The sequence below is a fragment of the Phytophthora infestans genome, genomic scaffold (assembly GCF_000142945.1).
Source record: "Phytophthora infestans T30-4 supercont1.12 genomic scaffold, whole genome shotgun sequence".
Classification (NCBI taxonomy): Eukaryota; Oomycota; class Peronosporomycetes; order Peronosporales; family Peronosporaceae; genus Phytophthora; species Phytophthora infestans.
This window is the reverse complement of record NW_003303747.1, coordinates 169,769-233,078: the sequence shown is the minus strand read 5'-3', so window position 1 is coordinate 233,078 and position 63,310 is coordinate 169,769. Positions and strand designations below refer to the sequence as shown.

Here is a 63,310-nt window from a genome sequence, read left to right as displayed (position 1 = left end):
TGTCCAGGGGAAGTGTCACTCAGCCGTAAAAGTCACTCCGGAAACGAACCGTGGTGCTCATGGAGAATGCTCGCCATTTAGGTTTCATTTCTGGCCTGCCAAGGCTTGATTCTCTTCGGCAGCGGAGGCCACGGAAGCCTCTTACCAGGAAATGAAAGCAGCATCCGGACCGAACGGAGCCACGGGGAGCATCCCTTGGCAGTGACGAGTAGGGGGGGCGGGGATCAAGACAGATCCAGGGGATCCGCCACCGTGAGGCGATCCCGGGGATCCGCCACCATGGGGCGATCCTGGAGATCCACCACCATGAGGCGACCCCCCTCCACCAGATCCGGGAGATCCGCCACCAGGCGCCCCCCCTCCGCCAGATCCAAGGAGTCCGCCACCACGAGGCGACCCCCTCCCACCATCACTGCCCGATCCACCGTCACTGTCGACGCGGATCGCAGATCCCGCAGTGGCGCCTCCGGATCCGGCTGTGCCAGCGACTTGTGGAGGCGGCGTCGAGAGGGATCTCCGCCGGGCTTCGGATCGGGATTGGGATAGAGCCCGCCGCGTGTCTTCCTCCAAGGCCTCCTCAGCGGTTCGAGCCTCCTCTGAATCCTCTGGACTCTCGTCGTCATCGTCGTCGTCGTCAGCGTCCTCATCGCTTAGAGTGAAGGGATACGGGCCGGCAGACGGCGTACGCTTTGACGACGATCGGTTAGGAGGCCCTGAGCCGTCGGACCAGTCAGATTCCTCATCCTCATCGTCCTCCGAACTACCCAGTCCACACCCAGGGGGAATGACGCGTTTAGCTTTCCCCTTCCCGGGTCCAGTACGGGCCGGCGGAGGGTTGGTGGAAGCGGACTGAGGAACGATGGGCGTCGTTACCGAAGGACCAGCGGTGGATCCCGTCTTGGACGCCGATCCCGATTTTGATACTGCCGTAGATCCCGTTTTGGCCGTCGATCCGGACTTGGACACCGCTGATCCTGTTTTGGATGGGGCAACGGATCCAGCCTTGGACGCCGTAGACCCAGTCTTGGGTCCGGATCCAGATTTTGACGCAGCAGCGGTGGATCCCGTCTTGGACGTCGATCCCGGTTTGGACACCGTCGATCTCGTTTTGGACGTAGCAACGGGTCCAGTCTTGGACGCCGAGGTAGACTTGGATCTAGCGGTGGATCCAGACTTGGATCCGGCACCTGACTTCGAGGGAGAAACGGGAGTCTTGGGCGCGGGTGTAGATCCTGCCTGGGACACAGAAGTGGATCCCGCTGCGGAGCAGATTTAGAAACCGGATTCGTTTTGGGCTTGGCTTTCGGGGAAGCTCGGGCCTGCTTATGGGGACGGGAGGATCCGGTGCTAGGAGCGGGAGATGTACTACGCGGGCGTTTCGCAGTCGACGAATCCGCCCCACTTACCGTCGGAAGAGGAGCAGAAACGCTAGCAGCCTGAGAGGGCCCCGACAAGGGAGGAAGTGGATCCGAGACGGCAGCTGTCACCAGCGCCAGTCGTCGACGTGCCAAATCGCGCTCCGACAGGCCGCGATCGCGCTCCAGGATCAGCTGTTGCTGCTGAGTTTGGGCTGCGGAAAGTTGATCCTGGAGTTTCGCGGTGGTCGCATCTGCTTTCTTCAATTTGCCACCTAGATTGACAATAACCAGTGAATATGGAGTTACTAGCAAGGGCTAAAAGAGGATCCACGTACTCATGCGGCGAAGCTTGGATTCCAGCTCCGTTAGCGCACGCTCGGCATCCGCCCACTCGGTAGTCGCCTTGTCCCGCTGGAGCTCGCTGTCTGCCAGTTTCGTTTGGATCTCGTCCCGCAATCGAGTCATACGCACGAATTCTTCAAGCGCGTAATCTCGTCCGGCAGACGCCCTCTCGAGCGACTCCTTGGTGTCTTGCAACTCCTCAGAGAGTTGAGCCAGGGCTACATCCGGCGACGAGGGAGGTGGATTTGGCGCGGGGGACCCTCCACGCGCCGACCCTAAGGCGGATCCGTCATGGGCGGATCCCACATAGTCGTTGGTCACCACCTCCTCCTGGGTCAAACGCAACTCGTCACGGAGGCGGTCCAAGCTCACATCCGCAGCTGCCCTAGCAGTCTGGGAATCCTCCAGATCCCGCTCGAGGTCGTGGATCCGGGATTGGAGTTGGTGGATCTCAGATCCGGCGAGTGCCATCTCCCTAAGGAGATGGTCGTTGTCATCTCGCATAACGTCTCGTTGACGGGAGGCGCGATCCAGCCGTCCGGTCAGGTCGCGGATCTCGACCGCCTGATCAGCCAACAGGAGTCGCAGGTCCTGCGACCGAGAGGCTGCACGGTGCTCCCATCCCTGGATTTCCATAGCCTGGTCATGGACTTGGGCCCGCAAGGTCTGAAGTTGGGTAGTGTGTAGAGACGCAGCTTGGTCTTGGGCATCTTGAGCCGTCTGGAGCTCCGCCGTCAGGGTTTGCACCTGATCGGAAAGAGCCTGGGCTAGAACCCGCAGATCGGTGGGCGACATGGAAGACGGACTGACCGGAGGTGTGGTGGATGGGACCTTGCCCGACGATTTGCCGGTACGCTTGGCGGGAGACATGTGTCGCGAAGGGGAGAAAGCGGTTGTGGATGCTGGTGATGCACGTCGTGGACGCTGTTGTGCAGCGCCGACCACGTACAGGAGGCGATTGTGGTGAAGTGCTTTCTCAGAAATAAGAGAATGGTCCTGACGCGGGGTCACTATCCCGAATCAGTGACAATTTCAAGTGATTATAGAGGATTTGGGTTGTTTGGCACGGGTGCAAGTTGCCTGTGGTGGATTAGCCATGGCGAGCAGCACCCCGTATGGAATGACGATGGATCTGATATGAGCGATGTACGAGAAGGCAAGATCCACCAAGACTTACCTCGGATCCACCCTTACCTGGATTCACTAAGATGGATATGGGATATACTATACAAGAGTGGATCGAGTGTGGATCCTATGAAGGAAGGATGGTCGGTGCCCTCTGACGGTGGATCTAGTAGCCACGGCTAATGAAGAGTCAAGATCCACCGCGAGGTGACCCGGATCCTATGCTTTCGAGTTAGGATCCAAGGAGGGAGGATCCCGCCTTAAGGGACCTGGATCCAGGGTATAGGTATGATGGATGCATTGGATCTAGAACTTTCGTGGGACAGTGGAGATCACAGACGGTTGCGAGATGATGTTGGATGAGTGGAGAGCTCAGATCCACGACGAGTGTACACTTTCAAGTGAAGTGGATCCAAGCGACCTGGATCCTGATGAGTGTACCCATAATAGGGTAACCATAATGATTACGCCCATGGATCTCGGTGATCTGGAAGATAATACAGCTGGGATGATGGGTCAAGGGAAGAAGGGACATGCAGCCGAGCCTGGTAAGGGATTTAGCAGATGAAAGACATAGAAGGTAGAAACCCAGGCAGGTATAGGCTTAAATATCAATACAGTCCTCAATTTGCACAGTATCACGCAAGTGCTTTCCCGCCCTCAAGAACCGGAACTACATTTGGCCGTACGAGCTCCGAGAAGGTTGGGAATTGCGAATCTAGTGTTGGTAGTGATAACTGGATAATACATTGGCCAGATCCTACAACCTAGTGAGCTTTTCCTTTACTTGTGCAGATCCGACAGGTTAACCGAATTTACTACTTGGTCGGTTACACCCTAGGGGCTCTCAACTCTCAAGATCCCGTCACAGGAGGCGGCAAGTACGACTTAAAGGACAACACAAAGGCAAGGGAACACACCCGCAAGGCAACCCTACGGCTAGATCCACGATCTAGGCCCCGGATCCATAAGCTCGAATATTCGCTTAGGATACGGAACCATCCACGGACGCAGAGTGAAGATTTTCCACTGCTGCTCCACCCCATCCCCACGTCTCGCCAAGACACTCAAGCTTCACCACTTGAACTCTTCGGAAGTTACCGAGAGAGCAGATCCCGCCCTACCGACGGGTACACAAGGTGAGGAAAGTTCAGCAGAACACGGATCATCGGGGGACCCCCTCCGTTAGTCGGTGTCTGGGCGCAGTTGGTAAGCTGGATCTGGCAATCTCGCAGATTTTGCTGATCCCGCTACACCACATTCGTGTCCAGCCTTGTCGGCCTGCAGAAATGCACACCCGATGCCGTAATCGGAGGCATCGCAGACGACGCTAAACGGCTTCGTCTCGTCCGGCAGGGCCAGGAAAGGGGCCTCTTGCCTTGATGATGTCAAAGGCATCATGGTGCTCTTGCCCCCAGTGCCAGTCGGCATCCTTTTTAAGGAGGCCCGACAAGAGCTTAGCTAGGCCCTCGTACCCTGCCCTGTACTTGTGAAGGTAGTTGGTCAAGCCCAACCGCTTTCGAAGATCCTTCTGGGATCGGGGCGTTGGCCATGCTGCAATAGCCTGGACCTTTTCTGGGTCAGCTCGAACGCCCACGTTGCTTACGAAGCAACCGAGAGCTTGAATCTCTGGTGACGCGAAGACGCACTTGTCGATGTTGGTGTAGAGCATGTTTGCTCGCATCACGTCCAACACCCGACGGATGTGTCCCAAATGCATCTCCATGACCGTCTTGCCTCCCTCAGCACGGCTATGGACGAAGATGTCGTCGAAGTACGTTTGTACAAAGGCGCGCAATGGCCTGAACAGTTGCGTCACCAGGTGGTTGAATGTCGCCGGGGCGTTAGACAAGCCATGCGGCATGAAGAGCCACTTTCAAAGCATGCCGCTTGAAGTGCTCACCGCGGTGAGCGCGATGTCGCTCTCTCGCATCAGGATCTGGTAGTACCAAATCCAGCGCACTGTACAGATTGCTCCCGGCCATGTTGTTTAACAACACATCCTTCCGTGGAATTGGTGTTTGGGCCGGCACCGTTGCGTTGTTCAGCTTGTTATAAGCGAGAACTAGACGCCACTTCCCGTTCGGCTTCCGAACGCAGAAAGTTGGCGTCGAGTGCGGGGACTTTGACTCCCGCACCATACCTGTTTTCGCTTTCGCAGCGAAGAAGGCGGCTCCTACTTCTCGAGCCCGGGCATGCCCAGGATAATATCGTAGGAATCCATGTCGAGAACAGTGAACTGTTCGAGGCTATCAAAGCCTTCAAACTTGACGACCAGATCCACTTGGACGTTGGGAACAGTGACGACCTTCCCGTCAGCCAGTCGCACTGACACCGTCCCGTTGCCCTTGCTTTCTCTCAAAGCATCGGACAACTTGTTGCTATTACGAGCAACCGTCTGGCGGCGTGCGAAATTCTTCGACGCCCCAGAATCGATCAAGATTCTAAAGGGGTGATCGTTTCCCCGTACACATCCGTGTACTACGAGCAGACCACCGCTTCTCTTCACCGATTCGAGAGTGTGAAGGTACCGGAATTAACGTGTTTTCTGCAACCGTGTAAAAAGTTCCTTTCAAGTCAAAACTGTAAGAACGGCGGAAGGCGTAAAATCTCGCACAAGATACTTCTGTCCATTTGAAACCGTCGTTTTGCTCACCATATTGTAAGCAGTAGCGCGCTTTAACTGGGATACTGTTTTGATGTCAAACTGGTTAATTTCGCTGGTGCTGCAGACGTTTTACGGGCCACTGGTTGCAAAAAATTGATCGGTTGCAAAAATACCGTTAATTCCGGTATCAGGGGCTAAGTCCCCGTGGTACGCGCCACCCGCGCACCCTTCACGAAGACTTAGTTCTTCCCCCGTAGGGCGCCCCGCCCCTACTGGTTCCCGGCGTTCCTCTGTCCCCGGGATCCTGGCTTCTGCCAGCGACCCGTGAGGACGGGCTTGGGGAAAGTCCGCCTGCGGTGTCTCTCCGTGGGGCAGTCGCGCTTGAAGTGGCCCAGCTTCCCGCAGCCGAAGCAGCAGATGTCACGCTGTTCGGCGGACCCGAGCTCCATGGGAACTGGTCCGTTGCGGCTCGTTCGACCAGGAGTCGACAAGGAGCTCCCAGGCCACGCTAAGGCCAGCGTACGTGCCTGGCGATGGCTGTACGCTTCCTGAAGAGACACTTGAATCGCCTCTTCAAGGGTGCTTGACTGCACCCGGAACAGAGTGCACGCTGGGCCCACTCGAAGGCCATCCATGAACACAGTCATCTTGACGTGTCCGTTTTGTGGTGTAGCAGGATTAGCAAAATTTGCGAGACTGCTGGATCCAACTTACTAACAACGCCCAGACACCGACTAACGGAGGGGTCCCCGATGATCCGTGATCTGCTGAACTTTCCCCACCTTGTGTACCCGTCGGTAGGGCGGGATCTTGCTCTCTCGATAAATTCCAAAGAGTTCAAGTGGTGAAGCTTGAGTGTCTTGGCGAGACGTGAGGATGGGGTGGAGCAGTAGTGGTAAGACCTTCACTCTGCGTCCGTAGTTGTTCCTGGATCCTAAGCGAATATTCGAGCTTGGTGGATCCAGGGCCTAGATCTGGAATCTGGCCGTAGGGTTGTCTTGCGGGTGTGTTCCCTTGCCTTGGTTTTCCTTTGCGTCGTACTTGCCGCCTCCTGTAGCGAGATCTTGATAGTTGAGAGCTTCTTAGCTATACCGGCCAAGTAGTAAATCCGGTTAGCCCTTCGGTTCTGTACGTGCAAAGGAAAGCTCACTAGGCTATAGGATCTGGCCAATGTATTATTCAGTTATCGCTACCAGCACTAGATTCGCAATTCCCAACCTTCACCGAGCTCGCTCGGCCAATGTAGCTCCGATTCTTGAGGACAGGAAGGCACTTGCGTGATACTGTGCAAATTGAGGTCTGATTCATAGTTAAGCCTATATATGCCTGGATTTATACCTTCTATGTCTTTAACCTACTAAATCCTACACCAGGCTCGGCTGCATGTCCTTTTTCTCCTTGACCCATCATCCCAGCTGTATTAGCATCAGATCCACCCAATCCATTGGCGTAATCATAACGAGGTCGCCATATTATGGGTACACTATTCTGAATCCAGGTCACTTTGATCCACCTCACTGCAAGTGTACACTCATCACGGATCTGAGCTCTCCAATCCTTCAACATCGTCTTACGACTATCTGCGGTCTCCATCACTCCACGAAAGTTCGAGATCCGTTGCATCCACCATCCCCATATCCTGGATCCAGGTCACTCCGTGTGGGATCCTTAATCCCTTGGATCTGGACTTGGCAAAGTGCGATCTGAGACTTATAGCGGTGGATCTTGTCTCCGCGTTTGTCATTGATACCAGATCCACCTCCAGATGACATCTACCGTCTTTTCTCCATAGGATCCTCACTCGATCCACCCGCGCATGGTGTTTCCCATATCCCCTAAGTATAATCGGGTGAGGTGGATCCGAGTCTCCACTTGGTGGATCCTGCCTTCCCGTACGTTATCCATGCCAGATTTATCGTCGACCCATATAGGTTGCCGCTTACCTTGGCCCAATTCACTTCGAGCAGCGCGGATCCATGCCGGGCCATCCAGATCCCCCCTAACCACCGGGTGTTGTCACTAATCTGGGATAATGACTCCTTGTCAGATCCAGTCTCTTATTTCTGAGAAAGCACTTCACCACAGTTGAGTGGGTTTCCCACTATGGACGCCGTAAGCTCCCGTATCTCTTGGACGTACTCATGCAGCGCGTTCCTTGCTTGCATGAGAGGAAGCGCGAACGCTGCCGGTACTCGTAGTTCGCCGGAAGGAGCGCGGCTCGGAGCTGTTCGCACAGCTGAGCCCAGGATGTGAAACATCCAGGCGATGTCACCTCCCGCGTGTACACCGAACTCTTAGCACGACCGCTAAGGTTGGAGAGCGCAAAGGCAACGCGGAGCTGCTCGGTCGAGATCAGAGCCGCGTCCATCGCAAGCTCTACTTCTCGAACCCAGAAGTGAAGGTTCTCACCTTCCTTCCCTTCATACGGCTTCACCTTCAGCCGTATTGGCTTCGGGTGCGACGGGCTTGTTTCCGCCGCCGGAGCCTGCAGGTTTTCCCGCACATGTGCGATGAGCCCCTGTCCGTAAGCGTCAAACGCATTGACACGCTCGAGCTGCTAGGCCGGCGTTGACGCCACCAAGCTCTGCAGGGCCTCCATCCCGAAGATGCCAGCCATCTTCCGAACCGACTCAATCTGTGTGTCGTTCAGATGGGAGAAGTCGTTCTTATCCATGGCGACGAACTTCAGAGAGGTTCAGTTAGACTACCCGCGTTGGCATGGATTGGCTACAAGTGCTACCAAGTGTGACGGGGTCACACAGCACCTTGCGCTAGAGGAAGTTGGCTTCCGATAGTATACAAACTCTCAGTGAACGGCAGTTCACAGGTGTAACGGGGTACGTAGCCCTAAGTATACCCCTAGTTACATGAAGTGTGACACGTCATACTTCGCGATATTTGGTACACGGTACCAGGATCGCCCGAGGCCAACCATTGGCTGATGACATTGCTTCTATATAGGCGACCTATAGTTTGTTTATTTAACTCAAGCTTAGCCTACCTATAAATATTCTTAGTTTACAACCTACCTTGAATCGGTCACTTCGCTCCCTTCAGCTGCCGTTCACTGAGAGTTTGTATACTCTCGGAAGCCAACTTCCTCTAGCGCAAGGTGCTGTGTGACCCCGTCACAACAGGCCCCTTTTGTTGAAGGGGGGGGGGGGTAAGTTGTAAAATAAACTGAATATTTTAATAGGTAGGCTAAGCTTGAGCTAAATATTATCGAAAACCAATGTCATCAGCCAATGGCTGGCCTCGGACGACCCTAGAACATTTCTTTCGTGAAAGAAATGCTCTGAAAAATGTAAAATAAAAAACTTGCAAAACATCGAATGTGCGCATGCCGACTTTTGTCGTGTGTGTGTGTTTTTTTTTGTCATCTACCGGTTCCCCCCTGTCCTAAGCGATTTAGCCGTGTGCGCAGCTTATTGTAGGTTTTGGGTTGCTACACAAAAATAGTAGTTAAAACTTAAGATTTAGGTAAATTCACTGATATTTAAATTGTTTATTTTAGCCAATAAAAAAGTGGACACGGCGGAATTCGAACTCGCGTCCATCCGCAAAATTGCGGATGGACGTGACCAAGTCCACTTGGTTACCTTTGCAAATCTACTACATGTATTTATGGTTATCGCTAGGAGAAGAGATCATTATCCGAGGCATCACTACTCGCATACTCGTCATCACTACGACGGACTTACCCACGACGCCGAGATCATTGAGCTTTGTTACAAGGTCTGTAATATGGGAAGAATCCGAATTAATGTCTTCCTTGTCAGCTACGCGCACGTCACACAGAAGCCCAGCTTTAGCAAAACCAGCAATAATTGTCTTAGAGCTGAGCTCTTTCCAGCTTTCGGTAATCCATGACGCAATATCCACACGCTTGGGCGCCACCATCTCAAACTTTGAGCTTGGTATCTGCTCGTGGAGGCTGCGAATCTTCTCACGGGCAACTTCTTGTATTTCAGCCCGGGAAATGGCCGCCACTTCAACGGCAACCTTACGGCGCTGCTCCTCGAGATCTCCCTCGAGCGCGTGGTGATTCGATATCTGATTGCGTAGTAGATCTAGCCACCTTGCCCGTAATCTGCTCTTAAACGGTTGGTTCCATGCCACGTCAGCAGGTTGACAGACATAAGTGTACCGTGGAGGTACTTTCATCAACACGATGTTAATTGCAGTCGCATAGTCAGCCACTTCTTTGGTCCAATGCCCCGAAAAATCATCCCACAAGAGTAATATCTTCTCATCCATGTTTTCGCGAAACCCAAAATGGTACTCTAAAAATTCCAACGAGATGCGAGCATTCCACCATGCTGTAGGATTACCGTAGCCTCGACAACCATGCAGCGCTTGTAGGCCAAAGGCCTCTTTCTACAGACGAACGCTAAATCCGTGACGCACTGCGTCATTCTTTTCCTGCACGTGATCATGACGAGAAACACCACTCTTGAATATAAGGAAAGGAGGATACTTATTACCTTGCCAATCACCCAGCAGCATCACTGTGGTGCGCTCCTTGTCCTTGCCGCTACACTTCACCCAAACCGTTTTTGCTCCCTTCGCATTAATGGTTTTGCTTGGTAAATACTCAAAGAAAACGGCTGCATCAGAATAAAGTTAGTTTACAAGCGTATATCCGAGTTGTCCACATGAGCGACGGCCTCACCTGTCTGATCAGCGTTGAACACATGACTGATGTTGTGCCCCCCCCCCCTCGCTGCCCAAGTCGTTCAAAGGAAAGAAGAAAATAGTAGCAGTAAAAATAAACTGAATAACTTACCACAAGAGTCCATTGCATAACTAGCAGCTTTAACCTGTCCACTAAAGGCCTCTTTCGCTGCCAATGCGTCCTCTGGGGTCGTCTGACCCTGCCGTGTGCGAGCCCGGATTGAGATTCTGTGTCGCCGCATAAACCTCCTCCTCCATGAATGCGAAGCCTTGAAAGTATCGGACGACAAATCTTCGTCAGCAGCCACTTCGAGTGCCTTAAACTTCAGCATTTGCGAGGTGACAGGACAGCCGTCTTTGCGCATTGAATTTATCCACAAGACGATAGCACTCTCAGCCTCACTGGAAAGTATCGTTCCTTGTCTACTACACCGAAGATTCTTGTGATGGCCATGTCCACCTTCGCAAACGGCTTGTATCTGCGCAGCCTGCTTTTTCCACTTCGATATCTGTTTTTGCTTGCGCTTTCTGTCTGAGCTACATGTAGATAAGGGCGGAAAGAAGTGAGCTATTGCATCATTCACAGTATGCTTAGATTTCGGATATTGTAGTATGGTACGCTTGTGAGCATAGTCTACAGCAATACGAGTAAACCTCTTTGGCCTTCTGCCTGTTCCAGATGAGCGTGGGTGTGTTCGGCATGTGACAAAGTCAAATGTGTGGCAGGAACAGTCTCATAATTAACTGGTTGTGAGAGTATTTTTAGCTGTGGACATAATTCTTTATAAAATAAAAATTCGCTTAGGACAAGACTTCGCTTAGGACAGGGGGAAGGCGGTACGTGGATTTTGGCAACAAGCTTTCGCTATGTCATTCTCTACGATATCCGATGGGCCCATGGCCCGCTAGCCAATGAGGCCAGCGTCATAGCCAATCTAGCTAATATACGCCTTTTTCAGCGACTTAGCAGTGCACAGACCGGCGGACGTCATGATCTGCTCGCCCTTGTACGTCGCCACGCAGTTCTCGTCGGTCACGAAGTCCGGCAAGACCTTCTCCAGCACCTTCTGCTTCTTGATCTGCGCCGCCGACAGCGGCTCACCGCTCTCCGATGCAATTGTCACGCGCTCACCAACCTTGGCGTCGGCGGGGGGCTCCACGAACTGGACGTTTTCGTGAGCCTCATCACATGCGCATAGCACCATGCCGTGCGACTTGAAGCCACCCAGTTTAGCCGGCTTGAGGTTCAGCAGCACCAGCACCTTGCGGTTCTGCATCTCCTCCAGCGAGTAAAATGACTGCAGACCAGACGCGATCTGCTTGGGCTCCTCCTCACCAATGTCAATCTCCTCACAGTACAGTTTGTCCGATTCCGGGTGCTTCCACGCCTTGGAGATTACACCCACGCGGACGTCCAGTGAGGCAAAGAGCGGCGTAGCAGGCTTCACAAGCTTGGCTTTCGCAGGCTTGGCCTTAGCGGCAGCAGCCTCGCTTTGCTTGTGCTTCTCCTCCTCCGTCAGGATCTTGTTGAACAGAATGCCGCCAATGGACACCTCAGTGCCAGGCTTCAGGTTGTCATATTCTGGGGACAACGCTGTCAGCGTCGTGGGGGGCGTGCCTAGCTTATCGAAGATGATTTGGGCAGTCTGAGGGATGATAGCGCTCAGGTAGTGAGCCAGGACGTAGATGGCCTCCAGACACGTGCGCACCACGACGAGACGCGGCTCATTCTCCTTCATGTGCCACGGCTCCTTCTCCGTCAGGTACTTGTTCGTGTCCTTGAGAGTATTGACAATCGCAATGCAAGCGTTCTGCAACGAGAAGTCCTTGTACGAGTCCTCCGAGTACTTCAGCAGCTCATAGATGTCAAAAGGTTTGTCAGCCTTGGCCAGAGGCACCACGCCGTTCGAGTACTTCTTGCAGATGTTGACTGTGCGATGCACCAGGTTGCCCAGCGTGTCGGCGAGCTCCGAATTATGAATATTGATGAGATCATCCTCGGAAAAGGGCATATCCTGGCCGAACTTCGCCGAGCGCACAATAAAGTAACGGAACGACTCCAGTCCGTACCTTTCGATCATCGCATACGGGTCGATGACGTTGCCAACGCTCTTGCTCATCTTGGAGCCGTCTTTGGCGTTCACGAAGCCGTGCGCGAACACACGCTTGGGCAGCGGGATACCGGTGCTCATCAGGATGCAGGGCCAGATGACGCAGTGGAACCACGTGATGTCCTTACCAATAATATGCACGTTAGCAGGCCAGTAACGAGCTTCCGGGCCGTCTGGGTAGCCGATGGCCGACAGATAATTGGCCAGCGCATCGAACCACACGTACAGCACGTGCTTGGGGTCGTTAAGGATCGGAACACCGTGCGCAAAGGTATTACGCGAGGCTGAGAGGTCCTGAAGTGGCTCCTTAAGGCGGCGCAGCAGCTCCTGGCGACGCACCTCTGGCTGCAGGAAGTCGGGGTTCTCTTCGATGTGCTTGACGAGGCGATCCTGGTACTTGGACATCTTGAAGAAATACGACTGCTCCTGCATCTTCTTAAAAGACGTTCCTGTGGTAGGGTCCTTGTAGTCCGTAAGCTGGGCCTCGGTCTCGGTCACGAACATCTCCTCGCGCACGTTATACCATCCCTCGTACGTGCCAAGGTACACGTCGCCCTTGTCAAGGGCTTGCTGGAAGAGCCATTGGGCAAACTTCTTATGCACGTCACTAGTAGTTCGGATGAAATTGTTGTTGCTCATGTTGAGATCCTTAGTTAGCTGCTGGAAGATACCGGCGTACTTGTCCACCAGCTGCTGGGGCGTGACACCGGCTGCCTCCGCTGTCTGTGCGATCTTCTGACCGTGCTCATCCGTTCCCGTAAGGAAGTACACGTCGCGGCCGAACACGCGGTGGTAGCGGCAGATGACATCAGAGCACACGTTCTCATAGGCGTGGCCCATGTGCGGCAGGCCGTTCGTGTAGTGGATGGCCGTCGTCAAGTAGAACGTCTCGCGCGAGGGCTTGCTCGCCTCCAGCTTCGTCTGCAGCTGTTCCACGCGCGCATCCTGCTGCTGCTGTGCCACCTCCAGCTTGTCCACGCGGGCAGCGAGGTCCGCGGTTGTCGACATGTTCTCTTGCTTGCTTGCTTTCGGGCAAATCCTTCCCCACGACTGGTTCGCACATGCATTCGAGTGACGCGCGACCTATCTGACTGGCTGAAAAGAATGTGAGCTATCAGCTCATCCATTAGTCAAAATACCTTCTAACAAGCCAATAGGAGCTCAGCCTGATCGTCCAATCACCGATCGCTGCAGCTTCGAATTTCCCGCCAAATCCAAGCACGCCGCGTCGCACGCTAAGACATGGTGGTGCACGGCAGTAGGTCGTCCAGCTCTCTCTCGAGCGCCGCCACAGACAAGCGCCGCATGGCATACAGCAGCAGCAACAACAGCACTACCCTCCACAAGCTTGCCGATGATTCGGGCTCCTTCGGCTCCATGCTGGACCAGCTGCACGCCGAGCAAAAGGGCACCATAGAGGCGCTGACGTGCCAAGTTGAGTTCTATCGCCAACGCGAGGAGCGGGCGCGGCAGGAGCTCGCGACCCTACGGCGATTTCTTCCTCTGGCCAAGGGCGACGACACCTCCGCTTCTGTGGCCAAGCTGGCGAGCGAGAACCGCGCACTAGGCGACGAGCTGGATGCTCTGGGTGCCAAGAAGAGCAGCTGGGACAGGGAGCGCGCGCGTCTCGAGCGCCAAAAGAAGGAGCTAGAGCGTCAGCTCAAAGATGCTAAGCACACACTCACGAGCTTCTCGCAGGCGATCGAGCAGCTAGAGATCAAGATGCAACGCAAGGAGGCGGAGGTGCAGACGCGTTGCCTCGAGCTGGAGCAGGAACTGAGCGACAAGACGAATGATTGTGATCTACTTCAGCAGGACAAGGCGGACGTTCTGCTACAACTTGAAAACCTCCAGACGGCCAGCGAGGAGAACGCCCGTCTGCGAAATGAGCTGCGGACTTTGCTCCACACAGCGGGATGCGGCTACAGCGAACACGCGGGCAGTTTACGGCTTTCGGCGGGAATTAACAATATCAGCGAGAAGTTGAGTAGCCTAGATGACGAGAAGCGCAAACAGGAAGCAGAGATCCAGGCGCTGCAGCGGAAACTGGCAGCCTCTGAGTCGGAGGTGTCGGCGACCCAGCTTGAAGTTGAGCGCAAGAACAATGAGATCAAGGAGATGCAGCTGAAGCTGGACAATTCGGCTATTATGTTGACACTTCGAGAGCAGCTGCTGGCTTCAGACGACAACTCCAGGAAGGCGATTGAGACGCAGCGACAGGAACTAACGACGTTGGTGTCGACGTTGCAGCGTGAGAAAAGTGCTCTACAGAGCGAGATCTCCAGTCTGCACAGGGAACAAGAAGCCACAAAGACTGAGCTGCAAACTGCGAAATCTCGTTTGCTATCGAAAGATCATTCGGTGCTGGTATCGACACTACGCAGTGAAGTGGCTTCATTGAAGGAACGACTTCGCAGCGAGTTCATGCACGAGAAGGACACTCTGAAAACGGAGTCGCAATCTTTGAGGCAAGAAATCACGCTACTGCGAGGACGTCTAGCAGAGAAAGACATAGCTGCCCGCAACCTCGAAAACGAGCTTCTTTGCAGCGATGAGAAGCAGAAACACACTGACTACGATATTCGGCAGTTGAAGGAGCAGATCTACCGGTTAGAAAAGGAACTTGATCAGTCTCGAGTTAAGTATCAGCAGCTCCAGCAGTGCCGAACATCCTTGGCTGAGCAGCTTGACTTTGGATTCAAGGAGCTACTGAATGACGAAGAAAGTGCCGCGTCAGCACATGAAGAGCTGGAGAAGCTTCGGAACGAACTCAGTCGCATTAAAAAGGCAAACACTGCTCTCGAAACGGAGCGACAGACGTTCATGGAGGAGCAGGAACGCATCGACCGTGTCAGCCACGACTCTTCCATGCGCCAGAATGAAAAGATCGACGAGTTGTACAGCCAACTGATGGAGAAGGACGAGATTATCACGTCGCTGAAAAATGCCGAACACCATGTTGCTTTGCTGCAGCAAGAGAAGGAATCGTGGGAGGGCGACGTCACTGACGTAAGGTTGCGATGTGAAAGTCGAGTGGAATCGGAAGTGCGCAAGGCTGATGGTCTTCGCTCTCGGATTGAGCAGCTAGAGCAAGATAAAATGTCGCTGAAGGAGCAGGTCGAAACTCTCGAAGAAGAAAGCGCAACTTGGAATGAGAAGATGCATGCGTCCGAGCTATCTCTCCGTCAGAAAGACCAGGAGTTGGAGGAGCTCAAGCGTGACATCTCTCGTCTTGAAGAAGAGCTAGCTGATGCAATCCGGCGCATTGATAGCGGACGCCAAGAAATCATGACTCGCGAGCAAAAGATGTTGAAGGAGCGTAAAAGACTGGAGCGCGAGATGGTTCAGCTGGTGCATCGTGTTGAGATCGCTGGCCAACGTAATCTCGAGCTAGGTGAGAAGGTGGTTGCACTTGCAAAGCAGTCCAAAGTGGATCAAACAGATCTTGTGGCCTTGAGCTCTCAAGTCAAGAGCTACAAGGATCAAGTGAAGACCCTGGAAAGTCAACTTTGCCAGATTCATCGTCGCCATGGACACGAATCCGATACCGTTCGTGATCTTCAGCAGAAGCTAAATGATGTTATGTGTTTAAAGGAGAGCTATCAGGTAGAGATCAACAAGTTTCGGCAGACGCTAGAGCATGTGCAGAGTGACTACAGTGTGGCAAAACGGCAGCGCGATGAGGCGGTGAAGCGTGTCCGTCTGCTGATGCAGTGCCGAGACGAAATGAAGGCGACAGCCGAGGACCATACGGCGGAGCTGGTTGAGGAGATTGAGGCGCTACAGCACCAAATGGATAGCGAACGCAAACGCTGTGCAGTATTGCTGGCCAACGAGAAGACACTGCTGCGCGATCTCCAAGAGCGAAACTCGGCCGTCACGAAGCTGCAGCACACAGTTTCAGTGCTTCAACACCAAATCCAGGACAAACCCAACAGTAACGATCGATCCAGTAACTCGACTTCTTGTCGCAGACGGTCTCGTGGCAGTAGCTCACCTGTGAATAGTGGTAATCGGTCCACGGTCTCTACAACCAGTTCCTTGTCCCCTCACCGCCACCATAGTCGTGGCGCCGAGCCGCAACAACAGCTTCGATCTAGCTCGACATCGAGCAGCGGATCGACCATGACGCCGGCGAAGGAGATGGAGCATCTGTTGACCAACTTGGAGCACATATCTGACTTCTCGGCGCAGGTGCAACGACTCCACCCTTAAGTTATTGAGAAGTTGCAAACGTGCAAGCACATGTAACTTAGTGTAAACCTGTACTTCGTAGCAAATAACGACAAGCCAAAACTGAAGTTGAACGAGAGATCGTTGTGTCGTGCTAATTTGTTTGTGTTAATCGCGTCGACTGCCAGTCGCTCGTCGTTCACCAACGATCCAGCGAGCGGCATCCTGCTCGATTGGCTTCGAGTCGAAGGCACGCTCGACAAGAAAACCAAGAGCCATCCGAGCCTTCAGAAGCACGCGAGTCCGCTGGTTGCCGATGCATTAATGCACTTGCCTTCCCTGCGCGTTGTCCCCGGGTGGCGTCTAAAAATCTACATGTACTCCAAGACAGGACGGATACGAAGTACAGTACCAGTTGAAGCGACTTTGGCCACGTCACTGGGAAAAATTAGCTGCGTGTGTAACGAACGTGCATTACAAATACCTAATGCATATTGTGTTCGATTTGTGTGTAAGTGGTTTTTTGGAGCGTCCGCCCCTTTGTTAGAGCTCCGTCACAAGTAGATCGGCGGCGCGCGTCCAAGCAGCTTCGAAGACGGCGAGCATGAGTAACGAGCACGCGGGCGACACTCCCGATTGGATGCAGGAGCAGGCAGCTGAATACCAGGACCTGGTGGGAAGCTTCGTGGAGTCCGTTGTGGACTCTGACACTGATGAGATCCTCGAGTACCAGCTCATCTGGGAAGGCGGTGATTTGGGTGTGGCACTTACGACCCTCGAGGGCGACGATGGCGGCGTAGCTGTCAGCCGTGTGACTGGAAAAGGTTTCCCCTTTGGCATCAAGAACGTCGGACCGGGTGACCTTCTGCTCTCCATCAACATGAAGGACACTACTAAGATGACATTGGACGACGTCGTGGCGTATCTGCAAGTATGCGACTTGCCGGCCACGCTCCGTTTCAAGAAGCTTTCTCCCGTTACGGAACAGCCACCCGTCTCGGCCCCCCGTAAGAGTACGTATGTCATCACCAGCGCTGCACAGGGCCCCACTAGCCCCATGGGCTCCCAAGCACCGCCATCGTACCCTCGTGGTTCGCAGAGAGGTTCGACCAAGTACGCCCCACCTTCTGCAAATTCATCTCATCCAGATCGCTCCTCCATGCCGGTACACAAGACGCCATCGGACTTTCCGGAACCCCCGGCACCGCCTCAGCGTCAGAGTGCAAAGGTACCCGCTGGGCAACAGCTGATGGAGTCGCCCCCGAAGCCGGCGCCTACCCTTAAGCCAGTGGCATGTACGGATGAGCCAACGTTCGTAAAGCCTGCCGTAGAGGAGGACTACCAGCTAGTGGCACCGAGCTCTCTACACAAGTCCAAGCCACAAGAGGAGAAGAAGCCTGCCTCACCGCGTGGGTCTGTTGCACCAGAGGAGAAACTCCGTGAATTGGACGGCCTCGCTCTCAGTTCGGGCGTCAACGACCTCGGCTTCGAAGACTCGGAGGACGAATCCGTGCGCGCATCCCGCGAGTCGCGTGACTCCTGGCGCGACGAGAGCTTCGATGTGGATGCCAATCATGGCGACTGGAAGGTCGACGAAGAGGAGAAGGAGGACGTTGCACCCATGGATAAAGATGGTGCCAAGGAACGATTCCAGCGAGGCAAGAGCGGCTCAACGGTTGCGATGCTTGGACATTTCTCCGTGGAAACGAAAGGGGATGGCGTGCCAATTCTTCCTGATGCCGAGGAGGCGACGGGTATCGCTCTGATTGACAATGTGAGCGATTTCTCGCCCGAAACCCATCCGTCACCTCCTCACGCCAGCGGCCAAGTGCGTCCGTCCGACGTGTCGTCTGGTTCAATGGTGTCTTCGCTGAATTCTTCCATGAACAATACGATGAACACTGATGCTCCTCGGCCGTCAGTGCGCGTGTCAATGGATAGCACGGCGCCCATTATGAAAAGTCACCCGATTGGCACATTGCACGAGATGTGTGCGAAGGGCAATCTGCGAGGTGTGGTGCAGCACTTGCGTGTGGACGGCCCCGAGGCATTGTTGAACCGAGAGCCGAACCACGGCCAGACGGGTCTGCACCTTGCAGTCAAGAGTGGCAAGGCGCCGCTTGTGAAGGTGATTCTGGAGCAGTACAAACCGCTTGAAGATATCATTAACGTTGAAGATGACAAGGGCAACACAGCGCTGCACTTTGCTGCCACGAAGACGCCGGCCATGGTGCACTTGTTGCTGGAGAACGGGGCCAGTGCTAACGTAAAGAACAGTCGGAAGTTCACACCGCTGATCATCTCGGTGATCACCTCCAAGGATGACAGCGTGATTATCCCCCGTATGCTCCTCAAGTTTGGTGCCAACCCGAATGATATGCACGACAGCCAGACTGTAATTCACACTGCCATCAGCACTGGCCGATTGAAGATTGCTGGTGCACTCGTGCGTGCAGGCGCCAAGATGGACGTGGAGGACGCCGAGGGCAAAAGCGTTTTTGAGAAGCTGCCCCGCAAAGATCTGCGATACCTGATCTCGCACATTTACTTTCCCCCCACATACATCACGAGGAAGGAACGCACCGAGTGCATGCTGTGTCGCCAGAAGTTCAAATTCGGGCACCGTGAGCACAACTGCACGCACTGTGGTCGTCTCTGTTGCGCTGAATGTTCAGCACTGCACGTCGAGATGGTAAAGTTCCCCATGGGCTTCCCCGGCCGCACCCGTCGCGGAGCTGCCAACCGCGAACAGAAGCGCGTGTGCAAGACGTGTTACAACGTGTTCAAGGAGCGCAATGACGAACCGGAGAAGAGCGACATGACCAAGTTCATCAACCGCGTGATTAACATCGAATGGGACGAGGTGAACCCCGAAAAGCTCCAGCAGGTGCAGGAAGCAAGTCGTCGCGGCGAGAAGTAAGTAGGTGTAAAAGTGTATGCCTCACGGAAGAAGTCGTCGATAGAGAGACGCTCCGTCGTACTAAATCAAATCAATCTTTGTGCTAGTCCTGGCTACTGTTTCGAGAAACGTGTCGCGGTTGGAGTTTCTAACATACTTCAGTAAATACTACTACAACGAAGACAGTCGGAGCTGCCGAGTCGAGTCGATCGTCCACTGGCACTTTCCCTCAGAGAGGGCGTGATAATCACAGATAAAAATGGTCATTTCACAGAGGGTGCGTCAATTTCACAGATCGTATGTAACCTTCACAGGACATGCCTCCTTTTCACAGACCGAGGATCCCATCTGCCTCAAGGGAATATGTTACCTAACTTCATTAAAAAAAAACCAAACCTAAACAGTAATAAAAAGGAAGTCACAATCCAACATTCACCGCAGTGTTATACATACCGATAATCGAGATCGTGGTTTGTGCTGCTCTCACCTGCGGTTGCCTCCTGCGCCTTGCCGAAGGTGCGGGACTGTCAGCAAGGGCACCGCTAAGTCTTCGCCAACCAGTAGAAGACTTTCGACCTCTAGGACGTCGCATGCGAAGACCAGACGGTGTAGTTTTGCAGAATGTTCGTTGTCTTCCGCCGCCATATCCGATTTGCAACCGCGTGTTATCACTAACCAATCTGAGATACATGCTCCGAAGTGTTCCAAGTTTGCAATACAATCGAATCGGAACCTACTGAGAGCAAGAAAACGCTATACTACCTAGATACATCAGTATTCAAATATGAGGCCGATTTAGATCCTTGGGTATTACGAAGTAATTAATAAATGCGTATAACGACTATTTATAAATAAAGATGTTTTGTGTGTCGTTACGAAACGATTATTTACAAAGTCCTTGTATTCTCCATTAGCTAAAGAAACAAATGAAGTACGAGTGGAACTTTGTAAGCTCCTATGAAAACGAAGTGCAGCTAGAAGATTATCTCGACGCGCAGAAGACATGGTGTAAGAACAAGAGTCAGCTGGAGATATGCAGTGTTTGTGAATACAATCTCGACATTCACTTTATGCGCTATCGGCTTTTCATTTGCTCCGACGAAACTTGCAAGCTGTTAGGGTCGTGCAAGTGGGTCTTGAAAGCTCTGCAGTGTCAGATCACCGATAAAATCAGTGTTTTTCAAAATTCACACCACTTGTCAGTCTCACCTGCATATCGTAAGCCCGGGGATCTGAATTGCGCAATGAAGAGATACATAAGAAGCCAGGCCGAGGTCGGATTGAAGCCGGCCGCAATAATGCACAAAATGGCTGTTGATTTGGGGCTGCCGCAGACCAATCCAAAAACACTTTTACCAAAAGTACAGTGTTTTGTACGCACGTACAGAAACAAAAGTAAAGTGGACAATGATTTCGTCGATGTGATGGTTGCAAACGCTGTTAAACATCGTTTTCGAGATGGCTGCAGCGAAACCACACCATTTACATTTGGATTCACACTTGATAGCATTGGAGAAGCTCTAATTGGTAAAGGAACTGAAGATAGCCCTCTAGTTATTGGGTTTTCGACCAAATCACTGGTCAAGAGACTCGGTCGAGCATCTGAATTTATTTTTCACTTGGATGCCACTTTCAAACTTAATACTAGAGGTTTTCCGGTTATAGTTATGGGTCTATCAGATATGTGGAGACAATTTCACCCTGTGGCTTTCTTTTTAGTCTCCGATCTAAAGAGTCCCCAATGGACTCGAGCAATTCGGGTATTGCTGGATCTGTATTACGACATTTCATCACAGAGTGTATCGTTTGGATTCGTGATGATGGATGCAGATAATGCTCAACGAAATGCATTTGAAAGTGTGGCTGGTGCTATTCTCGCTTCAGATAAGCAGCCAACGTACTTGATGTGTTTCTTTCACGTGATGTCAAATGTTAGAAAACATACCGTGGGGTTCTCGGAGGCAAACAAGAGAATTGTATACAGACATATATACAAAATTCACTACGCGCGAACCTTGGTGGATAAACAGAGTCGAATCGACGATGCTCTGGAATCATGGAAGGTTAACACCGACTTGCAGTCATTCTCCGAGTATTTTTCGGCTCAGTGGCTGGAGGGGCGCTACAGTAAATGGCAGTGTGTGGAAACTCCGACTGGAATGGCAAAAACTAACAACCCGTGTGAAAACTTCAATCGCCAATTGAAAAACACTCATTCTATGCGCAGATTGCTTCATTTAAACCCTCTTTTCATGGAGTTACTTAAAGTGAGCCAGGCAAGATCAATTTTGACAGCTACTTTTGCGACATCGACACGGGCAGCACCCCACATTATTAGAGACTTCAGAAAATTAAAGAGAGAGCGCCTTTTAACCATTACTAGTTCAGCTCGCATGAAAATTGCTTTTCTTCTGGAATCGGGGCACACTTTGGGAGAATTTCGTGTTCAACAACTAAAAGGAGCTCCTACCGATACTCGAAAAAAGAAAACAACTGATGAAGAGATTGAAACCACAACTGACCAGGAACTTGAAGCTGAAGAACAGTGTACTTTGGGATGGATTGTGACAGCTGAGAACGGACTTTGCGATTGTAGAACTATGTTCAAACTGGGCTCATGTGTTCATCTCATGGCTGTTAAAGACACACTAGGTATTTCGCTCGAAGAAAGATCCGCCCGTAGAGAAACCTTTCCGGATAAGAGACCCCACAAAAAACGAGGACGCCCAAAAGACGTTGGTCACGCTTTAAGTCTTCTTAAAAAAAAAACAGTAAAACACCATACGTCTTTGAATCTTTGAAATTTAAGATGTTGCCAAGCTTTTAAAAGAAGTGAGCTATGAAATCTCCATTCCAGTCGCTTTCCCAAAAAATCGAACGGTACCTGTTAAAATAGGTTTATCGAGGTCCTCTGTTGTGGAAGTTTTTGTCATTTCATCTTGTGCGTCTTGAGCGGCCTCCTGATATTTCACGTATGCCGCGCTAATCCGCGACACTGCAAAATTATCGGAAGGTCCATCCGTATTAGGCTCGGGATCAAAACAGGTTATTCCGCTTATAGACGAAAAAACATCACTTAAGCTTTCAGCAACGGCGACGTAGGCCTCATCCGCGGTCGTTGCCCTGTCCTTGTACTTGGAAAGCATCACCGCATATTCAGCGCTTTTTATTGCAGCGTCTAACACACCCTTCAAACTACCAGAGTCGTACGCAATACTGAGGCGGACGATCTCTTCCTTGGATGCCACTTCAAAATAACGAGCCCGAGCTTTTAGAAATCGATATTTCTTATGCATATACGATGAAGTTCCATCTGAATTGATCTTTGGTGACTGTGAAGCTCGTTTTCGGGATTCATGTGTCGTGGTCGTTATTTGTGTTTTTCGTGAAGAATTTATGTGTCTTTCATCCACAATGCCGGAGTCACATGGAGGAAAATCAGGATCATCAGTAGTAGCCATCATATTTCTTCGAGTCTCGACAGGGAGTGATAGCCAGGCCTCACGTAAGCGGGTACCCCCTCGTCCTACTAGCCATTTCGAATCGGCGATTTTAAGAGGTGCGCCTGTTAACAGTTTCCGCGATGAGGCTTGCAGTTTAGCGTAACGATTGCCATCCGTCTCTGCGAACTTCCAAACTGCTTCATGAACAAACATAATTCCGGTCTTTGTATTGAGATCTCTGAGGTAAATTCGATAATGTGGTAAAATCTAAAGGAAGATCATTCATCCTCATAGATTGCTATTGATAGTGCATTCAAGATAGCAATCTGCCTGTAGTCAGTAGTATAGTGGCAGCAAGTACAATTCTGCCGGCAGATATACGCGCACTGTAGCTAGAATAGTGAGACCCAGTACAAATCTGCCGGCACCTTTGACGGACACTTTGACTAGTATACTGACACCAAGTAGCAATCTGCCTGTAGTCAGTAGTATAGTGGCAGCAAGTACAATTCTGCCGGCAGATATACGCGCGTATTAGCTAGCATAGTGAGACCCAGTACAAATCTGCCGGCACCTTTGACGGACACTTTGACTAGTATACTGACACCAAGTAGCAATCTGCCTGTAGTCAGTAGTATAGTGGCAGCAAGTACAATTCTGCCGGCAGATATACGCGCGTTACAGCTAGCATAGTGAGACCCAGTACAAATCTGCCGGCACCTTTGACGGACACTTTGACTGGTATACTGACACCAAGTAGCAATCTGCCTGTAGTCAGTAGTATAGTGGCAGCAAGTACAATTCTGCCGGCAGATATACGCGCACTGTAGCTAGAATAGTGAGACCCAGTACAAATCTGCCGGCACCTTTGACGGACACTTTGACTAGTATACTGACACCAAGTAGCAATCTGCCTGTAGTCAGTAGTATAGTGGCAGCAAGTACAATTCTGCCGGCAGATATACGCGCGTATTAGCTAGCATAGTGAGACCCAGTACAAATCTGCCGGCACCTTTGACGGACACTTTGACTAGTATACTGACACCAAGTAGCAATCTGCCTGTAGTCAGTAGTATAGTGGCAGCAAGTACAATTCTGCCGGCAGATATACGCGCGTTACAGCTAGCATAGTGAGACCCAGTACAAATCTGCCGGCACCTTTGACGGACACTTTGACTGGTATACTGACACCAAGTAGCAATCTGCCTGTAGTCAGTAGTATAGTGGCAGCAAGTACAATTCTGCCGGCAGATATACGCGCGTTACAGCTAGCATAGTGAGACCCAGTACAAATCTGCCGGCACCTTTGACGGACACTTTGACTAGTATACTGACACCAAGTAGCAATCTGCCTGTAGTCAGTAGTATAGTGGCAGCAAGTACAATTCTGCCGGCAGATATACGCGCGTTACAGCTAGCATAGTGAGACCCAGTACAAATCTGCCGGCACCTTTGACGGACACTTTGACTAGTATACTGACACCAAGTAGCAATCTGCCTGTAGTCAGTAGTATAGTGGCAGCAAGTACAATTCTGCCGGCAGATATACGCGCGTTACAGCTAGCATAGTGAGACCCAGTACAAATCTGCCGGCACCTTTGACGGACACTTTGACTGGTATACTGACACCAAGTAGCAATCTGCCTGTAGTCAGTAGTATAGTGGCAGCAAGTACAATTCTGCCGGCAGATATACGCGCGTTACAGCTAGCATAGTGAGACCCAGTACAAATCTGCCGGCACCTTTGACGGACACTTTGACTGGTATACTGACACCAAGTAGCAATCTGCCTGTAGTCAGTAGTATAGTGGCAGCAAGTACAATTCTGCCGGCAGATATACGCGCGTTACAGCTAGCATAGTGAGACCCAGTACAAATCTGCCGGCACCTTTGACGGACACTTTGACTGGTATACTGACACCAAGTAGCAATCTGCCTGTAGTCAGTAGTATAGTGGCAGCAAGTACAATTCTGCCGGCAGATATACGCGCGTTACAGCTAGCATAGTGAGACCCAGTACAAATCTGCCGGCACCTTTGACGGACACTTTGACTAGTATACTGACACCAAGTAGCAATCTGCCTGTAGTCAGTAGTATAGTGGCAGCAAGTACAATTCTGCCGGCAGATATACGCGCGTTACAGCTAGCATAGTGAGACCCAGTACAAATCTTTTAATCTAATACATTTTCTGTATTTGTAGTTGCCCGTGTGGATTAGAGATGCTGGAATTAATAGTTCTGCCTGGAATTTACGAAGTTGACAAAATATGTAATATTAATAGTATATAAATAATTAAAATGGGAAGTTTGTTAATGTCCTCTTTCTCCAAATTCTAATTCATCATTGATTTCCATATGTGATTTGAGAAGACAGGGTACCTTTCCATGCGCTCTGTGAAAACAACGTCCTCTCTGTGATTTGACGATTTCCATCTGTAAAAAAGTATTTTTATCTTTCCCTCACAGTTATTCTTGCTGTTTCACGTAGAGCCAGAAAGAGTTCGGTGGGATTTTGCTTTGCCACCAACTCGCTTGGTCCTTAAGTCAAGTCGCTTTTTTGCTTCGCTAGAGTGTCGCACCTGCGACCTCCGCTGTGCATCTTCGTCACAGCAATGAACAAAAAAACCAATGCGTGTCTACAATGGACTCTTCACGCATTGGCAAAGCTTGCCGCTGCGCCGTAGTTGAGCGCGGCAGCAATGTTATGGATGACTGTATTACATAATACATGTATTAATATACTGTAGTACATGTACGCTCAACGGCATAGGAAATTCCCCTTGGAAAAAGCCGGTCTAACAAACTTTCCTCGTCCGATTGGGCGAGACCCAATATAAAATCACCCATTGGCTGAAAGTTTGTGCAGCCCCTCTCTTTGGAAGTCAGTTCTGGTTTTGAAGCGAGCGGAGAGAACCGAGCGTCGACGTCAACAGAGACTCACTTTTGCTACTTCCTTCTCGACCGAACGTGAGTCTGCTGCCGCTTGGCCTGGCTTCACTGGAACAGGAAGCGGGGGAGACAAAATATCTACTTACTTTGGCTGCTTGGTTCTGTTTGTCATTCTCAGTCACTCTAGGGACATTTGCCTACCACTGGGCTGCATAAACGAGCAACTTGACGACGCGACCGACGTTGCCATTGTCATAATACTCTAATAACCAGCAGCAGACCATGGCGCCCAACACTAACACCAGCGGAGACGTGTGTGTTGAGGACGCACGAAGCAGCCTCTCGCTCGACAGCTATGATGTCGGCGCAATGCTGAGCCCACGTCGCACCAACAGCAAACACAACCCGGAGGACGTTGTTATTTTCTTTGACTGGGGTACGTACGTGGTCCTTGTTGCTGTTTTACATACAGTAGTTCAGCCTTCTCACCCTCCTTATCATCCTACAGACGACACACTGATGGCGTCGTCCGCCATCGCCAAGCTCGGGCTTTGCCCCAAGTACATAAACGAAGAGCCCGAGGTCCCAGATGATGTACAAGCTGAACTGAAGGAGCTCGAAGATTCTGTCGTACAGCTTCTCGAAACAGCGCTGTCCTACGGTCGCGTAGTTATCGTGACGGCAGCTGAGACTGGCTGGGTCGAGCTCTCGGCGTCGCTCTTCATGCCGCGGCTCGTTCCATTTTTCAATACTAGCATCAAAGTCATATCTGCGCGCTCCACATACGAATACCTGTACCCGGATTGCCCGCGGCGGTGGAAGATTGAGGCATTCAACAACGAGGTGTTTCCGGTGTGGGAGTCTTACGGCGAGGAGGACTCGGCGGGTATCCCCCAACATGTCATTTCGCTCGGAGACGGCCCCACAGAACGCGAGGCGCTGATCAACGTCAAGATGCAGGCAATGGATGCATGTCACGGCAAGTCGATGAAGTTCATTGCGTACCCGAAGATCAGCGAGTTGCAGTTGGAAGTGGAGCTTATCCTCGCCAACATGGAGCACCTGTGCACTCACGAGGGCGACCTTGACCTGCAAATCACGTGGGAAATGCTGAATGGTGGCGCTTAAGCCGCTGAAGCACGCGTGCAGTTGAAGTGAGTGATGTGGGTCAATCTGGCTCGGTGCTCATGCGATGTCGAGGTGGACGGAGGAACTTCGACGCTACTGCTGCTTGATCAATGTGGATAGATGTAAAGTATGACCGCGGGCCCAAGTGCTTTTTTTGGGGAGGGCCCGACATTGAACAAGTGAGACAACGGGACTACTGCAAGCACTAGAGATGACTGCCGCCAAATGCTACGCTAAATGGAGAAGGAGCATAGTGCCGCTGCCACTTACCACCATTGCGATCACTGCTGCGTACGTACGTACATATGCCCAAGAAACCCAAGAAATAATTTATAGAATAAAAACATGTACTTAGTTGTCGAGTTTCTCATGTTTTTATTGCAATAGTCTGCATCTAGTCCGCATAGAAGCCAAAAACCACGCAAGTTGCCCAAATATGTTGCTATGACAGGGATAAATTCTTAGTGTTCCAGCATTAATGATAAGTACGCAGCGATGGGTCAGACTTACGCTGTTAAACACCGCCGAGGCGTGGTTATCATGATCGTCGTCCCACAAACAGCGAGACGTGATACGGACGTCCTGCAGTCTCTGCTGGCCGATGAACGTCTGTACGACGATCTTGTAGCGTGGGAAGCTACAATCAGTGTGGATGCGAGCTTTGACGGCGTCGGCGATAGCGATGCTCCAGCCCTTGCAGTCGCTCTCGTTAAACTCTTTGCCCTCGAGCTCCTTGGTCATACACTTGAAAATAATGTTGCACACCTTTATACGGCGGAATCTGCTACGGCTTCAGTATCATTGCCTCAAGCCAGAAAATGAGATAAACTATAAAGTGCATACCGTTCGTCCTCCGTCGGCGCCATGATGTACGTGGGCATTACCACCTTGATCACCTGGTTTCCACGCCCAGACGACATCTCCAAGTCCGCCATGGTCTGCCTGCTCCTGGCCCCCAAAAGATTTGCGACTCCTCAAGGTGACCTAACAGGAAAATACCGGTACCGCCTTTTGGCCCTTAAGCCTTGCACCAACAACTACTTGGGCATCAGCAGCTCACGGAAGCTGGTGCTAGAAACTTTTCTCGTTTTGCGTTTTTCTTTTCAGCTCGTTACTCACTCTTGTTATCACCAGTTCTTCCTGTTGCATCCTTCCCCCAACGAAAAATAATCTTAGACAAGCACAAAGACGATGTTTAAAAGGAGCAAAACGTTGCAAGGGAACTCAAGTGAACGCGCCTATCAATATGGCGACGAGCTTGACTGGTAATTAATTGCTGCTTCAACAAGGGCTCAACATCCTGGGCGAGAGGCGGCGATCGTCGATGCCATCTAGTTGCTGCTGGTGACTGCGGCGACCATAGCCGCGTGGGTGTCCACGCCGATCTGGGCGTTGAGCTTCTCCTCGGAGCCCTCGGGGGCCGACGCCAGCTGCGACTGGTATTTGGTTAATCCGGCCTGGGCCGCCTCCGGATCAATGTCTTCAACCTTAACAAGCTCCACGCACGCGATGTCCGTGACCGAGTTGGCGTGGGTCAAAGCGAAACCGCCAGCCGTGAAGAAGCTCTGCACATCCTTCTCGCGCTCGACGTGCACCTGGATGACGCCGGGCTTGAGCTGCGCCAACACGGGCGTGTGACCCGCAGTCACACCGTACTCTCCGATAACGCCGGGGATCTGCACGAGGTCCACTTCAGCGCCCTTGTAGAAGGCCTGGTACGGAGTGGTGAGGTTCAGCGTCACCTTAGTGGCCGTGGCAGCGGCCTGGTCGGTGGCGGCAGCCGACAGACGCGAAGACGTGTGTAGCGCGCGGGCAGCGAAGCGGCTCGTAGCAGACAGCATGGAACTTCCTGGGTGTGACGAGGGGGGCTGTAGCACTGTATACACGTAGCGTACGGCGAGGGGCGAGCGTGGATTCACGACGCTTGATTGGCTGTCGTGGACGTAATTACACAAGCTTTTGTTTTTACAAAAATGTGAAACTTTGTTCTACTACATATGTATTAGTATTAATAGTACAGTTGCACATTTCATTTCATTTTTGTCGTTGTATCAGTACCGGTATTGTGCTTTTCATGTAATTTGCCGTCCGATTTTACTCAAATTCGGACTTGAGGTACTCCGGTTTTTGATTTGTAAAATCACTCTGTTCGCCATTTAAATCTTTGCTGATTAGTGTAAATCGTCAGTTCCGAGTCTGGACCCCACGCGAAGGCCGCTCAAGCTACAAAAGAAGGTGCGCGTGGTCAAGGTCGCGCATGCGGTGAGCTAGAAGCCGCTCAAGCTGGAGAAGGAGTTGGGAGTGGCGCCGGCCGCGTTTGTGATAAACAAGAAGCTGTTCGAGCTGTAGAAGGTCGCGCCTGTGGGGAATCTGAAGCTTGTCGAGTGCAGAAGGAGGTGTGCGTGACCACGAACGTGCTATGGGAAGCTTCTCATCCTGTGGAAGGCGGCGATTGCAGGCCAAAGTCGTGTCTGCTGTAAACCTAGAGCTGCTCAAGCTGAAGAAGGAGAGCTGGTGACCAAGGAGCGGCTCCAGTAGCTGCGGAAAAGCCGCGCTGGTGGCCACAGAGTTGCCAAAAGAGGTGGGCGCGGACATGACCACGCCGGAGATGAATAAGGAGCGGCTCAACGTGCAACAAAGAATTGGAGATTGCGTGAAGAGTAGAGCTAGTGGCCAAGGCGCCGCTGAAGCACCTGAACGTGGTGCTGTGGTCATGGCCACACAGGTGATCTAGGAGCCGTTTGAGCAGCTAAAGGACGGATGGTCAGGTGGTCAAGGAGGTTCAGAAGAAGGTGGGTGCTACCATGGGCGGGGCCGGGTTATGGCAACGCTGGAGACGAACGAGGATAAGATGCTGAAGCCAGTCGACCGACGACTAGAACAAGGTTCGAGGACGTAATTCAACGTGGCGATAGGGTTGAACACTAATGCCACGAAGCCTCGTCAAACGTAAGTCATCGTAAAAGCTTCTATTATTGGTTTTGGTATTCATAAGCATTGGTTTAACTTAGTTTCTATTCTACAATGGCAAGCTCATCTGTCCCGCAGCTCCCGTTGCCAAGCTTGTTGACTTGTCGGATTACAGCAAAGAATGGCGAGCCAGACACCAGAGCTCTAAAACGTTTCTCCCAAGGAGTTTGTGTTGACAATAGACGACGGACCGGCAGCGCTCCGCAAGATAATTGAGAAGAAGCTGGAAGAGATGGTTCCTGGGCAATGGCAGCCTGGTTTTGCAGTCTTCCTGAAGCCATCAAATCACGCCAAGCAAAAAGACTACGTCCCACTTGTTGAAAGTAGCGCGTTCAAAGCGCAGTTAGAAGGTGTGTGGCACACAGCTCGGCGTCGAAAAAGTGGTCAAGCCGGGTTTGTACTTGAGCTCTTCGTATACATCCCCAAAGAGTCGCGAACGTCAAGCACTTCGCTCCGTCGAGCTACCGCGTCGCGTATTCAAGAGCAGATTCCCCGTGTTGCCGCTTTCTTACAGGAGTCTGGTATTACTGGTGGACCTGCTACACAAAACTATATGGCCGTTGCGCAGGCTAGACTTCCCGAGGGCAGTGATATTGAAATTCCCCAGAATACGACGTTCCGACAGCTTCTACATATTGATGAGCAAGAACGATCAATGAATGAAGAGATCGCATCGACACAGCTACAGCACGATGCAGCTTATCGCATCATTCGCGTTCAAATCCACGGCGTTCCAGTTCCACTAAAAGTCAACATAGCGGACCTCCGCGATGCCCTTGGTCTACCGCCATATAGTTTGTGCCCTCCTTTTCGAGGACCAATAGAGATTGACACGCCTGATCCAGCGCAAAATATTGTCGATACAGACCACATGGAGCCGAATGAAATGGAAAGATCACATTAAATACATCTAGTTGACCTGTATTTCAAGTTTTTGTGAATGATAACCACAATGTCTGTAAAGATTTAAACCTACAGAATCTTTTTGTCGTGTGCAGTTGTAGAGCGCAACTTTCATCACCGCAAATGGGTCAGCTTGGAATGCCATATTTGCATTTCGTTGGATCCACCTCTTAAGAAGTGAGAAGGTGACTTTAATTGGGTTTAAGTCTGGGGAATATGGAGGAAGGAACATCAGTATAGCTCCCGTTTCATGGACCAATTCCTGGAGTTCCTCGTACATGTGGATTTTTGCATTATCCATGATGACGATTGACCTCGGTAGTGGCCATCGATTCAGGTAAGGCGCAATTTTTTTTGGTCTTGAAAATCTCATGAAATATCGCTCTCGTAAAAGTACCTTCAGTAATCCCCCAACCAAAGAATTCGTTGACATCGACCGCTGCTAGCAACGAAACTCGATTCCCTCGGCTAAACGGTAGTACAGCATGAGCAGGAGTATTCCTGGCGGACCACCCATACTTCCTCAATACAGATCTGTTTGACACAACAATAGGTTAATAACCGCTTGTAGCATAAGTAAAACAAAATAAACTGATAAAACGAAGTTACTTACCGGCCGTCTTTTGACGTTTCATCTACGAAGACAAGTTGATCAGGTCCACTATAAAACGGTAGCAGACGGTTGATATATTCTTGTCGGTCTCTAGGGACACTCTCCTTCGCACGTTTTGTCAGGACCTTGCGCGTTAATCCCAGATCGAACCGTAACGCACGGCAAATTGTTGAATCTGTCAGGCTTATCGAAGCTCCGAATTGAAGTTGTAGCTCCTTTCGAAGCTCTTCAAAGTAGAAACAGGGGTGGGCGTTGACATACTCTCGCACAAATGAGCACACATGATCCGGCCACCTTGACGATCGATTTCTTGTTTTCTCGGCTAATACGTTCCCAGTCCGTTTAAAGTCGTGATACCAACGACTTAAGCTGCGCTCTGAAACACCTAAAACAGAGGCAACTGTAGCAACGTCAATGCTATAGACGTACAGTAGAACTACGCCACGCCACTTCATATCAACGGAATACATGGCTTTTCGTCGCTAGTCAAAATCTACACTGACTATCGCGTCGGTTTTGACGCAAACTGCTGGATGGCAGAGGATTCACCGCCATAGTGGAGTTGAATTGTTTAAGAGTGAGACTTAAAAGCCGAATCTACTCCGAATTTTCAAAACGAACCCTTCTTTTGTGTCTGAGCTTTTGATTGGTTATATTTACGGAGGCCCGTGATATCTATCTGGTTGTCACCTGCTAATTCTTAGTTTGTTATACCTAGCCCTTGCAATTACAGATAGTTGTTTTTATCCGTTTAGCCAAAATATATGCAAAGCACAATACATGCAAGATTTTAAAATCAGCTTGAAATGAAATCGCTGTCATTAAAGTGCGCGCTCTATACGTAACTATTGTTTGCAACGAGCGCCGCTGGGATGCTAAATTTTACAGCTAAATACAAGGGATTGGGTTTTTGTTGGGATTTTGACGTGGTTGCGGCATGACGGACCGCGATGTCCGTTTTGTCTCGACGGAGAGAAGCCCCATCTGCTCGCTCACTCGGCAGCACCGACTGCCCGTGCAATAGCGAGAGGCATACGGAGGCTCAAGTCGAGAAGAAAATGACGAGTACGAAGGCTCGACTAAAGCCACAGCACCAAGCCGACGTCGCCGTTCACCGCCATCCACGAGAGCTGCAGCCATGCCTTATTTCTTTTTGTGATGTGAGCCGTTAGCAGTGTGGTCCTGCTGCGACTCGCGCAGCGCCTCAGCCTTCTGGATCATGGCATCGCGGTTGAACGTCGCCTTAGGGTGCTTGCTGGTGTAGTGCTGCTCGTACGACTTAATGTCGGGCGATGCGCTCTATTAAATACACATCACACCGGTTAGTATCGATGGCCGTACCATGTTGTACGAGCTTATGTTCCTGTCAATATTGCCACCGCATACCATGCAGATGTCGCACGTGAAGTTAAGCTTGGCGACACCGCGTGTGGAGGCACCGGTTTTGCCTCCGCCCTTGTTGACTTGCTTTTGGCGCCTCTCGAGTTCTGCCGCCGTATGCTTTTTGAACTTGGCCTTGCCACCCATACCTGCAAATGATCTGCGCAGGACGCACTTGGACTCTTCTTCAGCAATGAACCGAGTTATATGTTGCTTCGCGTAAAGAATGGAGGAAAACGGACCGGACCGGTCCGGACCGTAACAATCACCATTGAGGTGTCGAACACCAAATAGGTGCCATCGTTAGATGAGATCTTGAAACGCCGCTACGATGCTTGTCAAGAGTCCAAATTCAACATTTAATGTTGAATTCTGCTGGGCGAAAGTAAAATGGTGACACGGTGCACCTAAGCTTCAGGTAGAGTTACTATGTCCATGTAGAGAGATTGAAATCGTTTGTGCTTGCTGCGCACGAGCAGAGTTGATTAGTGGTGCCAGTGCCACGCTACGGTATGTGGACGAATCCAGTACGATGATAAAGTACCATGCCCAGACATATCCATATAATGTACCTCCCTTGCTTGATGTCAATATATGTAAAAGGCTTAGACATTGAAGCTGTCATGTGCTTCAACCTCGCTTTACCGCCAAGCAACCATAGTGCCATAATCGGCGAGATTGGTCGAGCGTTATCATTGGTGTACTGTAAGCCAATGAGAATTCACCACAGCTTGATAACAACGCAGGGGTCAGGTTGAACCTCGCTGCTCATTACCAAACACCCGCAGCGTGCGCAACTAGCTAAAAAGGAGCGCAGTTTGCACCACCACTGTCAGCCATGGTCAAGATCGTTCCTGGAAGCGACGGCACACCGCTCAACGTGCTCGAATATGAGGAATATGCTAAGGAATACCTCCCCAAGAATGCCTACGACTACTACGCATCTGGCGCTGACGACATGGTGACACTTAAGGAGAATCGCGAAGCCTTCAAGCGTCTAGTGCTGCATCCGCGTGTACTTCGTGACGTGTCGAATATGGACACAAACACAACGCTACTGGGCCACCGTATCAGCTCTCCCGTCTGCGTGGCGCCCTCGGCCATGCACCGTATGGCGCACCCGGACGGTGAGATCGCCAGCACGTCGGCCACTGCCAAGGCCGACACGTGCTACATCCTCAGCACTATTTCCACTACAAGCCTCGAGGATGTGGCCAAAGCCAACAGACAGGCCAACCCTCATGCTCTGCGCTGGTACCAGCTCTACGTGTTCAAAGACCGCGAGATCACCCGAGGCCTCGTAAGGCGCGCCGAGAAGGCTGGCTACAAGGCCATCGTACTCACCGTAGACACGCCCATGCTCGGCCACCGAGAGCCGGATGTGCGCAACCGCTTCAGTCTTCCTAATCACCTCACAATGGCCAACTTCGCTGAGGTGGGAGGTGACCACGAGAATGGCGTCAGCAGTCTCAAGGACTCGGGACTCGCCCACTACGTCAGCGAGCTCTTTGACCTCACGCTCAACTGGAGCGACGTCAAGTGGCTCAAGAGTATCACCAAACTGCCAGTCGTCGTCAAGGGTGTGCTCAGTCCAGAAGACGCCAAGATTGCCGTCGATATGGGATGTGAAGGCGTTCTTGTGTCCAACCACGGCGCTCGACAGCTCGATGGTGTGGCTGCGACCATTGATGCGTTGCCGGCCATTGCCGAGGCTGTGGGTGGCCGTGCCGAAGTGTACCTGGACGGTGGTGTGCGTCGCGGTACGGACGTGTTCAAGGCTCTGGCGCTTGGTGCTCGTGCGGTCTTTCTTGGTCGTCCAGTTCTATTTGGCCTCGCTCACAGCGTACGTCGCCTTGACCTTTTTGTAGTGATCGCTGTGAAATCTAACTCGATGTCGTGTCGTATTGTGGTCAGGGCGAGGCCGGTGTCTCCAACGTGCTTCGCATCCTCAACGATGAGCTGAAGCACGCAATGTTGTTCTCCGGCACGGCTAAACTCGCTGACATTGGGTATGTGACTTTGCTGTGCTGTTCCTTGAGTCTTCTCGTTACTCACATGTTTGTTCATTGTGCACGTAAAGCCCTGCCTACGTTCGTCGCGGGGTGCCTCCGCTTCCCTCTTCGCTGTAAGAAGTGTAAGTCGAAGCTCTGCTAGTCGACGTTACTGTGTCGATATCAAGTCTCAGCGTAACAATAACACGTTTAACTTGTCAATACATAGCGTGCTTCAGCACTTGCAGTAGTCTTCCAACTGCTTCGCCACAATCCTACCGGCCGAGTATGCGCTGTAATGAAGACAACAAATGACTAGCCTTAGAGTGACGACGGAGGAAAAAGAGGGAGTCCACGACGCACGCACGCAGGACTGCGGACAACCAGCAAAGTAGTTAGGCATTGAAAAAGAAAAACAAGCAATACCGTACTAGAACAACGCTGTCTATAACTTGTCGCACCCAATATCAGCGAGTGAAGCGGTTCCGGCGAAAAGCATAGCGTGCTTTAGTTCGGCATTGAGAACACGCAGAACGCTTGAGACTCCAGCCTCACCCTGAACGACATCCCAGTATTAAATAGGACTCAAAATGATAAGAGATGAAGCACTGGCTCACGTACACTATGAGCAAGGCCGAAAAGGACTGGGCGTCCTACGAAGATGGCACAAGCTCCTAGGGCCAGAGCCTTAAAGACATCTGTGCCACGTCGAACGCCTCCATCCATGTACACTTCGGCCCGATCGCCGACCGCTTGAACAATTGCAGGCAGTGCGTCAATCGTAGCCGCAACTCCGTCTAGTTGTCGTGCTCCGTGGTTTGACACCAGGATACCTTCACAGCCGCTTTTCACTGCCATCACCGCATCCTCGGGCGTGAGAATACCTTTCGCTACAATAGGGAGCTTCGTGATGCTCTTCAGCCACCTGACGTCTTTCCAGCTCAAGGTCTGGTCGTACAGATCGCTCACGTAGTCTGCATAGTCTGTCGTTGCATTCTGAGGACAGAAGTTGGCCATCGTGAGGTGTTTGGGAATGATGAAGTGGTTGCGAACATCCGCTTCACGGTTCCCGAGCACCGGGGCGTCCACCGTCAGTACGATGGCCTTGTAGCCTGCTTTTTCCGCCCGACGCACCAGGCCGACCGTGATTTCTGTCAACAAGCAGGAACCATTATCGACTTAGTTGGCACACAACGCAGCTTCGGTCTGCCTTAAAAACTGAGCAGACACTTACGACGGTCTTTGAAGACGTAGAGCTGGAACCACCTGAGCGCATTTGTGTTGGCTGCACTGCTGGCCGTCGCCACGTCTTCCAACGTCGTAGTGGGCATGGTACTAAGTACGAAGCACGTATCTGCTTTTGCTGCTGCCGATGTGCTAGCGATCTCTCCGTCTGGATGCGCCATCCTATGGGTGGACGAAGGAGCTACACACACTGGGGAGCTAATGTGATGTCCCAACAGTGTCGTACTGATGTCCATCTTGGACACGTCACGGAGCACTCGAGGGTGCAGTACCAGTCGCTTGAATGCCTCGTGGTTCTCCTTCAACGTCTCCATCGAGTCTGATCCCGATCCAAAGTAGTCCATCGTGGACTTGGGCAGATACTCTCGTGCATACTCCTCAAACTCCAGCACGTTAAGAGGCGTGGTGTCGCTCCCTGGGACGATCTTCATGGCGTTGGGATGTGGTACAGACTCGGCTGATTCGCTCGAGTACGTACCGGTAATGACTCGTTGCTAATGAGCAGCAGCCACTAAGGGAAAACGTGACCGTGATGAGTGGATAATGCTTTACCTTTAGGCTTTTAACAGCAAGCTGTATTCGTGTTTTAACATGCAGGAATTCTCATCACTACATGCAGAATCATGCGGACTTACAGCGTCGGTGGTGTCGACTGCGATTCCGTCGTATCTGCTTGTGTGGGAGGGGTATCCTCCTCTTGCTTCCCCTCCGACTCTGTCGTGGCGATCGTCGTCACTGTCGTCTGGTCTTCACTCGTCTTGGCAACCTTCTGCACAGAAGCAGCGCTCTCCACTGCGCCACTCAGCGGCCTTTTTGTCAGAGAACTAACACCACCAGCAACCGAAAATGTAGGAGTGCTAGTGGTGGTGTCTCCTCCGCCAGCCGCAAAGCGAGCGAGTCGCTGGCTGCGACGCAAGGCCTCAGGGGGCGCGCTTTCTTCAGCAAGCGACAGATGCGGCGGATGTGAGCCAGCCGGAGACGGCGGCGATGGCACAGGCAACGAGATGCCTGGCTTGCCGAACACGAGGCCACTCGGGCCACCCGATCCGAACGCTCCGAAGCCAGAACCAGAGCCAAACTTGAACGGTCCGGTAGTCTCCAATGACGTCTTGGACTCGGTCTCAGTAGGTTTGGCTTCGGCAGCGTCAGCAGGAGGAGCAGGGACCTTCGTGGGGGTGAAACGAGCAACACCTCCCACCTGCTTTTTCATGGACCGGAGAGCGAACTGACGCAGCTTTTCTTCTGCTGTCATACCACTAGAATCGTCCGTGGGGGGTTCAGTCGACTCATTTAAAGGCGTTGCAGCTAGGGGTACAGGCGCTGGTGTAGATGTAGATGCAGCAGCTTGAGTCGCTTGAACTAGAGCAGGCAGAGCAGACACAGGCTTCGCGGTAGATACAACGTTAACGGGAGCACTCGCAGTCGTGGTGGTCGTAGCTGCCATCGTCGTGCTCACAGTACTAGTCGACGAGGAAGGTTGGTTCGAGGCAGCAGCGACAGCTGGAGTGGCCACAAGTGCATCTTTCGGCGCAGCAGGCTTCGCGTCCGACGTGGTAGCGCTCGCCTGCAGCGTCGACACATAATTGACAGCTGGCTTTGGTGGGGAAAAGAGTGGCGTGGGAGCTGTAGCTGGCTTCGTCGGGGGTGTAGCTGACATCGAAGGTGTCGCCTGTGGGGGCGATGCAGGTGGGGACGGCACAGGGGTCTTCTCTTGTGTCGCAGCGGACTGGGACGGCTGAGTAACACTCGCTGCGTGGTCCTTTAGCTCGCTGTTCTCCTTCTTCAAGTTCTTGAGACCAGACATCAGACGAGCGTTGAAGTCCTTCAGCTGCGTGCTCTTCTTGGTCTCTAGCTCCAGCTGAGCCTTCAGCGTCTGGCGCTCCTTTTCCCACGACGCGTTCGCCCCACTAGCAGCAGCCACGCCGTCCTGCTTCGCCGCTTCACACGCCGCCAGCTTCATTTCCAGTGCAGATTTCTCCGCTGTCACTGTGTTGATTTGCGCTTGAGCCGCGCTTAGCTTGGTCTCCAGTGTGGAGTTACTGGCGCTGCGGTCTTCCGCTTCCTTGCTCTTCTCTGCAAGTTGCTTAGTCAAAGTCTCGGCCTTGTTCTTCCAGTTCTTCGCAAAGCCCTTGATACGCTCGTACTGCTTGCTCCAGTTCTCGACCTTCTTCTTCTCCTCGTCCAGTTCCTTCCCGCCACTTGAACGCAGTGTCTCCAGCTCAGCCTTTAGCGCGCTCTGTTCGGTCTTCAACTCTGTCAGCTCCTTCGTCAACGCTTCCTTCTCAGCGACGACCTTATCATACTCGGCTGGATCAACCTGCTGATACTTCTCCACCAGTTGATCCACGCGTTGCTTCCAGCGTTTGTTGGCATCATTGAGAGTCACGACCTCTTGGTTCAAAGACGCCACCTGGGTCTTAAGAGCTGCCTCAGCGTTCTGTAGAGGCGCAATCTTGGCCTCCAAACTGCGCACCTTCGCATCCTCTTCCTTTAGCTTCGCCAACCTCTTCTGGTTCTCGTCACGCAGCGTCGCGTTGCTCTCACGCAACAGACTCAGCTGCTCCAGTTGGGCCACACGCTTCTCATCATCAGTTGCAAGCGTTGCCGTCTGCTTGCCAGTTGCAGTTGCTGTTGCTGTATCCGAAAGCGTCTTCATCTCTCCACGAAGACGCTCAACAGTCGACTCCAAGCTGAAGATCTGGGCGCGACCACGCTGAACTTCTTGCTGGGACAACTCGAGCTTCGACTCGGCAATTTCGCTCTCCCGTCGCAAGTAAGCGACCACACTCCTGAGGTCGTCGATTTCCTTCTCATGCGCGTTAGAGCCGACAGCGGCCGTCTCGCCAGCCTCTTGGTTCAAAGCAGACGACTGAGCGCCGATTACCTTCAGCATTTCTTGTTCATGCGCACGACGCACCTGGGCTGCTGCGCGCTCTAACTGGGAGTGCAGTAGCTTGTTTTGCTCCGTGAGAGCGTTCTTGGCTTCCATTGCTTCGTCAAGACGCTTCTGCAGCGTCTCAAGCTGTAGCTGCGCCTCCTTCTCAACCGACTGCACCTTGACATTCAGCGCTTCAATCTCTGCCTCACGTTCACGAACAGATCTGCGGAATTCCTCCATTTCTCGACGAGAGGATGACGACTTCGCCACCTCCGCAGCGTGCAGTTGTAGCTCACGTTCATAGTTCTCCTGGGTGGTCTCCAACTCACACCTCATCTTGCCCATCTCTTCACGCACACTGTTCATTTGTTGGACTGCACTGTCAGCTTGAAGCTGCAACATCTTCTGCTTCTCCATAGCTTCGAGAATGGACTTCTTGTGTGTTTGGTCGACTCGGTCAATCTCTTCCCGTAACTTGCTGTTCTCGGTGATGTGTTCCTTCAGCTCTGCACGGGCCTTGGCCAGCTCGTCACTCAAGCGGCCACGAGTCTTCTCGAGCGTCTGCACCTTCTCAGCCTCGCTCTGTTTCCACTTCACACTGGCACTGGATAATTCGGCCAGACTCTTCTCACTCGCTTCAGCCAGAGCCTTGTACTTGGTTACGCTTTCAGTCAATGTCTTCCTCGACACAAGCGACGCCTGCACTTCACGTTGAGCATCATGCAGCTGAACTTCCAGCATTGCTACACGTTCAGCAGCTGCGGCACTCGCTCCCTTGCGGAGCTGCTCGCGTAGATGCGTCGCCTCCTTCTCCAGCAACGCTGACTTGCTCCCCAGTGCCGTCTTCTGCTCTTCCAGTCGCACAAGCTGCTCCTTCAAGTGACCCTGCGCCTCCTTCAATTTCGCCAGTTCCGCCAGTGCTGCCTGCTTTTCCCTCTCTGCAGCCAGAGCTTGAGCACCAGAAGTAGCCTCCTTTGCGTCGAATTTTTCGTATGCTTCCTGTAGCTTCGTCTCGAGTGTCGTCACCTTCTTTGTCAAGGTTCCCACCTCTCGACGGTCACGCTCCTCGCGTCCAGTCTCCATGCGACGCGTTGACTCCATGAGCTTAAGCAAATTCGTGTTGTCCAGACGCAAGGTCGTCATCTCCTGCTGGATCTTCTCCTCGTTCTTGCGCAAAAAGTCCGCCTCACGGACAGCTGAGTCTTTCTCAACATTGAGGCTCTGCATACGCGAGTTCGCAGTCTCCAGCTTGGCTTCAGAAGTTGCGAGCATCTGCTGGTGCTGCAAGATCAACGAGCTCAGCTGATCTGTCTTGGACCGCAGACGTATCAGCTCGTTCTCAGCGTTGGCACATCGTTCCTCGGACGCTTCGTAGCGCTCCTTGTTGCACGTTGCTTCCACCTGAGCTTGCATCTGTGCTAGCCTGGACTCGGAGCTCTTGGTGCGCTCTTGGTCCAGAGCTTTCTGCAGCATCTTGAGGCTGGCCTGCTTTTCCTTCTTGTAGTCTTCAAACTCCGCCTGAACATCACGAAGCTTCCTGTTCTCGATATTGTCAAGAGATCCGCGACGGTTGCGAGGTCGCTCCACCGGCGCAGCACTCTCTTGAGCCCCAGCCGGAGCACTGCCGTCCAGGAATTTTGTGTCCGACTGAGCCAGCAAGACGCGGTACATGTCACGCTGCTTCACGATAGCTGTGATCATCTCGCGCTCCTGTTCGCGTTCAATGCGCAGCTCTTGAATCTCCTTACGAGCCATGGACAAGCGCTTTTTAATTATGTTGGAGGCTCCGATTTGGTCCAGTTCTTCGTCTGATTCGCCCGTGATAATCAGATGCGCCGACGTGTTCGTAGACTCGACGTCACTTACACTATCGCTTGACTTGTCGCTTGTCTTAGACTTGTTCATCTCCGTAAGCTCGCGAATCACTACCAGCAGTTGCTGGTTGCGCATCTGCAGTTCCTCCACGTCCCTAAACACCACCAAGTTCTCCGATCCAACGTCACCTGCTCCAACGTTGCCTAATTGCTCGTGCTGATCTTGAGAGCGAAACAGCAAGTGCTGTACCTGACGTGATAGATCGTCCACGCTTTGAGCCAGCGACTCACACTTCTTTTCAAACGCGGTCTTCTCCTTCCAGGCCTGCTGCTCGTTGCTCTTACTCTTTGCCAGCTCCTGCATGCAATGCTCCAACCGCTCGCTCAGTTGTGTGTGACTGGCTACAGTGCGTTCGTGATCCAGCCGCAGACCCATCAGAACAGGAGCCTTCTCCTGCACTTCCTTCACAATCCGGTCCATGTAGAGCTGCAGCTTGTCCTTCTCACTGCGCTCGGCTTGTAGCGTTTCCTCCAGCTCCACAATGTGATCGTACATTTGCTTGGGGGTCAGACCATGAGCTGCTAAGTGAGCTTCACCCGCAGCTGACGACAGCTCCGCCACTGCACTGGCTGTCTGTAGCGAGAAAATCTTCTTTTTCTCCAGCTCTTGGATCTTCTGCTCAGCGGTCTGAAGATCCTCTTCTAGAGCCTGGATGCGAGTCTCCGAAGCCTCAGCCTGTTCGCGGAATAAATGCTCCACCTGCTCCTTCGTGCGTTCCGTCTCGCGAGCCAGCGCTTGCTCCGAGTCCGTCAGCGACTTGCGCAGCGAGTCACACAGCGTCTGTAGTTCCGTCACGCGTGTAGAGGCGTCAGCTGCCGACTCCTGGTACAAAGTGGCGAGACGGCGCTGTGCACTGAGCTCGTTCTGTAGCGCCTCCTCGTCGTGCACCTTGGACGCGTGCAGCTCCTTAAGATCTTCCTTGCTCTTGATCAGCGCATTCTCCATCTTCTTGTTAGCAAGTCGCGCGCTTTCGAGTTGGCGCTTGGCCGACGTGAGCTCCTCCGTGCTGCGGATCTTGAGCTCCTCCAAGTCGTGCGTGTGCTTAGCCAGATCCAGACGCAGTTCTTGCACCGTCTTGGTCTTCTCACTTAGCTGTGTTTCGAGCCATTGCGAATGCTGCTGGGCTGCCTCTGTCTCCTTCTTGGCTCTGGCTAGAGCGTGGGTCAGGGGTGCCACTTGCGCCTCCTGCTTGGCTGCACGCTCGAGAGCCTGCATTTCCTGGCGCTGGGCGTCCACGAGCAGGCGGTTGTGCTCTCTAACTGTCGACTGAAGCTCCTCCACCTCCGAGAGGCGGCGCTCGGCCAGTGACGTGGCTGTCTGCAGCGTGAAGCTGAGTGCATCTTTCTCTGTCGTGAGCTGTAACAGCCGCTGCTTCAGTTCACGAGTCTCCTCTTCACGCTCAGCTACGAGCTTGGCCGCGCGCTCAGCCACCTCCACTACAGTTGGGGGGCAGACAGAGTTAGCCAGTAAACTATGAGGATCAAGGATACGAGCAACGTACGCGCTGCCTTCTTGTCCGCTGCCAGAGTATGACGCTCGCTTTCCACCAGCGAGAGCTTGCTCTTTAGGCTAAGATACTTTCCTTCCAGTTCATGTATCAGTTGCTCTGTAAAAGGTGTTAAACTGTCAGCAAAAGCTCGTGTAAGGTAGTTTCTTGGGCCGCAGCAAATCCTGCCGCAACGACGCCGTGGATGGAGGCGAAAGAAGCGTGGGTCGCTACGCACACAGAGACACAAGGGTAAAACAGGGAGACACAAGCATACGCACCCTGGTTGACGCTTGAGGCAGCCAACGCAGCCGCGTCACCCCCCGCCGACATCGCCGATTGAGTTTTGATCGTTCACCCGCCCACAAAAATCTGGTAACTATGGTAAGGCATGATTACTTCAAATCGTAGTTTATTGGTGTTAGAAACATAGGAAAACACTACATTTACAAATAATCCCCTCGGTAGTCATGCAGTAGCATCGAGATATCGCTTTAGAGGGGACCGCGCTAACACTATTTTCAGACTGATTAGGCCACAGGCTAAAAAAGTGAATTTTTCGTCAGTTATCTTATATAGCAGTATTTGTTCACGATACAACGCTATCTGGCGCAAACAATACAGTTTCAAATTTAAAACGCCATAATAATTCTAAGCTGCGATATTTTCGCATATAGCTCTATCACTTTTAATATAACTAGGCTGCAGCTGTAATATTCAAGTATACATAACAGCGTGGTATCATTTTCAAAAATATGTATCTGAAGCTAGTGCGACATCGTATTATCTATAATATATCTGGTTTTCGCGAAATCCTGGCCATTTAATTTGGAAAAAAATCAAAGCACAGAGGGGAAGTTCAGATTCACTTGTCAATTACCAAGATGCCCAGTACAGCCAGCCAAGTGTTCGACCGCCTCAACCGACAGTGGGAGGACGAGACCTCCAACCTCGTTGTTAGCCACGAGAACTATGGCGATGTCGCTCGCCATATAGAGGAAGAAGCCTCCGATTCTGGCTCACCTATTCTGTCTGAGTATATTGCGGCAGGTGGTGATAGTGCGCTAAAGGGCATGACCAACTTCTCTGCGCCCGAGCTGGATGCGCTTTGGGCTCTTGTGGAATCTGCGGTGACGATTACATGGACGCAAGGTCGTGGGCGTAAACCGTCTGTGTCGGGGAAAGACGCAATGTTCATTACCCTGACCGTGTTGAAGCATTTTGACACATGGCAGAAGCACGCGATCGATTTCAACATCGGGATTTCTACGCTGGAGAAAATGGTTCACCGTGTCATTCAGACAATTGAGCCCGTGCTGTACTCCCAGATGGTCAAGCGCGTAAGGATGTCCGAGCAGATGGAAGCTGGAAACACCTTTACAAACTATCCACATGCTCTCTACGCTACTGACGTCAAGTTCCAGCCAGCATATCGGCCTAGCGGTCGCTTTGCAGAACAGAAGGTTTACTTCTCCGGTAAGCACAAGCTCTATGGGTTCAAGATTGAGTGCTCTGTGACACCACCAGGTGTCGCTGTTGATGTTTCAGATCATTCTCCTGGATCAACGTCGGATCTGACGATGATGCTCGACAGGCTCACGATTCATCGTCAGATGCTGCGCAAGGAGGGCGGGACAACTGCTGAAATGGGAGCTGACCCAACGCAGTTTCCACATATGTGGGCCGTGCTAGTAGACAAGGGTTACCAGGGTGCAGGGCGGGTGCTTCGAACGATCCAGCCAAAGAAACAACCGCGTGGAGGCACTCTTGACCGCGACGATATTTCCCGCAACCGTGCAATTTCTTCAGATCGCGTCCTGGTTGAGAATTATTTTGGCCGGATGTGTATGCTGTGGAAAGCTACCTATGCGACCTTTAAGTGGAACGAGAACCGTTTTGATGGTGTCGCTCGGCTATGTGTGGCGTTGACCAACTTCCATGTAGGTTTGATGCCTCTACGAGCTCACGACAGCGAGCACTACGATATGGTGTTGTCCAAGTATCAGTCAATGGGCGAGCGTGTTCGCACCCAGCGTGCTAGAGCCCAGCGTCTATATCGGGCTCGGCAACAGCAGCGCTCGCGCCCTGGACCATATAGCGTTCGCTCTCGCCTATCCACATCTCAGCGCGAGACCCAATACGAATCGGACGACTCCCTAAATCATGCTTTGTAAGGCACCTTTTCCCGGTCTTATTCTGCTTGCTCCTAGCTTCCTAAGACTAAAGACATTAAATAGATTACTGTTTGCTATACCTCTACGTTTGACTTTCCAACTTGTCGTCAAAATGGATGTAATCAGGCTCCGTGCAGCTAGAAAGGATTAGGCAGCAACTTCAAAGCGGTAAAAACCACGGAAGTCGCTTAATGCCAGTTGCCCACTAATACCACACCACGCGCCGTCTTAAACTCCACAATGCACTACAGGGGTATGCGTGTGACGTTCACAGTACTTCGGCCCGTCACCCCCTTGGCCGATTGATGGCAAGTTGGAAAGTGAGGAAGATGAAGTGTCTAGCTGCTTTATTCGCACTTGTAGAGTACCTGATAGTGTATAGGCAGAACCCAGGTGTCGTTGAAATAGACCGACTCTTGGGTAGAAGCCTCCATAATTAAATTTTTGGGCCACAAATGTAGCCAACTGTTTTTCATAGGATCGTACTTATCCCAGAAGTAACGGCCTGAGCCATGAGATGCAAAAATATAAAAAAACAGCAGGGTACATGCGAAAAAAAAGCATGTGCTTTTCCAAGAATCATGTTTTCCGGAATAAGGCATGGAATTCGCATAAAATTAGATTTTATGCGAAATTAAGCACCATACGCTAAGACACACTTTTTGAGACTGTTATCTATTTGGCACGAAAATTACAAGTAGCGAAAATTTATCTTCCACCGGCGCCTAGCCCCCGCCTGTGGAGACTCTTCAGGATTTGAAAAAATGGACAAATCTCTGTGAACTTGGCCCTCACCCGGATAAAAATTATTTCCAAAGTAAGCATCGTTCGCAAGATTCAGCAAAGGGTTCATCGGCGGAAAACCTCCCGGTTGCCTACAATCAGCGAGCGTCACAGCTACAACGTTAGTCATATTCAGTCATACACCGTCCTAGAAAGAGCTGCAAGTTGCTGGTGTCACACGTGACCGTGTTGGGCTTCTTTTCCTTGATCGCGTCCTTCAGGAGATACACTGTCTTCGACTCCTCAATGAGAATAGAGAACGGCTTCTCTCCGAGGAGCGCGCAGTTTACTAGGACCATCACTCCAAGGACCGACAGATTTTGTTAATGAGGAGAAGTTATACTGGAATTACCGAAGATAATAGCAAACTTACCTAAACAAATTTATGCCCCTGACTCCGGACCTCCCAACTATCCGAACGACGGATACGTGAATGCAAATGCTAAGAGCCACTCATCATCCCCCCCCCTCCGATCGACGGAAGCAATGAACCTGGCGGAGCGAATGCGACGGTCGGCGCGGAAACGTGTGCCCCCTGAATCGGACAGTGACTACAGCGTAGATGACGAGAACAGCGTTAGTGACGGAAGCGAGTTCGCGCTAGGCACGACGTCGAGTTCGACGGAGCATATAGACAAATTCGGCCGCTCGGAAGACCTTCTTCACCAACATTCGACTCTTCCCCCTCCTGACCGCAAACGTGTTCGAGTCGTGGGATGCGTTCGACACGTACATCCGCACATATCAGAGCTTTCCTATACACGTGCAGATCCGACAGGTTAACCGAATTTACTACTTGGTCGGTTACACCCTAGAGGCTCTCAACTCTGAAGATCCCGTCACAGGAGGCGGCAAGTACGACGCAAAGGGAACGCAAAGGCAAGGGAACACACCCGCAAGGCAACCCTACGGCCAGATCCACGATCTAGGCCCTGGATCTACTTAAGCTCGAATATTCGCTTAGGATCCAGAACCAACCACGGACGCAGAGTGAAGGTTCTACCACTGCTGCTCCACCCCATCCCCACGTCTCGCCAAGACACTCAAGCTTCACCACTTGAACGCTTTGGAAGTTACCGAGAGAGCAGATCCCGCCCTACCGACGGGTACACAAGGTGAGGAAAGCTCAGCGGAACACGGATCATCGGGGGACCCCCTCCGTTAGTCGGTGTCTTGGCGCAGTTGGTAAGTTGGATCCAGCAATCTTGCAGATTTTGCTGATCCCGCTACACCACAATGGTGCGCGTGCCCGGATCTTTTGGTGACTCGGGATTTCACCGTGAGTCCCAAGAAGATGCTCAAGTGAAGATTGAGCCAGAGGAAGAGGCGTCGTCGGAGGTCGGAGCGAGGAAGACGCTGCTGAATTGAATGAAACAAGATTCGCGGATCGATGGAGTCCTGGGAGGAACTATGTCGACGGAAGAGAGGTGGATCCGGATCCGGATCTAGAAGAGAAACCTCTCTATCCTCCCCAGGTCCCCTTGGGGACCCCTGTGGATCTTGACGCAAGTCAAGCTCCGCTAACAAAACAAGGGAAAGTGAAGGCGAAACGGTATGCATTTGCAGATTCACCGATTAAGCCAACATCGAGCATCTGAAGGCTTCCATATACTATGTTGCAGACCCGAGTGTATACTCACCTAAGAAGGTTATAGAGCTGATTCTTGCAACGACCGCTCTGCAGAAACAGTTCCGAGGCAAACACAGTGAGAAGAAGGGTAGCCAGCAAATAGGACATGGCAAAGAGGTAGAGGGCAAAGACGGCTCTCGAGAGGACAAGCCTGGTGGGTCCAAGAAAGTGCGGCAATGCTATTTTTGTGGGAACGAAGAACCCATACGGCTGGGTTGTCTTGATAAGTCGAAGATGCAAGCGAAGTGAAGTGTTGGAGATCCCAGGTATCGTCTCGCGACTGTTTGACTGAGGATCGAGTCGTTGCCTCGACTTCAGTGTGCCTAACGGGGGATGATTGGCGCCCCTTCGCGTGCGGAGAATGTGATCGGGGCCTTTCGCGCCTTGGCTCGTCCTTACTACCCTTCTTGGGCGAAGACTTGACCGATGACTTCGGACTTGAAGCAGAACGCTCCATCGAGCGCGAGGAGACGTCATGCGCACTGGTGATCTCGACCGTTTTGACATAGATATAGCGTTGATGATCAGGGTATAAAGCCAAGATAGACCATCCACGTGACCCATAGAAGTACCAGGCTTGTGAAACACCTTGACGCGTAGTTGGGACAGTTCCATGTCTGGTGTAGTGATTTCTCCATAGTTGCGGATAATCGCCCGTCGACAAAGACGCGACATCGCCCAAGATGTCCAAGCGACGAACCCTCGGTCGTGTGATGTACAGTGACTCCAAGGTGCAAGAGACTCGACGGCGTCAGTACCGAGCTCTCAATGGATATTGGATACGGTCCATATGTCACTGAATCCAGGCTGTCCTTATTATTAATAATGGACTGGCCGGATTCGCATTCAGCGGCCAAGAACTGACCATCTATGGTACGAACCCTCGGTGGCGGTTGGAATGAGTTCGCGGGAGACTCAGCGACCCTTGGAAGGAACGTTTACCGTCTGGGACACTGCGCGAGCCGTTAAAGAAACTCATGCGACGGTGCAGACGACGCTTGGCATGCAATAACGGGTCCTTTTTCACTTGATATTTGTATACTTGATTAGGGCTTCTTATTAGGAATATAATCGAAAGGGTACACATAAATACAGAACATAATTTCCACTCAAGCACACAGAGCGACGTCTGGCTTCAAGGTAAGCGTCTGGTCAAGCTTGTTTGAGTGTGTTATGCCTGTCGGTGAGCTCGAAGCTCTGTAGCGAGGGTTCATCCGGCAAGGCCAAAAGACTGTGTATTTTGGCCGATTACTATCGGGAGGTTTTACGTGACGGGTTATCGTTGCCTATTTGCACGACTGAGAGTGCTTGTATTGCATCCCTTTTATTCTTCCAACCGAGTGTTGAACACTCGGTGACCTCGTGAAATGCTTACCCGTGCCTGGTACCTTTCCGCTGTTGGGACCACGAGGATTCATAACACCTATTAGCTTTGCTCGTGCTAGTAGCGTGTTCTAATTTTTACTGATTGGCCTATATAAGTAGTTTACAAGGTTCAGTCTGTCCCGATGCAAGGGCAGAACTGGGGTCTTCAGGTCGGCCCGAACGATCGTTTACTATCCTAGTCGACATGTTGTTGTGGGAACGTCCTAACTACATTTGTAGCTAGCGTTCACGTGGGAATTCCAGCACCACAACTGGTGCCCGCGACCCGAGAACAGATTGTGACCATTGTGAACTATTTGTATGGCCTTTCAGTTTACGAGCTACCAAGAGAAGAAGAACAAGAAAAAGAAAACAAGAAACATGGCGAAAGGACAACCGACGGTACCAGTTACGCCTGCCAAGTCTGGCGGAGCTCGCAACGAGCGTTGAAGCCCGGATGCACGCTTTGCAGCCGCCACCGAGCTTTCGGTGAGCTTTAACGACGAGACAGACATCGGTCCTGATGCCCACGATTATGAATATTACGAGGACAAGACGCCGGCTCCAGAGCCAGTCGCAGCGACACTGGAGACGGCCACGCTATCATCTGGGCCGAGCGGGACGACCAAGTCCCTTTCGAGGAACCTCGCCGACGAGCTAGATGACGTTGCGGGACCGGAACCGGCTTATTAAGATTATGACGATGGAACCGAGGGTTCTTAACCTTCGGTGGCGAGTGGAAAGCATTCAGCATTGCTGAAAGCACCTCGCCCACCTATCAACGGTGATACACCAGCCACCAAGCGCGCTTTCGACCGCGTACAAGCGCTGATGCAGAATGATGAGTGGATGCAGCTGATCAAGCCCATCCCCAAAAGAAAAGCCGACTGGTCTGCGCTTGCGCAGGAACTTCAATACCCAGTCAGCTCGGTGTCGACTAGTCAAGTTGCCGAGGATTCAGTTTCGCTACTGTTGCCGCTGGGCTTAGAGGATGATACGTACCCATCGACGATGTCGCTCCAAGACTGGCGTCCTCATAAAACCGGAGCTGCTCTCCAGAAATGGATGAAGAAGCTTCGGAAGGCATTTGGCGCTGTCGGCATCAACGCTGGAAAGCAGCCTGTGAGCCGACCCATCATTCAAGATGAAGATCCGTCCACGATTCCGCTGCCGCAGACACCCCCAACGACTCGACCAAGCGTAGAGCTGTGCGCGGTGCCTTTGGCACTACCGAAGCTTCACCGTACTTTCAAGACTCGCACATGATTACGCCACGTTCGGAGAGCCGTATGCAACGTGTTTACGCTGGTAACGAGGGTTCGTTCGGTCGCCGATGCGGTGCGCGAGCTCCCAAAGATGGTGCCGGACGTCGTCAAGTCGACAGCTATGGTCCGTCCAGTGACGATGACATTTTGGTGCGTACATTCGACGAGGAAGGTCCTCAAGTCGAGTTGATGCGTCAGCTGAAAGAGCAGGCGACGCTGAACGACGTAGACCCGACACCGAGGATTGAAATGGCGTCGCACCGACCATTGGATCGCATCAAGCCGCTCTCAGGCTCTCGCAACAACAGCGAGAGCTGTTTGCAGTGACTCCGTGGGTTCGTCTACGAAATGACTGGAACTCACACAGATGCCGACAAATGGTGCATTCCATTTGAGCTTAGTCTCCGGGACGGATCCATTCATTGGTTCCGTCAACTTCCGAAGAAGACGAAGCGCAACTGGAAGCTATTGAGCGATGCGTTCATCCGCTATTACTGCTCGCAGTTCACGCAGACAGCACTGTCCCGGTACTACTCTGCAAAGCGGGAACGTAACGAACATCTATGCGACTACATATACAGGATGAATGGCTACGCTCGGACCGCCCTTCTACAGTGGTCGCGACGCGAAAGAACACGTACAGCAGTTTCTTGCAACGTGCGACGATGAAAAGTTGGCGGAGAGTCTCTACCACGCTCGGGACACCGACATTCACGAGCTCGAAGAGATCATCGAAGATGTTCTCAAGGGCAAGGAGAGAATGACCAAGCGTGACGGTGAGTATAGATACTCCAAAAGTCGTGATGCGCGGCGTGACGATGCGTACGCCCGCAACAATCGGCGTGATGACCGTCGCCGCGATGACAACCGCAATAAACCAAGACTGATGCTCATTGAAGCCACGGTGGATAACCTACTAGATGAATTAGAGGGCCGTGAAGCTGCTCAAGGGGGCACCGAGTATTCAAACGAAGATCCGAACGCTTACAACGATGTCCAAGACGTGTACAACGACTTTCAGCCCGATAATACGGATGGTGATTACTCATTGGATGAAAATGACCGATACCTCGCCGCTGCTAGCGAAAATGAGTACCGTGCAGCTGCTGAAGGCACCTACGCACGTTCAGACAACCATCAACCACGTGGAAACACGCCTGATCGCGAGAATGGCTTCAATCAAGATCGCCGAGGTGGTGACCGTGGGTTCACTCAGGACCAACGCGGTTGATGTGACTTCAACCGCGACAACCGACGCCCATAGTACGGACAATGCGCGGTGTGCGGCGGCATGAGTCACTCCGCCCACTACTGTAACAAGCGATTCAAGTTCTGCAAACAGCTCCACGATGCTGGACAATGCGAAATTTTCTGCAACCTTCAAGACCTTGCTAAATTCGTGCGTACTAAAGGCACGAAGGAGGAACTCCCGCCAGAGCTCAAGGCCGTCGTTCAAGAACGTCATTTAAACTAGGCAGCCCGCCAACTACAACTGGGTTGGTCCCTATCGGGCTGCCACAGCTAACCGAGCCTTCAATGGAAGCAGAGCGAATGGCCTGATAATTAAGTAACAAGTGTGAACGAGACGGAAAATGAAAAGGAGAGGAGTAGAATCCTCGGTAGAGGTGTTGAGGAGATAGTGGAGTGTGCTGATGCTGATGAGAGCACCATCGAGGGTTCGTTCGGTGTGGTTTTTCGAGTGCAGCGCGAGACGAACCCAATGGTCACTCCAAGATGATGAAGTTGAACCCTGGCGAGAGACAGGGGTGGTGGTCGGCCAAGAAATTCGACCGACGGATCAGAATGAGAGCTCTGGTGCAAGGCGCTGTAAACGACAAGCGGACGAGGATTTTCCTCGACACAGGAGCGAACGTTAGTGTGATCACTGACGCCTTTGCCAAGAAGCTACGGCTCCGAGATGTACCCGATCACGGACGCCGCATTGACATTCAAGGAATCAACGAAGGCAAGGTGTCTACGACGCGACGAGCGTGCGTCAAGATTACGCTATGAGGGAGATGGTCGTCAGAGTCGTCCAGCTCGTCGTCTGACTCCTTGCCACATGATCGAAGGCGCTTGTGGGACTTCCCATGGGCCACTTGGTGAGCGGCCTTGGCCAAAGCTGCAGGGAGAGCTTGAGGATCGTCCGAAGACGCGGCAGCAGACTGTATGCACTGCAAAGCGACCTACGTCTCTTGATCCAAGTCCAGGGCGTCCAGGTCCAGCTCACCCGCAGTCAGACCTATCGCGAAGGATTGTGAACGAACGTTAGTTGCTAAACACACAATGGAAAGAGCAGCATTAGGAACGTACCGTCAACAGCCAGACGCAGTACCCTGGGATCCATCCCGGCCCGACTCACGTGTGCACGGAGGGTGCGATTCACTAGGAGGAGGCGAGTGTTACGGTCTTGCGGGTTCTCGAGGACCTTGAGCGTGTCGTTGTCAACATACTTGCCCTTGGCAAGCTTGACCAAAAGGAGATGAAGCTTCCGAGTCTGCTCGGTATTCGCACCGATCGAAGACTTGTACACCTCGCGTTCACAGGCCAGCTTCTTGTTCAGCGTGGCGATAAATGCGTCCCGAGCTTGAACCTCGCAGTGCAAACGATTCAAGTCTTCTGAATGCTGCTCCATGGTGGCCTGAACACTTGCGAGCATGGCGTCGTTTTTGGCGTTCGACTCGCGGAGAATCTTGACGTTCGTGTGAAGGGCGATTTCAGCGTTGGCAGCCTTGAGGAACGCCTCCGCGTTCTCCCGAGCCATGCTTTCGGGTGCCACCGAGCGTACGGCGGCAGCAGCCTCGGTCTGAGCAAACCACAACTGACGCTTTAAGCTGGCAACTCGGTCGGGTAATGCCGACACCGCGTCAGGAAGAGGCTGTACAGCAGCGAGGACACCTTCGAAACCAACGGCAGTCTCGAGGCGACGTTGAGCGCGGACATCGCCGTGGAAAGGAGGCGCAACGCTGAGCTGCACTTGGTGATGAGCCATCGCAGTCAAGTACGGAATTATCGAGGTCATCATGTGATCGACCGATGCCTCCGTACTTCAAGCCAGCATGGCGCGCAGTGAATGATCGGTGAGTGGTAGAGGACCAGCAGCAGGCGCAGGAGGGCTAGCAGGAGCCATCTCCGTAGATTCAGCGACGACAGGAAGTGCCGCAGGAGCTGCCACAGGGGGTGAAAAGTCCGGGGCAGGATGCGCCGGAGGTCCGGCTGATGACGTTGCCGTCGGAGGAAGTGTAGCAGGCTGAGGGGCGTTCGAAACCTCGGTGTCGCCCTCCTGAGAGACAAGATGAGTAATTCATGGTGATGAGCAAGGCGCCGATGATTCAAGAGGAAGATGAGCTGACTTACCTCCTGCTGTTCACGTTCACGACGTTGGCGAGGATTGAGACGATGAAGCGCGCTGCTCACGGCTCGATTCAAACGCTTGGACATGCGGTGACTGGATGGTGAATTGGAGAATAAAGACATGTCACAACGGGCACCAGTACCGTGGCTTCCTTTGCGACAGGTACACTTGTGGTGTAGTGATTTCTCCGTAGTTGCGGATAATCGCCCGTCGACAAAGACGTGACACCGCCCAAGATGTCCAAGCGACGAACCCTCGGTCGTGTGATGTACAGTGACTCCAAGGTACAAGAGGCTCGACGGCGTCAGTACCGAACTTTCAACGGATATTGGATACGGTCCATATGTCACTGAATCCAGGCTGTCCTTATTATTAATAATGGACTGGCCGGATTCGCATTCAGCGGCCAAGAACTGACCATCTACGGTACGAAACCTCGGTGGCGGTTGGGATGAGTTCGCGGGAGACTCAGCGACCCTTGGAAGGAACGTTTACCGTCTGGGACACTGCGCGAGCCGTTAAAGAAACTCATGCGACGGTGCAGACGAATCTTGGCATGCAATAACGGATCCTTTTTCACTTGATATTTGTATACTTGATTAGGGCTTCTTATTAGGAATAGAATCGAAAGGGTACACATAAATACAGAACATAATTTCCACTCAAGCACACAGAGCGACGTCCGGCTTCAAGGTAAGCGTCTGGTCAAGCTTGTTTGAGTGTGTTATGCCTGTCGGTGAACTCGAAGCTCTGTAGCGAGGGTTCATCCGGCAAGGCCAAGAGACTGTGTATTTTGGCCGATTACTATCGGGAGGTTTTACGTGACGGGTTATCGTTGCCTATTTGCACGACTGGGAGTGCTTGTATTGCATCCCTTTTATTCTTCCAACCGAGTGTTGAACACTCGGTGACCTCGTGAAATGCTTACCCGTGCCTGGTACCTTTCCGCTGTTGGGACCACGAGGATTCATAACACCTATTAGCTTTGCTCGTGCTAGTAGCGTGTTCTAATTTTTACTGATTGGCCTATATAAGTAGCTTACAAGGTTCAGTTTGTCCCGGTGCAAGGGCAGAACTGGGGTCTTCAGGTCGGCCCGAACGATCGTTTACTATCCTAGTAGACGTATTGTTGTGGGAACGTCCTAACTACATTTGTAGCTAGAGTTCACGTGGGAATTTCAGCACCACACGGCTCTCAGCCACACCCACAGTAACTTGTGCGTCCAAAGTTCACTGGGATTTGCATCCCTTTGCTCACAACTGTGTTGGTCGCAAAAACCTACACTTAGAGCTACCCTAGCTCCCGCGCTAGCGAGCGTACAGTGCTTTGGCACAGGGTGCAATAGCATCCAAACGTGTGGAATTCACTCACAGCTCGCACCGGAGGACACGACAGTCCTGGCAAACGCGTCCGCAGCATGGTGTCCCCCGCGAGGGACGCCATTGGGAAGGGGAGCTCCCAGCTCCTCTCGGGCCATGCCTTTGGCTCCAGCAAGGATCCATACTTGCAGGCGGAGCTTCTGCCACGCTCTCTTCGCGTCTTGGCCGGCATGCCAACGGCGCGTAGGTGTCCTTCATCGACAGCGTGTACCGTGATGGTACTCAGGCGTGGTGCAGGTGTCTCCCATCGACACCATGTATCGTCCGGTACTAACCTTTGGTGCAGCACGCCCACCGCAAGGTTGCCATGTTTGGTAGCAACAGCTTCTGCTGTGCTGTCGGCTGAACTGGGTCATTCCAGTGCTCGCATCATGCACGACGCATGTGCAAACACAGTGTACAGGTCCATGAGCCCGTACACCAGGTACGCTGCGTACGACCCGTACCACAACTTTCATAAGTGCTCCGTGCACTTCGTGTATGTCATGCACGACGAGTTCATTGCGCATAACTCTCAGCAGGCCGCTCCACAGCAGCCAGTCGATGCACGGTACGTGCGCTGACTCACAGCGCATACATCCAGAGCAGCATCGGGCCCTAGTATGGCGCATATCCTTTGCACCCATACCAGTGTCTGTCATAGACACCATGTACCTTAAAGGTACTCGACCGTGGTGGGGCATATCTCACCACCATGCCACTACGGCGTTGGTGTCTGGCATTGACACCGAGTATTCATGCGGTACGGAGCCATGGTGAGGCAAGCAGCCATCACGACGGTGTCATGCTCGGCGCGACACCAGTTACGACTGCGTGTGTTGCCTCGACCACCACCTGGCCAGTTGTGTGTGTACTCGCGCACCACACTTGGGTATGGCATTAAACCCGGCGCGTTGCGTACAACACGTACCGCAACCGCTTTGTCAGCGGGTGAGACTTTCCGTGCACCCCGCTCAACAGGTCGTTCATGACCAAGGGACCTGTGCGGTGATTGCACCAGGTTCGCGCTTCGGCTAGTGTGTGGCTGCATGCAACCACAACACTGCTGATGCGCTCAGCGATTCCGATGCACCTAGCGTCAGTGGCATCGTCGCCGCTCTGTCTTGTTTGGCTAGAGCTGCGGCAGCTCTAGCCCCCCTGTTTGCCTCCAGTATGCGGTCGATGCACATCGGCGCCTGGTTACGTTTGGAAATTGGTCTTACCGCAAGACCAGGGAGGAAAGGTATTTCCAAGCCTCTCCCCCACTTTAACTTGATACCATTGGGTCTCTCGTGGCCTGTGATAGCCACTGGCAGGAACACCGGCTGTACAGTACACTGCGCCGGCATGGACGGCCGCGGCGGACGTGCCGACCGAAGGCATCCAGCCCGGTGCGGAGCTATGTTACCCGCCTTGGTTATGGAACTCTGTATCCACCTTGGTTGTGGAACTCTGTTATGTGTAAAACTATTTTACCCACACCGGAAGCGCATACAGCGACTTCCTTATCAGTTATGGTCTGAGTGACCTGGCGTGTGGCGCTGTGTTACCCACACAGGAAGCATGGTCAATGCCTTCCTCTTCAGTTATCGTCTGGGCGACTGCGTGTGGTACTGTGCTACCCACACAGGAAGCGCATCCAGCGTCTTCCTCTTCAGTTAAGGTCTGGGCGACCGTGTGGTCCTAAGTTACCCACCTGGTTAGCGCTTATAGTCATAACCACTGTCGGAGCCCGTATGGTGCGACGACCATCGGCGTTGGACGCTGCTGGTGTAGCAGGTCCACATGTCGGGCAAAAGACCCATGCCCTTGGTGGAGCATGGTCTTTCTGTACGCAGAGCTGTCGGTGCGTCAATTGCTCCGTGACGCTTCTGCGTCCTGGGGGTCTGAATAAGACGCCCTAGGCATGACGCAGGTGGGAACATGACTCACCAATGCTCCGCCATAGACCTGGACTGGTAGGTCCTTCTCAGCCTTGCCACACCAAAATCTGCGTTGTGCCTTATGTTCGACACAGCCATATTGTTCATGGTGAGAGCTGCGAGCGACACCGCGGTGCGTGAGTTCATCGAACCCAAACGTTCAGGTCCGTTGGGGACCATTGGTACTCCCTTCACCGCACCAAAGGCTAGTCCACCAAGGACCAGCCCACGACCGCCACCCTGACGTAGAGTGCAGTCGGGTGTCGCTATGGCAAGCAACGTTCCGGCGGCGTAGCAACGCCCCAGAACTCATCAAACGCTCAAGGGCTACCGTACCCCCGTACACCGAGTGTACAACCAGCTGCCCATCACGACCCTTCACCGCTTTGATAAACACGTCTCTCTGGGCTAAACCCCATGGTGTGCACAACCTGCACATCCATCACGAAGGCTTAGCGCTTTTAAGTAGGGCATACCACCTCTACTGGTGACCGGGGAGGCTTCGTCCACCTGACCGTGGCCTGCGCCACCGGACCTAGGGTCCACGGGCTGTCTTCTTCCCGAGGATTGGCGAGGGAAATACAGGCCGGTAGTGTCCATGCCCGCCGTATCCGTAGCAGCGGACCAAGCTCTCGATCGAGGTTAGGTCTATGGGCTCGGGATCGCTGTACGCACCGCTATAAAAGGGCTGCGTCACAGCAGGAAGAACAGCGTCATTGCTGCGATGGTCTGCCTGAGGAGTACCAGCCTGCTTGTGGATGTACTCTTCATGGAGGTCGATTCGAATTGCATCCTCCATAGATGTCGCTTGCACCCGGAATAGCTGGGTGCAAACAGGGCCGACCTTCAGGTCGTCCACGAAGAGTGTTGTCTTGATGTGTTCAGCAGAGGATTCCGTGCCAGAGATTGCACCAACGTGCGCATCTCTTGCACGTACACCTGCAGCTCACGTTTACCCTTGCTTACACGCGAGAAAGCGTGCACTGGCGGAGCTCGTTGCTCGCCGGTATGAACGCGACTCGAAGCAGCTCACACAACTAAGCCCAGGATGCAAAGCATCCAGGAGATGTCGTCCTCCTGGTGTATGCCCAGTGCTTAACACGTCCACCAAGGTTGGACAGGGCATAAGTCACCCAAAGTGTCTCGTCCGAGATGAGACCCGCCTTCATGGCGATCTCCCCCTCACGGACCCAAAAGCCAAGAGTCTCTCCTTCCTTCCCCTCCAGCGCGGAGACCTCCAGTTTTATTGGCTTAGGCCTGGTTGCCTGGGGAGCGGCCATCGAGGCCTCCGAACTCCCGCGGTCGTGAGCGATGAGACCACGCTCGTAGGTCTCAAACACGGCCACGCGTTCGTGTTGCTCGGCAGGCGTCGCCACCGCCAAGCTGCGGAGGACATCTTGTCCAAAGATGCATCCCATCTTCCGAACACACTCGTACTGTGAGTCGTTCAAGCGAGTAAACCCACTTCGGTCCATCGTGGCTCAAACGTTGAGCGCACAGAGGTTTCAGGCAGTTCAATCTACCCGTGAAGGCGTGGGATTGACTACGAGTGCTACCAAGTGTGACGGGATCACACAGCACCTTGCACAGAGAAAGTGCTTGAGGGCATTTACTACCCGAGTAAACGTTAGTCCACGTGTTCCCGGTCTCAGAGGGAACGGTTTGCTACTAAGAGGAGTAGATGTAAGACTGATGTATTTATAAGTAAGCTTAGCTTGGGTCCAATACAAACTAGAGGTTACATACAGTGGAGCTAAGTAGTCATGCCCTGACTGCCACCAAGCGCATGTATCAGGTGTCCACAAGAGTGACGGGTCACTCTTTATGTGACATGGAACCCGTTACAGAGACCGTATTCCCTGAACAGCCGCAAACTACCCGTCGGGTCCATATCCAAGGGTCGGGTACTACCCGACCGGAGGTTTACGACAAAGTGTAGCCCTTCCTTGCTAGCGGGGCGGGCATCGGCGCAAAACACACATAGTGCAAATACGTATGCCCTAAGCATGGGCGTTCGCTTCTCACGTGCGCTAACGTTTAAAATATTAAAATATTCCCTCTTTCTTACGAAGCAACAGGTAAAAAGTTCGTAAAAACGAATCCACGGTGACTTCGTTGTTTCGGAGTTTTACCAACGTTCCAATGTGTTTATTGCGCTGCAATGGGAAACCGTTGCGTCGCAGCTGAGTAAAAAAATAAAGGAAGTGAGTACAGTACTGCACCCCGTTTTCGCGGGGGTGGACCATATAGGATTTGCAAATAAATCAGATTTTAGCTTTCGAACTTTAGTTCATTTAGATTCAGGATCATCACATCCGGAAGTTTATCAAAGGTCGAAGGGCGCGAGAACGGGATGCAGTACTGTATTTTACCAGACTGGCTAACCGACTGTACACTTATACTCCCCAACATGCATAAAATGGACTTAGCCGACGGTCTTGGCAGCACTCGCTCGGAATTAATTTCTAATCCCAGACACAGCGCCCCCCGAGCGCAGCGCAGCGAATGGCGTCCCTACAACACAACTACAGCGTCACGACAGCTCTTGCAGCAACACAATGGGGTTTGTAGCACCACAACGAGTGCCACAAGAAGCAACTCTAGAAGAGTCGATAGTAATCTATTCGTGATATATTTCAGAAACCTCGAAACTTACGATTCCACTTTGACAAAATTTGTGATAGGAGAAGGCACATTCTGCGACGATTCAATTGAAACAAAGAGACTTGAGAGATAAATGAATCGAGACAACACAGATGCAGGCGCTTGTACCAGTACCGCTAGTGAAGATCTAACGCCCCTAGCGCCTCCATCCCCTCCTGCCACACGTAAAGAATGGAACACCCGTCGAGACAATTGACGCTTGCCTCAAGTCGTCTAGGCTGTGGCCCCCATTCCAGACGTTCCGTCTTACGGAAAACATGCGAGTGCACATTGCTGATACTGCAGACACTGCTGAGGAAATGGCTGCGTTCTCCGAGTTTCTGCTGCAAGTCGGGGAGGGAAGGCATGATGTAAACCCTTCACTAGGAAGCGATTACATGCAGATCCCGCGCGATATGCTGATTGAGAATCCTCCTCTGCCAGAGGACGAGGACCAGGAAATTCGTCCTGGCGTTATTCCAAGAGGCATGGATCGGATCATTGACGGGATGTATGGCGAGATTAATAACCCCAAGGTTGCTACCGACGAGTATTTCGCTAACTGAACGATCCTCACGACCACGAACGCAATCGTGCACCGCATCAATGAAGCGGTGACCGACCGATTAGCTGGACATGCGCGGGAATACATGTCTTTCGACTCTGTACAAGACGCCGGTGTCGGCAATTTCTTCGAGCAGGAGGTACTCCACTCGATAAATGTCAGTGGAATGCCTCCCCACAAGTTGACTCTCAAGGTAGGAATGCCTATCATGATGATGCGGAACTTAAATCCAGATCTAGGGTTGTGCAACGGAACACGGTTTCGAATCGTGGCCCTCAAGCCACATGTTATCCACGCCACAATCATGACCGGTGAGCGACAAGGGCAACATGTGTTGATTCCCCGCATTGTTTTCATCAGTGACGGAGACATTCGGAGCTTTCCGTTTCATTTGAGACGCAAGCAGGTTCCTGTCCAACCGGCCTTTGCGATGACCATTAACAAAGCGCAAGGACAAACGGTGCAGTACTTGGGGCTGTATCTAGCTACGCCTTGCTTCTCCCACGGGCAGCTGTACGTGGCGATGTCGCGAGTTACTTCAAGATCAAGATTCAAGGCGCTGGTCGAGTATTCAAAGCTGGAGGAGGAGGATAGGTCTACACCCAGAACATTGTCTACAGACATATCTTTGGTTCGGAGTAGGAATGCTCAATTTCATATGCATTTAATACATCACGCTTACATAAATCATGTTTACGCCGGAGCGCAGCGAAGGCGGGAGCCCGTTTCCCCTTGGACTAAAACCTGCCACCTCCGCCGCGTAGCGACGGCGAACGGCTAGTCTTACCCCCCTACTGGAGTGTGCTCTGCGTTCTTCCGTCCGCGGCTAGGGTTCTAAAAGGTAACGCAAATACGCGCGTTCTACTGGCTGCCGAGCGCAGCGAAGGCGGCCTCGATTCGCTAAAATGCTGCCGAGCGCAGCGAAGGCGGCCCCCATTGGCTAAAACATACATTATGTTTCTTACACATTATATGTGGTCTACACATCGTACTTAAATACACCGTCCAAATTCTTTTGCCCCATTTTCAACTGTGGACCGCCACCTCACGCGAAGGGTGATGCCTGGGTGCACGTTAGTTAGCATTATTAAAAGGCGCCGATGAGCACACATGTATGTGGTGTAGCGGGATCAGCAAAATCTGCGAGATTGCCAGATCCAACTTACCAACTGCGCCCAGACACCGACTAACGGAGGGGGTCCCCCGATGATCCGTGTTCTGCTGAACTTTCCTCACCTTGTGTACCCGTCGGAAGGGCGAGATCTGCTCTCTCGGTAACTTCCGAAGAGTTCAAGTGGTGAAGTTTGAGTGTCTTGGCGAGACGTGGGGATGGGGTGGAGCAGCAGTGGAAAATCTTCACTCTGCGTCCGTGGATTGTTCCGAATCCTAAGCGAATATTCGAGCTTATGGATCCGGGGCCTAGATCGTGGATCTAGCCGTAGGGTTGCCTTGCGGGTGTGTTCCCTTGCCTTTGTAGTTCCTTTGCGTCGTACTTGCCGCCTCCTGTGACGGGATCTTGAGAGTTGAGAACCTCTAGGGTGTAACCGACCAAGTAGTAAATTCGGTTAGCCTGTCGGATCTGCACAAGTAAAGGAAAAGCTCACTAGGTTGTAGGATCTGGCCAATGTATTATCCAGTTATCACTACCAACACTAGATTCGCAATTCCCAACCTTCTCCTAGCTCGTACGGCCAATGTAGTTCCGGTTCTTGAGGGCAGGAAGGCACTTGCGTGTTACTGAGCAAATTGAGGTCTGTATTGATACTTAAGCCTATACCTGCCTGGATTTCTACCTTCTATGTCTTTCACTTGTTAAATCCCTTACCAGGCTCGGCTGCATGTCCCTTCTTCCCTTGATCCATCATCCCAGCTGTATTATCATCAGATCCACCGGATCCATGGCGTAATCATTATGGTCACCCTATTATGGGTACACTCATCAGGATCCAGGTCGCTTGGATCCACTTCGCTGTAAGTGTACACTCGTCGTGGATCTGAGCTCTCCAATCATCCAACATCATCTCGCAACCGTCTGTGATCTCCCTTGTCCCACGAAAGTTCGAGATCCACTGCATCCATCATCCCCATACTTCGAGATCCACTGCATCCATCATCCCCGTACTCTGGATCCAGGTCCCTCAAGGCGGGATCCTCCCTCCTTGGATTCGAACTCGGAAGTATGGGATCCGGGGTACCTCGCGGTGGATCTTGACTTTTCATTAGCTGTGGCTACTAGATCCACCTTCAGAGGGCACCTACCATCCTTCCTTCATAGGATCCACACCCGATTCACTCTTGTATAGTATATCCCATATCCATTTAAGTGAATCCAGGTAAGGGTGGATCCGAGGTAAGTCTTGGTGGATCTTGCCTTCTCGTACAATCGCTCAAACCCAGATCCATCGTCACTTCATACGGGGTGCTGCTCGTCATGGCTGATCCACCACAGGCAACTTGCATCCGTGCCACCAACCCAAATCCTCTCTAATCACTTGAAATTGTCACTGATTCGGGATAGTGACCCCGCGTCAGGCCCATTCTCTTATTTCTGAGAAAGCACTTCACCACAATCGCCTCCTGTACGTTGTCGGCGCTGCACAACAGCGCTCACGGCGTGCAATACCAGCATCCACAACCGCTTTCTCCCCTTCGCGACACATGTCTCCCGCCAAGCGTACCGGCAAATCGTCGGGCAAGGCCCCATCCACCACACCTCCGGTCAGTCCGTCTTCCATGTCGCCCACCGATCTGCGGGTTCTAGCCCAGGCTCTTTCCGATCAGGTGCAAACCCTGACGGCGGAGCTCCAGACGGCTCAAGATGCCCAAGACCAAGCTGCGTCTCTGCACACTACCCAACTTCAGACCTTGCGAGCCCAAATCCATGACCAGGCTATGGAGATCCAGGGGTGGGAGCACCGTGCGGCCTCTCGGTCGCAGGACCTGCGACTCTTGTTGGCTGATCAGGCGGTCGAGATCCGCGACCTGACCGGACGGCTGGATCGCGCCTCCCGTCAGCGAGATGTCATGCGGGATGACAACGACCATCTCCTTAGGGAGATGGCACTCGCTGGATCTGAGATCCACCAGCTCCAATCCCGGATCCACGACCTCGAGCGGGATCTGGAGGATTCTCAGACTGCTAGGGCAGCCACGGACGAGAGCTTGGACCGTCTCCGTGACGAGTTGCGTCTGACCCAGGAGGAGGTGGTGACCAACGACTATGTGGGATCCACCCATGGCGGATCCGCCTTAGGGTCGGCGCGTGGAGGGTCCCCCGCGCCAAATCCACCTCCCTCATCGCCAGAAGTACCCTGGCTCAACTCTCTGAGGAGTTGCAAGATACCAAGGAGTCGCTCGAGAAAGCGTCTGCCGGACGAGATTACGCGCTCGAAGAGTTCGTGCGTATAACTCAGCTGCGCGACGAGATCCAAGCGAAGCTGGCGGACAGCGAACTCCAGCGAAACAAGGCGGCTACCGAGTGGGCGGCTGCCAAGCGTGCACAAACAGAGCTGGAATTCAAGCTTCGCCGCACGAGTACGTGGATCCTCTTTTAGCCCTTGCTAGTAACCCCATATTCACTCGTTATTGTCCATCCAGGTGACAAATTGAAAGAAGCCGATGCGACCGCCGCGAAACTCCGGGATCAACTCGCTGCAGCCCAAACTCAGCAGCAACAGCTGGTCCTGGAGCGCGATCGTGGCTTATCGGAGCGGGATTTGGCTCGTCGACGACTGGCGCTGGTGACAGCTGCCGTGTCGGATCCCCTTCCTCCCTTGTCGGGACCTTCTCGTGCTGCCAGCGTCTCGGCTCCTCTCCTGTCTGTAAGTGGGGCAGATTATCAGCTGCGAAACGTCCGCGTAGTGCGTCTCCCGCACCTAGCACCGGATCCCCCCGTCCCCGTAAGCAAGCTCGAGCTTCCCCAAAAGCCAAACCCAAAACGACTCCGGTCTCTAAAACGGCTTCGCAAGCGGGATCTACCTCTGCGTCCAAGGCGGGATCCACATCCGCGTCCAAGACTTCCGCTTCCCCCTCGAAGTCGGGTGCAGGATCCAAGTCTGGATCCACCGCTAGAAAATAAAATCTACCTCGGTGTCCAAGGCTGGATCTGCCACTACGTCCAAGTCTGGATCTGGACCCCAGACTGGGTCTACGGCGGA

The 63,310-nt window shown here is 52.5% G+C and overlaps 11 protein-coding genes and 1 pseudogene across 11 annotated transcripts; 4 read left to right on the top strand and 8 right to left on the bottom strand.

Annotated features, from left to right (window-relative positions):
* Nucleotides 1-11,027: 11,027 nt before the first annotated feature.
* Nucleotides 11,028-13,258, bottom strand: PITG_07797 (methionyl-tRNA synthetase, putative; the record flags this gene model as incomplete). Its single annotated transcript, XM_002903977.1, has 1 exon — nt 11,028-13,258. One exon carries the CDS (start codon nt 13,224-13,226, stop codon nt 11,043-11,045), a length of 2,184 nt encoding a protein of 727 aa, XP_002904023.1.
* A 265-nt stretch (nt 13,259-13,523) lies between these two features.
* Nucleotides 13,524-16,433, top strand: PITG_07796 (myosin-like protein; the record flags this gene model as incomplete). Its single annotated transcript, XM_002903976.1, has 1 exon — nt 13,524-16,433. One exon carries the CDS (start codon nt 13,524-13,526, stop codon nt 16,431-16,433), a length of 2,910 nt encoding a protein of 969 aa, XP_002904022.1.
* A 532-nt stretch (nt 16,434-16,965) lies between these two features.
* PITG_07795 (myosin-like protein) lies at nt 16,966-19,311 on the top strand (the record flags this gene model as incomplete). Its single annotated transcript, XM_002903975.1, has 1 exon — nt 16,966-19,311. The coding sequence occupies one exon, from the start codon at nt 16,996-16,998 to the stop codon at nt 19,309-19,311; it is 2,316 nt and encodes a 771-aa protein (XP_002904021.1).
* Nucleotides 19,312-25,634: 6,323 nt separating this feature from the next.
* Nucleotides 25,635-27,009, top strand: PITG_07794 (uncharacterized protein; the record flags this gene model as incomplete). The annotated part of the gene is made up of 3 exons (XM_002903974.1): nt 25,635-25,701; nt 25,802-26,059; nt 26,132-27,009. The coding sequence occupies 2 exons, from the start codon at nt 25,906-25,908 to the stop codon at nt 26,749-26,751; spliced, it is 774 nt and encodes a 257-aa protein (XP_002904020.1).
* Nucleotides 27,010-27,145: 136 nt separating this feature from the next.
* PITG_07793 (Outer Dynein Arm Light Chain 2) lies at nt 27,146-27,695 on the bottom strand (the record flags this gene model as incomplete). The annotated part of the gene is made up of 3 exons (XM_002903973.1): nt 27,146-27,193; nt 27,262-27,532; nt 27,595-27,695. 3 exons carry the CDS (start codon nt 27,684-27,686, stop codon nt 27,146-27,148), a joined length of 411 nt encoding a protein of 136 aa, XP_002904019.1.
* Nucleotides 27,696-28,082: 387 nt separating this feature from the next.
* On the bottom strand, nt 28,083-28,592 carry PITG_07792 (ATP synthase subunit delta', putative; the record flags this gene model as incomplete). The annotated part of the gene is made up of 1 exon (XM_002903972.1): nt 28,083-28,592. One exon carries the CDS (start codon nt 28,590-28,592, stop codon nt 28,083-28,085), a length of 510 nt encoding a protein of 169 aa, XP_002904018.1.
* A 382-nt stretch (nt 28,593-28,974) lies between these two features.
* On the bottom strand, nt 28,975-29,466 carry PITG_22841 (uncharacterized protein; the record flags this gene model as incomplete). The annotated part of the gene is made up of 1 exon (XM_002903971.1): nt 28,975-29,466. The coding sequence occupies one exon, from the start codon at nt 29,464-29,466 to the stop codon at nt 28,975-28,977; it is 492 nt and encodes a 163-aa protein (XP_002904017.1).
* Nucleotides 29,467-32,066: 2,600 nt separating this feature from the next.
* PITG_07791 (uncharacterized protein) lies at nt 32,067-32,764 on the bottom strand (the record flags this gene model as incomplete). The annotated part of the gene is made up of 2 exons (XM_002903970.1): nt 32,067-32,536; nt 32,579-32,764. The coding sequence occupies 2 exons, from the start codon at nt 32,762-32,764 to the stop codon at nt 32,381-32,383; spliced, it is 342 nt and encodes a 113-aa protein (XP_002904016.1).
* Nucleotides 32,765-33,406: 642 nt separating this feature from the next.
* PITG_07790 (peroxisomal (S)-2-hydroxy-acid oxidase, putative) lies at nt 33,407-34,854 on the top strand (the record flags this gene model as incomplete). The annotated part of the gene is made up of 3 exons (XM_002903969.1): nt 33,407-34,460; nt 34,532-34,626; nt 34,698-34,854. 3 exons carry the CDS (start codon nt 33,456-33,458, stop codon nt 34,744-34,746), a joined length of 1,149 nt encoding a protein of 382 aa, XP_002904015.1.
* A 184-nt stretch (nt 34,855-35,038) lies between these two features.
* On the bottom strand, nt 35,039-36,284 carry PITG_22840 (peroxisomal (S)-2-hydroxy-acid oxidase, putative; the record flags this gene model as incomplete). Its single annotated transcript, XM_002903968.1, has 3 exons — nt 35,039-35,053; nt 35,230-35,759; nt 35,843-36,284. 3 exons carry the CDS (start codon nt 36,282-36,284, stop codon nt 35,039-35,041), a joined length of 987 nt encoding a protein of 328 aa, XP_002904014.1.
* A 200-nt stretch (nt 36,285-36,484) lies between these two features.
* PITG_22839 (nuclear mitotic apparatus protein, putative) lies at nt 36,485-42,425 on the bottom strand (the record flags this gene model as incomplete). Its single annotated transcript, XM_002903967.1, has 3 exons — nt 36,485-42,042; nt 42,108-42,212; nt 42,374-42,425. 3 exons carry the CDS (start codon nt 42,423-42,425, stop codon nt 36,485-36,487), a joined length of 5,715 nt encoding a protein of 1,904 aa, XP_002904013.1.
* A 2,619-nt stretch (nt 42,426-45,044) lies between these two features.
* PITG_22838 lies at nt 45,045-45,348 on the bottom strand (annotated as a pseudogene; the record flags this gene model as incomplete).
* Nucleotides 45,349-63,310: the final 17,962 nt, after the last annotated feature.